Raw genomic sequence first — 72,089 nt, 5'->3', positions numbered from 1 at the left:
GTGTTGAGTCCAGTTCATTGTGCCGGGAGTAGGTGTTGTCTATTACATACATGGTTTATATAACGGTATCTGTGCTAATTTAAAACTGTAGTTTTATGCATCACCCCACCTCGGCTTTCCCATTAGGCAGGCAAAAGATGTTTTCTAAATGTGTGACTCTGTTGTGTTTGTAATTCAGTTCATGTGTAGTCATGTGTACATTCCCGCTATGAGTGATAACTTATGATAAGATTAGTTACTCTGTAATCTTTCCTAACTCAGTTCATGTGTAGCCATGTTTACAGGACCTTCATAAGTGATATCTTATGATAAGTTTCTTTTTCTGTGTGACTTATTTCACTTAGAATCATCGTACCCGAATCCACTCATTTTGCTGCTACTGGCCTTATGACATTGATTTCATGGCTGAGGGATATTCCATCGTACGTAAGTACCACAGTTTTTTGAACCAATTTTTTTTATTTCCAGGGATATGTAACGTGTACCCAAGTTGAGGTTCTTGTAAGCATTGCAGGCCTAAATTTTGGGGTGGCTCTGTCTTATTGATTTTCAGTTTTCCTAAGGTATATTCCCTAGACTCGAAGTGTCCTTGGCTCTGTAGCTCTGTTGTTTACTTGTTTTAGGGAACACAATGCACTCCTCCAGAGAGGCAGTTGGCAATTTACATCCCGCCCATCAGCATAAAAAGGCTCCCTGTTCTCCAGGTCCTGTCTTGCCTTTCTGGTTTTTACCCATTTTTTGGATGCCCCTAATGACCGGTGGGAAGTGATACTTCTTTGTAGTGCAGATTTGCATTGCCCGCTTGCTTGCTTGGCCAAAAAGGGCGTATGCGTTTTCTCCTGAATATATTCAGGGGAAAACGCATACGCCCTTTTTGGCCAAGTGCATCATTGTTGATATTGTGCCCCTATTCCTGTGCGTTAAAGGTGATTCCAACGTACCTCTTGAAATCTGTTTCCTGCTATTCTGCCTCGCTTATAAGTCCGCCTCGTTGCCTTCCCTCAACAGATTTTTGGACGATAGTTGCCCTTTATTACTCTGCCTCTTTGTGAATTGCTGTGCCCCTGAGCTCCATTTTGTAACTCGTTTTTTGTGAGCTGAACGCAAGTTCAATATTTTTTTTCAGAACCTATACTGGTTTCCGGTGGGTGGCTGAGACTTTGGTTAATTCTTCTTCCTCACGGGAATTAAGAGTGACATGTGCCCGTCCAAATGCCTGACAGCTACTCTCTCATTGGTTCTTCCTCTTCCCTTTCATCCTTTGCCAAATTGGCAACCTGTGAGAACCAGGAGGTTAAAGGTTCTGTCTCTGCAAGTTGGGAGATTGACAGTAAAGCAGTTGGAAAGTCAAACTGGAGCACAAGGAGAGGGACTATTCGTTGAGTTTTAGAAACCTTTCATATTCAGAGTGTGTCCATTCTCTAGGTTTCCCATACATGTTATAGCTATACTAATATTCCCTTCAACCTGGAGAGTTGGGACCCATGGAACGGGTGCCATGCATTATTGCTTTAAAGGGTCTGCATTTGCTCACCCAATCTCACCAATCCTCTCAGTCCCATGTGTCCAGCCTTATGCCACATCCAGCTGTCATTGTAGATAGGGTCATTCCAGGTTTCATCAGAGACCCTGAAGGAATTGTAAAGAATTTCCCTGTTTTTTTGTTTTGTTTTTGAAATTCCTTTTTAGATTGGGTTTGAGCTGATTCTCGCTGCCATGTTTATGCCAGTCTAGACACACTTGATTCCATTACAGAGACATATCAGTACATAGGTTTTAAGTTTCTTACCAGTCGGATATATTCCTCTGTGGGAAATATGGGATTTTGAGTCCCTTTCACTGAGGAAGGTGTAGGTCTTGTCTATTCCATAGTTGGTTTTTGGAACGGTACCTGTGCTTATATCAAACTCTGGTTTTATGCATCACCCCTCCTCTCCTTCCCCCTTAAGAAGGCATAAGAGTGTTTTCTAAATGTGAGACTCTGTTCTCTTTCCTAACTCAGTACATGTGTAGCCATGTTTACAGGATCTTCATAAATGATATCTTATGATAAGTTTATTTTTCTGTGTGACTTATTTCATTAGAATCATCGTACCTGAATCCACTCATTTTGCTGCTACTGGTCTTATGACATTGATTTCATGGCTGAGGGATATTCCATCGTATGTAAGTACCACAATTTTTTGAACCATTTTTATATTTCCTGGGATATTTAAGTTGTACCCAAGTTGAGGTTCTTGTAAGCAGTGCAGGCATAAATTTTGGGGTGGCTCTGTCTTATTGCTTTTCAGTTTTCCCAAGGTATATTCCCTAGACTGGAAGTGCCCTTGGCTCTGTAGCTCTGTTGTTTACTTGTTTTAGGGAACACAATGCACTCCTCCAGAGAGGCATTTGGCAACTTACATCCCGCCCATCAGCATAACAAGGCCCCCTGATCTCCAGGGCCTGTCTTGCCTTTCTGGTTTTTACACATTTTGTGGATGTCCCTTTTGACCGGTGGGAAGGGATACTTCTTTGTAGTGCAGATTTGCATTGCTGCTTGCTTGCTTGGCCAAAAATGGCGTATGCATTTTCTCCTGAATATACTCAGGAGAAAACGCATATGCCCTTTTTGGCCAAGTGCATCATTGTCGAAGTTGTGCCCCTCTTCCTGTGCTTGAAAGGTGATTCCAACGTACCTCTTGAAATCTGTTTCCTGCGATTCTGCCTCGTTTTAAAGTCCGCCTCGCTGCCTTCCCTCAAAAGATTTTTGGACGATAGTTGTCCTCTATTACTCTGCCAGTTTGTAAATTGCTGTGCCCCTGAGCTCCATTTTTCAACTCGTTTTTGTTAGCTGACAGCAAATCCAAAATTATGGTTCAAAACCTATACTGGTTCCCGGCTGGTGGCTGAGACATTGGTTAATTCTACTTTCTGCCGGGCAATTAAAGTGACATGTACCTGTCCAAATGCCTAACAGCTACTCTCTCATTGGTTCTCCCTCTTCCCTTTCATCCTCTCCCAAATTGGCAACCTGTGCGAACCAGGAGGTTTTACGGGCTATCGCTCCAAGTTGGGAGATTGATAGTAAAGCCGTTGGAAGTTCAAACTGGAGCACAAGGAGAGGGACTATAAGTAGAGTTTTAGAAACCATTCGTATTCACAGTGTGTCCATTCTCTAGGTTTCCCGTAAATGTTATGGCTGTAGTAATATTCCCTTACACAAGGAGAGTTGGGACACATGGAATGGGTGCCACATATTATTGCTTTAAAGGGTCTGCATTTGCTCACCCAGTCTCACCAAACCTCTCAGTCTCAAGTGTCCAGCTTTATGCCACATCCAGCTCTCGTTGTAGGTAGGGTCATTCCAGGTTTCATCAGAGACCCTGAAGGAATTGTAAAGATTTTCCCTGTTTTTTTTTGTTTTGTATTTGAAATTTCTTTTTTTACTGGGTTTGAGCTGATTCTCACTGCCATGTTTATGCCAGTTTAGACACACTTGATTCCCTTACGGTGACATATCAATACATAGGTTTTAAGATTCGTACTAGTCAGATATATACCTCTGCGCAGAATATTGGGTTTTGCGTCCCTTTAACTGATGAAGGTGTAGGTCTTGTCTATTCCGTATTTTGATTTTGGAATGGTACTTGTACTAATATCAAACTCTGGTTCTATGCATCACCCCACCTCTCCTTCCTCCTTAAGCAGGCATAAGTGTGTTTTCTAAATGTGAGACGCTGTTCCCTTTCCTTACTCAGTTCATGTGTAGCCATGTTACAGAAAATTCATAAGTGCTATCTTATGATAAGTTTCTATTTCTGTGTGACTTATTTCACTTAGAATCATCGTACCTGAATCCATTCATTTTGCTGCTACTGGTTTTATGACATTGATTTCATGGCTAAGGGATATTCCATCGTACGTAAGTACCACAATTTTTTGAACCATTTTTTTATTTCCAGGGATATGTAACGTGTACCCAAGTTGAGGTTCTTGTAAGCATTGCAGGCCTAAATTTTGGGGTGGCTCTGTCTTATTGATTTTCAGTTTTCCTAAGGTATATTCCCTAGACTCGAAGTGCCCTTGGCTCTGTAGCTCTGTTGTTTACTTGTTTTAGGGAACACAATGCACTCCTCCAGAGAGGCAGTTGGCAATTTACATCCCGCCCATCAGCATAAAAAGGCTCCCTGTTCTCCAGGTCCTGTCTTGCCTTTCTGGTTTTTACCCATTTTTTGGATGCCCCTAATGACCGGTGGGAAGTGATACTTCTTTGTAGTGCAGATTTGCATTGCCCGCTTGCTTGCTTGGCCAAAAAGGGCGTATGCGTTTTCTCCTGAATATATTCAGGGGAAAACGCATACGCCCTTTTTGGCCAAGTGCATCATTGTCGATATTGTGCCCCTATTCCTGTGCGTTAAAGGTGATTCCAACGTACCTCTTGAAATCTGTTTCCTGCTATTCTGCCTCGCTTATAAGTCCGCCTCGATGCCTTCCCTCAACAGATTTTTGGACGATAGTTGCCCTTTATTACTCTGCCTCTTTGTGAATTGCTGTGCCCCTGAGCTCCATTTTGTAACTCGTTTTTTGTGAGCTGAACGCAAGTTCAATATTTTTTTTCAGAACCTATACTGGTTTCCGGTGGTTGGCTGAGTCTTTGGTTAATTCTTCTTCCTCACGGGAATTAAGAGTGACATGTGCCCGTCCAAATGCCTGACAGCTACTCTCTCATTGGTTCTTCCTCTTCCCTTTCATCCTTTGCCAAATTGGCAACCTGTGAGAACCAGGAGGTTAAAGGTTCTGTCTCTGCAAGTTGGGAGATTGACAGTAAAGCAGTTGGAAAGTCAAACTGGAGCACAAGGAGAGGGACTATTCGTTGAGTTTTAGAAACCTTTCATATTCAGAGTGTGTCCATTCTCTAGGTTTCCCATACATGTTATAGCTATACTAATATTCCCTTCAACCTGGAGAGTTGGGACCCATGGAACGGGTGCCATGCATTATTGCTTTAAAGGGTCTGCATTTGCTCACCCAATCTCACCAATCCTCTCAGTCCCATGTGTCCAGCCTTATGCCACATCCAGCTGTCATTGTAGATAGGGTCATTCCAGGTTTCATCAGAGACCCTGAAGGAATTGTAAAGAATTTCCCTGTTTTTTTGTTTTGTTTTTGAAATTCCTTTTTAGATTGGGTTTGAGCTGATTCTCGCTGCCATGTTTATGCCAGTCTAGACACACTTGATTCCATTACAGAGACATATCAGTACATAGGTTTTAAGTTTCTTACTAGTCGGATATATTCCTCTGTGGGAAATATGGGATTTTGAGTCCCTTTCACTGAGGAAGGTGTAGGTCTTGTCTATTCCATAGTTGGTTTTTGGAACGGTACCTGTGCTTATATCAAACTCTGGTTTTATGCATCACCCCTCCTCTCCTTCCCCCTTAAGAAGGCATAAGAGTGTTTTCTAAATGTGAAACTCTGTTCTCTTTCCTAACTCAGTTCATGTGTAGCCATGTTTACAGGATCTTCATAAATGATATCTTATGATGTTTCTTTTTCTGTGTGACTTATTTCACTTAGAATCATCGTACCTGAATCCACTCATTTTGCTGCTACTGGTCTTATGACATTGATTTCATGGCTGAGGGATATTCCATCGTACATAAGTACCACAATTTTTGAACCATTTTTATATTTCCTGGGATATTTAAGGTGTACCCAAGTTGAGGTTCTTGTAAGCAGTGCAGGCATAAATTTTGGGGTGGCTCTGTCTTATTGATTTTCAGTTTTCCCAAGGTATATTCCCTAGACTCGAAGTGCCCTTGGCTTTGTAGATCTGTTGTTTATTTGTTTTAGGGAACACAATGCACTCCTCCAGAGAGGCAGTTGGCAGTTTACATCCCGCCCATCAGTATAACAAGGCTCCCTGTTCTCCAGGGCCTGTCTTGCCTTTCTGGTTTTTACCCATTTTGTGGATGCCCCTAATGACCGGTGGGAAGTGATACTTCTTTGTAGTGCAGATTTGCATTGCCTGCTTGCTTGCTTGGCCAAAAAGGGTGTATGCAATTTCTCCTGAATATATTCAGGAGAAAACGCATACGCCCTTTTTGGCCAAGTGCATCATGTCGAAGTTGTGCCCCTTTTCCTCTGTGCTAAAGGTGATTCCAACGTACCTCTTGAAATCTGTTTCCTGCTATTCTGCCTCGCTTATAAGTCTGCCTCGTTGCCTTCCCTCAACAGATTTTTGGACGATAGTTGCCGTTTATTACTCTGCCAGTTTGTGAATTGCTGTGCCCCTGAGCTTCATTTTGTAACTCGTTTTTTTGTGAGCTGAACGCAAGTTCAATATTTTTTTTTCACAACCTATACTGGTTTTCGGTGCGTGGCTGAGACTTTGGTTAATTCTTCTTCCTCACGGGAAATAAGAGTGACATGTGCCTGTCCAAATGCCTGACAGCTACTCTCTCATTGGTTCTCCCTCTTCCCTTTCATCCTTTGCCAAATTGGCAACCTGTGCGAACCAGGAGGTTAAAGGTTCTGTCTCTCCAAGTTGGGAGATTGATAGTAAAGCAGTTGGAAAGTCAAACTGGAGCACAAGGAGAGGGACTATTCGTTGAGTTTTAGAAACCTTTCATATTCAGAGTGTGTCCATTCTCTAGGTTTCCCATACATGTTATAGCTATACTAATATTCCCTTCAACCTGGAGAGTTGGGACCCATGGAACGGGTGCCATGCTTTACTGCTATAAAGGGTATGCTTTTGCTCACCCAATCTCACCAATCCTCTCAGTCCCATGTGTCCAGCCTTATGCCACATCCAGCTGTCATTGTAGATAGGGTCATTGCAGGTTTCATCAGAGAGCCTGAAGGAATTGTAAAGAATTTACCTTTTTTGTTTGTTTTTCTAATTCCTGTTTACAGTGGGTTTGAGCTGATTCTCGCTGCCATGATTATGCCAGTCTAGAAACCCTTGATTCCCTTACGGAGACGTATCAATACATAGGTTTTAAGATTCTTACTAGTCAGATATATTCCTCTGTGGGAAATATGGTGTTTTGAGACCCTTTCACTGAGGAAAATGTAGGTCTTGTCTATTCCATAGTTTGTTTTTGGAACGGTACCTGTGCTTATATCAAACTCTGGTTTTATGCATCACCCCACCTCTCCTTTCCCCTTAAGCAGGCATAAGAGTGTTTTCTAAATGTGAGGCTCTGTTCTCTTTCCTAACTCAGTTCATGTGTAGCCATGTTTACAGGATCTTCCTAAGTGATATCTTATGATAAGTTTCTTTTTCTGTGTGACTTATTTCACTTAGAATCATCGTACCTGAATCCAATGATTTTGCTGCTACTGGTCTTATGACATTGATTTCATGGCTGAGGGATATTCCATTGTATGTAAATTACAAAATTTTTTGAACCGTTTTTATCTTTCCTTGGATATTTAAGGTGTACCCAAGTTGAGGTTCTTGTAAGCAGTGCAGCCCTAAATTTTGGAATGGCTCTGTCTTATTGATTTTCATTTTTCCCAAGATATATTCCCTAGACTGGAAGTGCCCTTGGCTCTGTAGCTCTGCTCTTTACTTGGTTTAGGGAACACAATGCACACCTCCAGAGAGGCAGTTGGCAATTTACATCCCACGCATCAGCATAACAATGCTCCCTGTTCTCCAGGGCCTGTCTTGCCTTTCTGGATTTTACCCATTTTGTGGATGTCCCTTTTGACAGGTGGGAAGTGATACTTCTTTGTAGTGCAGATTTGCATTGCCCGCTTGCTTGCTTGGCCAAAAAGGGTGTATGTGTTTTCTCCTGAATATATTCAGGAGAAAACGCATACACCCTTTTTGGCCAAGTGCATCATGTCGAAGTTGTGCCCCTCTTCCTGTGCTTTAAAGGCGATTCCAACGTACCTCTTGAAATCTGTTTCCTGCTATTCTGCCTCACTTTCAAGTGTGCCTCGTTGCCTTCCCTGAACAGATTTTTGGATGAGAGTTGTCCTTTATTACTCTGCCTGTTTGTGAATTGCTGTGCCCCTGAGCTCAATTATTTAACTCGTTTTTTGTGAGCTGAATGCAAGTCCAATATTTTGGTTCAGGACCTATACTGGTTCTCGGTTGGTGGATGAGACTTTAGTTAATTCTTCTTCCTCCGAGAAATAAGAGTGACATGTGTGCGTCCAAGTGCCTAACCGCTACTCTTTCATTGGATCTCCCTCTTCCCTTTCATCCTCTTCCTAATTGGCAACCTGTGCGAAAGAGGAGGTTAAAGGTGCAGTCTCTGCAACCTGGGAGATTGATAGTAAAGCAGTTGGAAAGTCAAACCAGAGCACCAGCAGAGGGACTATTTGTTGAGTTTTAGAGACCTTTCATGTTCACTGTGTGTCCATTCTCTAGGTTTCCCATACATTTTATAGCTGTAGTAATATTCCCTTCATCCTGGAGAGTTGGGACCCACGGAAGGGGGGCCATGCATTATTGCTTTAAAGGGTCTGCATTTGCTCACCCAATCTCACCAATCCTCTCAGTCCCAAGTGTCCAGCCTTATTCCAAATCCAGCTGTCGTTGTAGATAGGGTCATTCCAGGTTTCGTCAGAGACCATGAAGAAATTGTAAAGAATTTCCTGTTTTTTTTGTGTGTCTGAAATTCCTTTTTATAATGGGTTTGAGCTGATTCTCACTGCCATGTTTATGCCAGTCTAGACACAGTTGTTTCCCTCATGGAGACATATCAATAAATAGGTTATAAGATTCTTACTAGTCAGATATATTCCTCTGAGGGAAATATGAGGATTTGAGTCCCTTTCACTGAGGAAGGTGTAGGTCTTATCTATTCCGTATTTGATTTTTTGAACGGTACCTGTGCTTATATAAAACTCTGGGTTTTATGCATCACCCCACCTCTCCTTCCCCCTTAAGCAGGCATAAGAGTGTTTTCTAAATGTGAGACTCTGTTCTCTTTCCTAAATCAGTTCATGTGTAGCCATGTTTACAGGATCTCTATAAGTGATATCTTATGATTACTTTCTTTTTCTTTGTGACTTATTTCACTTAGAATCATCGTACCTGAATCCCCTCATTTTGCTGCTACATGTCTTATGGCATTGATTTCATGGCTGAGGGATATTTCATCGGACGTAAGTACCACAAATTTTTGTACCATTTTTATCTTTCCTGGGATATTTAAGGTGAATCCAAGATGAGGGTCTTGTAAGCAGTGCACCCCTAAATATTGGGGTGGCTGTGTCTTATTGATTTTCAGTTTTCCCAAGGTATATTATGTAGACTGGTAGTGCCCTGGGCTCTGTAGCTCTGTTTTTTACTTGTATTAGGGAACACAATGCACTGCTCCAGAGAGGCCGTTGGCAATTTGCTTCCCACCCATCAGCATAACAAGGCTCCCAGTTCACCAGGGCCTGTCTTGCCTTTCTGGTTTTTACCCATTTTTTGGAAATCCCTTTTGACTTTTGGGAAGTTATACTTCTTTGTAGTGCAGATTTGCATTGCCCGCTTGCTTGCTTGGCCAAAAAGGATGTATGTGTTTTCTCCTGAATATATTCAGGAGAAAACTCATACACCCTTTTTGGCCAAGTGCATCATTGTCGAAGTTGAGCGCCTCTTCCTTTGCTTTAAAGGCAATTCCAGCATACCTCTTGAAATCTGTTTCCTGCTATTCTGCCTCGCTTTCACGTCTGCCACTTAACCTTCCCTCAACAAAGTTTTGGACGAGAGTTGTCCTTTACTACTCTGCCATTTGGTGAATTGCTGTGTCACTGAGCTCCATTATTCACCTCGTTTTTTGTGAGCTGAATACAAGTCCAAATTTTGGTTCAGGACTTATACTGGTGTCCGGTGGGTGGCTGAGACTTTGGTTAATTCTTCTTCCGGCCGGAAAATTAGAGTGACATTTGCCGGTCCAGATGCCTAACAGCTACTCTCTCATTGGTTCTCCCTCTTCCCTTTCATCCTCTGCCAAATTGGCAACCTGTGAGAACCAGGAGGTTAAAGGGGCTGTCTCTCTAAGTTGGGAGATTGATAGTAAAGCAGTTGGAAAGTCAAACCGGAGCACCAGGAGAGGGACTATTAGTTGAGTTTTAGAAACCTTTCGTATTCACAGTGTGTCCATTCTCTAGGTTTCCCGTACATGTTATAGCTGTTGGAATATTCCCTTCAACCTGGAGAGTTGGGACCCATGGAATGGGTGCCACTCATTATTGCTTTAAAGGGTCTGCATTTGCTCACCCAATCTCAACAATCCTCTCAGTCCAAAGTGGCCAGCCTTATGCCACATCCAGCTGTCATTGTAGATAGTGTCATTCCAGGTTTCATCAGAGACCCTGAAGGAATTTTAAGGAATTTCCCTGTTTTTTTTTTGGTTTTTGAAATTACTTTTTATAGTGGGTTGATCTGATTCTCACTGCCATTTTTATGCCAGTCTAGACACATTTGATTCCCTTATGGAGACATATCAATACATAGGTTTTAAGATTCTTACTAGTAAGATATATTACTCTGCGGTGAATATGGGGTGTTGAGTCCCTTTCACTGAGGAAGGTGTAGGTCTTGTCTATTTCGTATTTGGTTTTTGGAAATGTACCTGTACTAATATCAAACTCTGGTTTTATGCATCACCCCACCCCTCCTTCCCCCTTAAGAATGCATAAGGGTGTTTTCTAAATGTGAGTCTCCCTTCTCTTTCCTAACTCAATTCATGTGTAGCCATGTTTACAGGATCTTCATAATTGATATCTTATGATAATTATCTTTTTCTGTGTGACTTATTTCACTTAGAATTATCGTACCTGAATCCACTCATTTTGCTGCTACTGGCCTTATGACATTGATTTCATGGCTGAGGGATATTCCGTCATACGTAAGTACCACAATTTCTTGAACCATTTTTGTCTTTCCTGGGATATTTAAGGTGTACCCAAGTTGAGGTTTTTGTAATCATTGCAGCCCTGAATTTTGGTGTGGATCTGTCTTATTAATTTTCAGTTTTCCCAAGCTATATTCCCTAGACTGGAAGTGCCCTTGGCTCTGTAGCTCTGTTGTTTACTTGTTTTAGGGAACACAATGCACTCCTCCAGAGAGGCGGTTGGCAATTTACATCCCGCCCATCAGCATAACAAGGCTCCCTGTTCTAGAGTGCCTGTCTTGCCTGTCTGGTTTTTACACATTTTGCGGATATCCCTTTTGGCTGGTTGAAAGTGATAGTTCTTTGTAATGCAGATTTGCATTGCCCGCTTGCTTGCTTGGCCGAAAAGGGCATATGCGTTTTCTCCTGAATATATTCACGTGAAAACCCACATGCACTTTATGACCATTTCCATTATTTTCGAAGTTGTGATGCTTTTCCTGTGTTTAAAGGCGATTCCAATGTACCTCTGGAAATCTGTTTCATGCCACTCTGCCTCATTTTCACTTCCGCCTTGTGGCTTTCCCTCAACAGATTTTTGGAAGAGAGTAGTCCTTTACAACTCTGCAGGTTAGTGAATTGCTGTGGCCCTGAGTTCCATTTTTCAACTCGCGTTTTTGTGAGCTGACCGCAAATCCACAGTTTTGCTTCTGAACCTATACTGGTTCTGGGGGGGGCAGGTTGTGTCTTTGGTTAATTCCTCTTCGTGAAGGGAAATTAGAGTGAAATGTGGCCGTCCAAATGCCTACAGCTACTCTCTCATTGGTTCTCTCTCTTCCCTTAAATCCTCTGCACAATTTTCCAGCTGTTCGAACCAGGATGTTATAGGGCCTGACTCTCCAAGTTGGGAGATTGATAGGAAAGCAGTTGGAATGTCAAACTGGAGCACAAGGAGAGAAAAAAGTAGTAGAGTTTTAGAAACCTTTCACCATCAGATGGTTTCCATTCTCTAGGTTCCCATACATGTTATAAATGTAGTGATATTCCCTTCTACTTGGAGAGTTGGGAACCATGGAATGGGTGGCAGGCATTATTGCTTTAAACGGTCTGCATTTTTTCACCCAATCTCACCAATCCTCTCAGTCCCAAGTGACCAGCGTTATGCCACTTCCAGCTGTCATTGTAGATAGGGTCATTCCAGGTTTCATCAGAACCCCTGAAGGTATTGTGTAAGAATTTTACTGTTTTTATGTTTTGTTTTGAAATTCATTTTTATAGTGGGTTTGAGCTGATTCTCACTGCCATGTTTATGTCGTTCTAGACACACTTAGTTCCCTTACGGAGACATATCAATACATAGGTTTTAAAATTCTTACTAGTCAGATATATTTATCTGCGGGGAATAAGGATGTTGAGTTCCATTCACTGAGGAAGGAGTAGGGCTTGTCTCTTATGTTTTTGGATTATGGAACGGTACCTGTGCTAATATCAAACTTTTGTTTTGTGCATCTCCCCACCTGTCTTTCCCCTTAAGCATGCGTTAGAGTGTTTTCTAAATCTGAGACTTTGTTCTCTTCCCTAATTCAGTTCATATGTATCCATGTTTACATTCCCTTCATAAGTGATATCTTATGTCAGAATGCACCCTGGCCTTGTCATAATAATGCTCCATGGCCCCTGTCATCACAATGCTCCATGCCCTGGTTATCACAATGCTCCATGTCCCTTGTTATCACAATTCTCCACGTCCTTGTCATCACAATGCTACATGACACTTCTCATCAAAATATTACATGCTCTTGTCATCACAATTCTCCATGCACTTGAAATTGCAATGCTCCATGCACTTGTCATCACAATGCTCCATGCACTTGTCATCACAATGCTCCATGCCCTTGTCATCACATTGCTCCATGACACCTGTCATCACAATGCTCCCTGACACCTGTCATCACAATGCTTCATGCCCCTTGTCATTACAGTGCTCCATGATGCTCGACACCACAATTACCCAAGGTCTTCTCATCACCATGCTCCACAGTTTTGCCATCACCATGCTCCATGGCTTGTCATCTCAAAGCTCAATGTCCCTTATCCTCAGAATTCTCCACGACCTTGTCATTACAATGCTCCATGGCACTTCACATCAAAATGTTATATGCAGTTGTCATCACAATACTCCATGCACTTGTCATCGCAATGCTCCATGACCCCTGTCATAGGAAGCTCCATGCGCTGTTCATCACAATCTTTCACGACCTGGATATTAAAATGATCAATGGCTCTAGATATCACAATGCTCCATGCCCTTGTCATCACAATGCTCCTTTAATTTGTCACAGCAGTCCTCCATGACAATTGGCATCACAATGTTCCATGATATTGTCATCAAACTGGAACATGTCATATTTCATCACAATGCTCCATGACACCTTTCTTCACAATAATCCATGACCTTGTCATCACAGTGCTCCATGCCCTTGTCATCACAATGTGCCATGGCCACTCTTATCACAATAATGCATGAAACTTGTCAGACCAATGCTCCATGCCACTTTTCATCACAATGCTCCATGAACGCTGTCATCACAATGCACCATGCCCATCATCATAATGCTTCATGCTATTGTCATCACAATGAAATCAAAATGCTCCATGACCTCTGTCCTCACAATGCTGCAAACCCTTGTGATCACAATGTTCCATAACACTTGTAATCACAATGCCCCATGACGCTGGTCAGCACAATTATCCATGGTCTTCTCATCACAATGCACCATGATTTTGTCATCACAATGCTCAATACACTTGTCATCACAATGCTCTCTGACTATTGCCCTCAGTATGCACCTTGAACTCTTTCATGACAAGGCTCCATGCCTATTTCATCACAATGATCCATGCCCTTTTCATCACAATGCTCCAAGACAACTGTGATCACAATGCTCCAAGACACCTGTGATCACAATGCTCCATGCACTTTTCATCACAAAGCTCCATGACGCATGTCATCAGAATGCTCCATGATCTTCGTATCATAATTTTCCATGTCCTTGTCATCACAATGCTCCAAGACCCCTGTAATCACAATGTTCCCTACGCATTTTCATCAGAATGCTCAATGAGAATTTTCATCACAATGTTCCATGGTCTTCACATCACAGTGCTCCAGGACCTTGTCATCACAGTGCTCCATTCCCTTGTCATCACAATGGGCCATTACATATGTGATCACAATGCTCCCTGACATATATATGTCTTCAAAATACTGCTTGACCTGGTCATCAAAATGCTCCATGCCCTTGTCATCACAATACGCCATTCGAACTGTCATTGCAATAATCCATGAAACTTATTAGACCAATGCTCCATGCCCTTGACATCACAATGCTCCATTCCCATGTTATCAAAATGCTCCAAGACCCCTGTCATCACAATGTTAAATGACTCCAGTCATCACAATGTTTCATGACGTTTGTCATCACAATGATGAATGCACTAATCATCAACAGTCTCTGTGACCTTTTTAACCACAATGCTCCATGATCTTTTCATCACAATGCTCTTTGACCCTTGTCATCAATGTGCTCTATGCCTTTCTCAGCACAATGCTCCATAACACTTGTCATCACAAAGCTCCATGAGCTTGTCAGCACAATGCTCCATGACACATGTCATCACACTGCGCCATGCACCTGTCATCACAGTGCTCCACAATCTTGTCATCACAATGATCCATAAAACTTGTCATCACAATGCTCCATGCACTTCTCATCAAAACGATCTCTCACCACTGATATCACAATGATACATCACTATTCGTCACAATACTACCTCACCCCTGTCATCACAATATTCCATGACTCCTGTCATCACAATGCTACATGCACTTATCATCACAATGTTTGATGACCACTGACATCACAATGTTCCATAACCCATGTCATCAAAATGCTCCATGACCCTTTTCATCAAAATGCTCCATGACCACTGACATCACATGTTCCATAACCCCTGTCATCAAAATGCTCCATGGCATTTTTCATCAAAATGCTCTACGACCCCTGCCATCACAATGTTCCATGGCCTTGTCATCAAAAAGCTCCATGACCCTTCTCATCAAAATGCTCCAAGAACGCAGACATCACAGTGTTCCATAACATCTGTCATCAAAATGTTCCATGACACTTTTCATCAAATAGCTCCATGACCCTGTCATCAAAATCCTCCCTGCCCTTCTCATCACAATGCACAATGCTCTTGCCATCAAAATGTTCCATGACCTTTGTCATCACAAAAATCCATGACCCTTGGCATCACAATGCTCCATGTCATTGTCATCACAATGCTCCATGAACGCTCTCATCACATTGCTCCATGCCCTTGTCTTCACAAAGCTCCATGACACATGTCATTAGAATGCTCCATGGCCTTCTCATCACAATGCTCCATGCCCTAGCCATCACAATGCTCCATTACACCAGTCATAACAATGCTCCATGAACACTGCCATCACGATGTTCCATGGCCTTGTCATCACAAAGCTCCATGACCCTTCTCATCACAATGATCCAAGAACCGTGTAATCACAATGCTCTATTCCCCTTTTCATCTCAATGATCCATGAACCCTGTCATCACAGTGCACCTTGCCCATCATCATAAGGCTTAAGGCTATTGTCATCACAATGAAATCAATATACTCCATGACCACTGTCATCATAATGCCCCAAACCCTTGTGATCACAATGTTCCATAACACTTGTCATCACAACACCCTGTGATGCTCATCATAAAAATTATCCATGGTCTTCTCATCACAATGCTCCATGACCTTTGTCATCACAATTCTCAATACAGTTGTCATCACAATGCTCCCTGACACTTGTCGTCAGTATGCTCCTTGAAACCTGTCATGACAAGGCTCCATGCCTTTTCATCACAATGATCCATGCCCTTTTCATCACAATGCTTCAAGACCCCTGTAATCACAATGCTCCATGCCCTTGTCATCACAAAGCTCCATGACACATGTCATCAGAATGCTCCATGGCCTTCTCCTCACAATGCTCAATGTCCTTGTCATCACAATGCTCCAAGACCCCTGTAATCACAATGCTCCATGCCCCTTTTCATCAGAATGCTCCATGAGACTTGTCATCATAAGTAGCCATGGTCTACTCATCACAATGCTCCAGGACCTTGTCATCACCATGCTCCATTCCCTTGCCATCACAATGCTCCATGACCCCTGTCATCACAATAATCCATGAATATTTTCAGCACAATGCTCCATGATATTCCCATCACAATGCTCCATGACAAATATCATCAAAATGCTCCATGAACACGGTCATCACAACACTCCATGACACCTGACAACACAATGATCCGGGACTCTTGTCAGCACAATGCTCCATTCCCTACTCATCACAATGCTCCATGACCCTTGTCATCACAATGATGCATGCCCTTGTCATCGCAATGCTCCATGACCCCTGTATTCACAATGCTCCGTGACGCTTATCATCACAGTGCTCCATGACACATGTCATCACAATGCTCCATGCCTTTGTCAGCAAAATGCTACATGACCTTGTCATTACAATGCTCTATGCGTTTGTCATCACAATACTCCATTACAATTGTCATCAAAATCCTCCATGAAACTTGGGATCACATTGCTTCATGCCCTTGTCATCACAATGCTCCATGCTCCTTGAAATCAAAATGATCCATGACCTCTGTCATCTCAATGCACCAAACCCTTGTGATCACAATGTTCCATAACACTTTTCATCACAACGCTCCATGATGCCTGTCATCACGATACTCCATGCCTTTTTCATCACAATGCTCCATGAACTTTTCATCACAATTCTCTGTGACCCTTGCATCACAATGCTCCATGTCTTTGTCAGAAAAATGCTCCATGACCATTGTCATCACAATGTGCCACGTGCATTTCATCACAACGGTCCACAACCTTATCATTGAAATGCTACATAAACATTGTAATCACAATGGTCCATGCACTTCTCATCAAAATGCTCTCTCACCAGAAATATCACAATGTTCCATCACTAGTCATCACAATACACCCTCAATCCTGGAATCACAATGTTCCATGACCCTGTCATCACAATGCTACATCCACTTATCATCACAATATTCCATGACCTCTGACATCACAATGTTCAATAAGCCCTGTCATCAAAATGCTCCATGACACTTGTCATCACAATTCTCCATGCACTTGTCAGCACAATGCCCCCGGACCCTTGTCATCACAATGTTCCAAGCCATTGTCATCACAGTGCTCCATTACCTTTGTCATCTGAATCCTCCATGTCACTTGGCATCACAATGCTCCATGCCATTGTCATCACAATGGGCCATTACATATGTCCTCAAATTGCTCCCTGACACCTGTCTTCACAGTACTGCATGACCTGGTCATCACAATGCTCCATGCCCTTTTCATCACAATGCGCCATTCCAACTGTCATCACAATAATCCATGAAAATTATTAGACCAATGTTCCATGCCATTGTCATCACAATGCTCCATGCCCTTGTCATCAAAAAGCTCCATGACGCATATCATCAGAATGTTCCATGGCCAACTCATCACAATGCTCCATGCCCTTGCCATCACAATGCTCCATTACCCCTGTCATAACAATGCTCCATGACCCCTGCCCTCACGATGTTCCATGGCCTTGTCATCACAAAGCTCCATGACCCTTCTCATCACAATGCTCCAAGAACCCTGTAGTCACAATGCTCTATGCCCTTTTTCATCTCAATGATCCATGAACCCTGTCATCACAATGCACCATGCCCATCATCATAATGCTTCATGCTATTGTCATCACAATGAAATCAAAATGCTCCATGACCTCTGTCATAACAATGCTCCAAACTCTTGTGACCACAATATTCCATAACAATTGTCATCACAATGCCCCATGATGCGTGTCATCACAATTATCAATGGTCTTCTCATCACAATGCTCCATGACCTCTGTCATCACAATGCTCAATACACTTGTCATCAAAATGCTTCCTGACACTTGTTGTCTGTATGTTCCTTGAACCCTGTCATGACAAGGCTCCATGCCTTTTTCATCACAATGATCCATGGCCTTTTCATCACAATGCTCCAAGATCCCTGTCATCACAATGCTCCATGCCCTTGTCATCAAAAAACTCCATGACGCATGTCATCAGAATGCTCCATGTCCTTCTTATCACAATGCTCCGTACCTTAGTCATCACAATGCTCCAAGACCCCTGTAATCACAATGCTCCATGCCCCTTTTCATCAGAATGCTCCATGAGACTTGTCATCACAAGTCTCCATTGTCTTCTCATCACAATGCTCCAGGACCTTGTCATCACCATGCTCCATTCCCTTGTCATCTCATGCTCCATGACACCTGTCATCACAAAAATCCATGAATATTTTCAGCGCTATGCTCCACGACCTACTCATCACAATGCTCCATGGCCAATATCATCACAATGCTCCATGACCACTGTCATCACAACACTACATGACACCTGACAACACAATGATCTGGGACTCTTGTCATCAAAATGCTCCATTCCATAGTCATCACAAAGCTTTATGACCCCTGTCATCACAACACTCTATGAATATTTTCAGCCCAGTGCTCCATGACCCTTCTCATCACAATGATCCATGCCTTTGTCATCCCAATGCTCCATGACCCCGTATTCACAATGCTCCATGACGCTTGTCATCACAATGCTCCATGCCTTTGTCAGCAAAATGCTACATGACCTTGGCATTACAATGCTCTATGTGCTTGTCAGCACAATACTCCATTTCCATTGTCATCACTATCCTCCATGAACCTTGGGATCACATTGCTTCATGCCCTTGTCATCACAATGTTCCATGCTCCTTGAAATCCCAATGATCCATGACCTCTGTCATCACAATGCTCCAAACACTTGTGATCACAGTGTTCCATAAAACTTTTCATCACAACGCTCCATGATGCCTGTCATCACAATACTCCATGCCCTTTTCATCACAATGCTCCATGACTTTGTCATCACAATTCTCAATACACTTGTCATCAAAATGCTCCCTGACACTTGTCGTCAGAATGCTCCTTGAAACCTGTCACGAAAAGGCTCCATGCCTTTTTCATCACAATGCCCCATGGCATTTTCATCACAATGCTCCATGCCATTGTCATCAAAATACTCCACAAGCTTGTCATCAGAATGCTCCATGACCCTTGTCATCACAATTCTCCAAGCACTTGTCAGCACAATGCTCCCGGACACTTATCATCACAATGCTCCAAGCCATTGTCATCACAATGGGCCATTACATATGTCATCACAATGCTACCTGACACGTGTCTTCAAAATACTGCATGACCTGGTCATCACAATGCTCCATGCACTTGTCATCACAAAGCTCAATGACGCATGTCATCAGAAAGCTCCATGGCCTTCTCATCAAAATGCTCCATGCCCTTGACATTATAGTGCCCCAAGAACCCTGTAATCACAATGCTCCATGCCCCTTTTCATCTCAATGCTCCATGAACCCTGTCATCACAATGTATCATACCCTTCATCATAATGCTTCTGGCTATTGTCACCACAGTGAAATAAAACTTCTCCATGACCTCTGTCATCACAATGCCCCATGACACCTGCCATCACGATGTTCCGTGGCCTTCTCATCACAAGGCTCCATGACCCTTCTCCTCACAATGCTCCAAGACCGCTGTAATCACAATGCTCCATGCCCATTTTTCATCTCAATGATCTATGAACCCTGTCATCACAATGCACCATGCCCATCATCATAATGCTTCATGCTATTGTCATAAAAATGAAATCAAAATGCTCCATGACCTCAGTCATAACAATCCTCCAAACCCTTGTGATCACAATATTCCATAACACTTGTCATCACAGTGCCCCATGACACTCGTCATCACAATTAACCATGGTCTTCTCATCACATCCATGACCTTTGTCATCACAATAATCAATACACTTGTCATCAAAATGCTCCCTGACACTTGTTGTCTGTATGCTCCTTGAACCCTGTCATGACAAGGCTCCATGCCTTTTTCATCACAATGATCGATGCCCTTTTCATCACAATGCTCCAAGACCCCTTTAAATACAATGTGCCATGCCCTTGTCATCACAAAGCTCAATGACACATTTCTTCAGAATGCTCCTTGGCCTTCTCCTCACAATGCTCCATGCCCATGTCATCACAATGTTCCAAGAACCCTGTAATCACAATGGTCCATGCCCCTTTACATCAGTATGCTCCATGAGATTTGTCATCACAAGTCTCTGTGGATTTCTCATCACAATGCTACAGGAACTTGTCATCACAATGCTTCACGACCTTGTTCTGAACATTCTCAATGGCCCTTGTCATCATAATGCTCCAAGCCCTAGTCCTCACAATGCTCCATTATATATGTCATCAAAATCCTCCATTACATTTGGCATCACAATGTTCCCTGCCATTGTCATTGCAGTGGACCAAGACATATGTCATCACAATGCTCCCTGACACCTGTCTTTACAATACTCCATGACCTTCTCATCACAATGATCCATGGCCTTGTCATCCCAATGCTCCATGACCCCTGTATTCACAATGCCCCGTGACACTTGTCATCACAGTGCTCCATGACACCTGTTATCACAATGCTCCATGACTTTGTCAGCAAAATGCTACATGACCTTGTCATTACAATGCTCTATGCGCTTGTCATCACAATACTCCATTTCCATTGTCATCACAATCCTCCATGAACCTTGAGAGCACATTGCTTCATGCCCTTGTCATCACAATGCTCCATGCTCCTTGAAATCAAAATGATCCATGTCCTCTGTCATCACAATGCTCCAAACCCTTGTGATCCCAATGTTCCATAACACTTGACATCACAATGCTCCATGATGCCTGTCATCACAAAATTCCATGCCCTTTTCATCACAGTGCTCCATGACACCTGTCATCACAATGCTCCATGCCCTTGTCATCCCAATGCTCCATGACCCCTGTATTCACAATGCTCCGTGACGCTCGTCATCACAGTGCTCCATGACACATATCATCACAATGCTCCATGCTCCTTGAAATCAAAATGATCCATGTCCTCTGTCATCACAATGCTCCAAACCCTTGTGATCACAATGTTCCATAACACTTGTCATCCCAACGCTCCATGATGCCTGTCATCACAATACTCCATGCACTTTTCATCACAATGCTCCATGACTTTTGTCATCACAATTCTCAATACACTTGTCATCAAAATGCTCCCTGACACTTGTCGTCAGAATGCTCCTTGAACCCTGTCACGAAAAGGTTCCATGCCTTTTTCAACACAATGCCACATGCCGTTTTCATCACAATGCTCCACGCCACTGTCAGCAAAAAACTCCACAAGCTTATCATGAGAATGTTCCATGACACTTCTCATCACAATTCTCCATGCACTTGTCAGCACAATGCTCCCTGACCCTTGTCATCTCAATGCTCCAAGCCACTGTCATCACAATGCACCATTACCTTTGTCATCAGAATCCTCCATGACACTTGGCATCACAATGCTCCATGACATTGTCATCACAATGGGCCATTACATATGTCATTACAATGCTCCCTGACAACTCTCTTCACGATACTGCATGACCTGGTCATCACAATGCTCCATGCCCTTGTCACCACAATGCAGCATTCCAACAGTCATCGCAATAATCCATGAAACTTATTAGACCAATGCTCCATGCCCTTGTCATCACAATGCTCCATGACCCTTGTAATCACAATGCTCCATGAACTTTTCATCACAATGCTCTTTGATCCTTGTCATCACAATGCTCTATGCCTTTCTCAGCGCAATGCTCCGTGACCCTTGTCATCACAATGCTCCATGCGCTTGTCAGAACGATTCTCCATGACACATGTCATCATAATGCACCATGCGCTTGTCATCACAGTGCTCCACAAGCTTGTCATCACAATGCTCCATAAACCTTATCATCACAAAGCTCCATGCACTTCTCATCAAAATGCTCTCTCACCACAGATATCACAATGTTACATCACTATTCGTCACAATACTCACTCACCCCTGTTATCACAATGTTCCATGACCCCTGTCATCACAATGCTACATGCACATATCATCACAATGTTCGATGACCCCTGACATCACAATGCTCCATAACCGCTGTCATCAAAATGCTCCATGACCCTTTTCATCATAATGCTCCATGACCCCTGACATCACAATGTTCCATAACCCCTCTCATCAAAATGTTCCATGACCCTTTTCATCAGATTGCTCCATGACCCTGTCATCACAATGCACCCTGCCCTTCTCATTACAGTGCACAACGCCCTTGTCATCAAAATGCTCCAAGACCTTTGTCATCACAAACATCCATGACCCTTGGCATCACAATGCTCCATGTCATTGTCATCACAATGCTCCATGAACACTCTCATCACATTGCTCCATGCCCTTGTCATCACAAAGCTCCATGACACATGTCATCAGAATGCTCCATGGCCTTCTCATCACAATGCGCCATGCCCTTGCCGTCACAATGCTCCAGTACACCTGTCATAACAATGCTCCATGACCACTGCCATCACGATGTTCCGTGGCCTTCTCATCACAAGGCTCCATGACCCTTCTCATCACAATGCTCCAAGACCCCTGTAATCACAATGCTCCATGCCCATTTTTCATCTCAATTATCCTTGAACCCTGTCATCACAATGCACCATGCCCATCATCATAATGCTTCATGCTATTGCCATCACAATGAAATCAAAAGGCTCCATGACCTCAGTCATAACAATGCTCCAAACCCTTGTGACCAGAATATTCCATAACCCTTGTCATCACAGTGCCCCATGACGCTCGTCATCACAATTATCCATGGTCTTCTCATCACAATGCTCCATGACCTTTGTCATCACAATAATCAATACACTTGTCATCAAAATGCTCCCTGACACTTGTTGTCTGTATGCTCCTTGAACCCTGTCATGACAAGGCTCCATGCCTTTTTCATCACAATGATCCATGCCCTTTTCATCACAATGCTCCAAGACCCCTTTAAACACAATGCACCATGCCCTTGTCATCACAAAGCTCAATGACACATTTCTTCAGAAAGCTCCTTGGCCTTCTCCTCACAATGCTCCATGCCCATGTCATCACAATGTTCCAAGACCCCTGTAATCACAATGGTCCATGCCCCTTTTCATCAGTATGATCCATGAGATTTGTCATCACAAGTCTCTGTGGATTTCTCATCACAATGCTCCAGGAACTTGTCATCACAATGCTTCACGACCTTGTTCTGAACATTCTCAATGGCCCTTGTCATCATAATGCTCCAAGCCCTAGTCCTCACAATGCTCCATTATATATGTCATCAAAATCCTCCATTACATTTGGCATCACAATGCTCCCTGCCATTGTCATTGCAATGGACCATGACATATGTCATCACAATTCTCCCTGACACCTGTCTTTACAATACTCCATGACCTTCTCATCACAATGATCCATGGCCTTGTCATCCCAATGCTCCATGACCCCTGTATTCACAATGCTCCGTGACACTTGTCATCACAGTGCTCCATGACACCTGTCATCACAATGCTCCATGACTTTGTCAGCAAAATGCTACATGACCTTGTCATTACAATGCTCTATGGGCTTGTCATCACAATACTCCATTTCCATTGTCATCACAATCCTCCATGAACCTTGAGAGCACATTGCTTCATGCCCTTGTCATCACAATGCTCCATGCTCCTTGAAATCAAAATGATCCATGTCCTCTATCATCACAATGCTCCAAACCCTTGTGATCCCAATGTTCCATAACACTTGACATCACAATGCTCCATGATGCCTGTCATCACAAAATTCCATGCCCTTTTCATCACAGTGTTCCATGACATTTGTCATCACAATGCTCAGTACACTTGTCATCACAATGCTCCCTGACACTTGTCATCAGAATGCTCTTTGAACCCTGTCACGAAAAGGCTCCATGCCTTTTTCATCACAATGCCCCATTCCTTTTTCATCACAATGCTCCGTGACCATTGTCATCAAAATGCTCCATGACTTTCTCTGAAAAATGTTCCATGACCCTTGTCATCACAATGTGCCATTCGCTTTTCATCACAACGGTCCAGAAAATTGTCATTGCAATGCTCCATAAACCTTGTAATCACAATGCTCCATACACTTCTCATCAAAATGCTCTCTCACAAGAGATATCACAGTGTTCCATCACTAGTTGTCACAATACTCCCTCACCACTCTAATCACAATGTCCCATGACCCCTGTCATCACAATGCTACATCCCTTTATCATCACAATGTTCCATGACCGCTGACATCACAATATTCTATAACCACTGTCATCAAAATGTTCCAATACACTTTCCATCATATTGCTGCCTGACCCTGTCATCAAAATACTCCCTGCCCTTCTCATCACAATGGACCATGCACTTGTCATCAAAATGCTCCATGACATTTGTCATCACAAAGCGCCATGACCCTTGGCATCACAATGCTCCAGGTCATTGTCATCACAATGCTCCATGAACCCTCTCATCACATTGCTCCATGCACTTGTCATCACAAAGCTCCATGACACTTGTCATCACAATGCTCTATGCCCACTCTCATCACAGTAATCCATGAAACATTTCAGACCAATGCTCCATGCCTTTCTCATCACAATGCTCCTTTACCTCTTTCATAACAATGCTCCATAACACCTGCCATCACAATGCTCCACGGCCTTGTCATCACAAGGCTCCATGACACTTGTCATCACAATGCTCCACGACACCTCTAATCAAAATGCTCCATGCCCTTGTCATCAAAAAGCTACATGACGTATGTCATCAGAATGATCCATGACCCTGTCATCACAATGCTCCATTCACTTGTCATCACAATGCTCCAAGACCCTTTTAATCAAAATGCTCCATGCCTCTTTTCATCTCAATGCTCCATGAACCCTGTCATCACAATGGACCATGCCCATCATCATAATGCTTCAGGCTATTGTCATCACAATGAAATCAAAATGCTCCATGACCTCTGTCATCACAATGCTCCAATCCCTGGTGATCACAATGTTCCATAACACTTATCATCACAACACCCTATGACGCTCATCATCACAATTATCCATGGTCTTCTTATCACAATTCTCCATGATCTTTGTCATCACAATGCTCAATACACTTGTCATCACAATGCTCCCTGACACTTGTCTTCAGTATGCTCCTGGAACCCTGTCACGAAAAGGCTCCATGTCTTTTTCATCACAAAGCCCCATGCAATTTTCATCACAATGCTCCATGCCATTGTCATCAAAATACTCCACAAGCTTGTCATCAGAATGCTCCATGACCCTTGTCATCACAATTCTCCATGCACTTGTCAGCACAATGCTCCCTGACCCTTGTCATCACAATGCTCCAAGCCCTTGTCATCACAATGCTCCATTACCTTTGTCATCAGAATCCTCCATGACACTTGGCATCACAATGCTCCATGCCATTTTCATCACAATGGGCCATTACATATGTCATCACAATGCCCCCTGACACCTCTCTTCACAATACTGCATGACCTGGTCATCACAATGCTCCATGCCCTTGTCATCACAATGCTCCATTCCCACTGTCATCACAATAATCCCTGAAACTTATTAGAGCAATGCTCCATGCGCTTGTCATCACAATGCTCCATGACCCCTGACATCACAATGCTCCGTGACTCCAGTCATCACACTGCTTCACAACGTTTGTCATCAGAACGGTCCATGCCCGCCTCAACACAAGGCTCTGTGACATTTGTAACCACAATGCTCCATGAACATTTCATCACAATGCTCCGTGAACCTTGTCATCACAATGCTCCATGTCTTTGTCAGAACAATGCTCCATGACCCTTGTCATCACAATGTGCCATGTGCTTTTCATCACAATGATCCACAACCTTGTCATCGCTATGCTCCAAAAACCTTGTAATCACAATGCTCCATGCACTTCTCATCCAAATGCTCTCTCACATGAGATATCACAATGTTCCATCACTAGTCATCACAATGCTCCCTCACCCCGGTTATCACAATGTTCCATGACCCCTGTCATCACAATGCTACATCCCCTTATCAGCACAATGTTCCATGACCCCTGACATCACAATGTTCCATAACCCCTGTCATCAAAATGCTCCATCACCCTTTTCATCGCAAAGCTCCATGACCCCTGGCATCACAATGTTCTATAACCCCTGTCATCAAAATGTTCCATTACAATTTTCATCAAATTGCTGCATGACCATGTCATCAAAATGCTCCCTGCCCTTCTCAACACAATGCACCACACCCTTGTCATCAAAATGCTCCATGACCTTTGTCATCACAAAGCTCCATGACCCTTGGCATCACAATGCTCCATGACATTGTCACCACAATGCTCCATGAACCCTCTCATCACATTGCTCCATGCCCTTGTCATCACAAAGATCCATGACACTTGTCATCACAATGCTCCATGCCCTTCTCATCACAATGCTCCATGCCCTTGTCATTACAATCCCCCATGACCCATGTATCACAGTGTACCGTGCCCTTCTCATCACAATGCTCCATGTCCACTCTCATCAAAATAATCCATGAAACATTTCAGACCAATGCTCAATGCCCTTCTCATCACAATGATCCATTACCTCTGTCATAACAATGCTCCATGATACCTGCCATCACAATGTTCCACAGCCTTGTCATCACAAGGCTCCATGACCCTTGTCATCACAATGCTCCAAGACGCCTGTAATCCCAAAGCTACATGCCCTTGTCATCACAAAGCTCCATGACGCATGCCATCAGAATGTTCCATGGCCTTCTCCTCAAAATGCTCCATGCCCTTGTCATCACAATGCTCCAAGACCCCTGTAATCACAATGCTCCATGCCCCTTTTCATCAGAATGCTCCATGAGACTTGTCATCACAAGTCTCCATGGTCATCTCGTCACAATGCTCAAGGACCATGTCATCACCATGCTCCATTCCCTTATCATCACAATGCTCCATGACCCCTGTCATCACAATACTCCATGAATATTTTCAGCCCAATGCTCCATGACCTTCTCATCACAATGCTCCAAGACCAATATCATCACAATGCTCCATGATCACTGTCATCACAACATTCAATGACACCTGACAACACAATGATCCGGGACTCTTGTCATCACAATGCTCCATTCCGTAGTCATCACAATGCTCCATGACCCCTGTCATCACAATACTCCAGGAACATTTTCAGCCCAATTCTCCATGACCCTTGTCATCACAATGATCCATGCCCTTGTCATCCTAATGCTCCATGACCCCTGTATTCACAATGCTCCGTGACGCTTGTCATCACAGTGCTCCATGACACCTGTCATCACAATGCTCCATGCCTTTGTCAGCAAAATGCTACATGACCTTGTTATTACAGTGCTCTATGCGCTTGTCATCACAATACTCCATTTCCATTGTCATCACAATCCTCCATGAACTTTGGGATCACATTGTTTCATGCCCTTGTCATCACAATGTGCCATTCCAACTGTCATCACAATAATCTATGAAACTTATTAGAACAATGTTCCATGACCTTGTCATCACAATGCTCCATGCCCTTGTTATCACAATGCTCCATGACCCCTGTCATCACAATGCGCCGTGACTCCAGTCATCACAATGCTTCATGACCTTTGTCATCACAATGGTCCATGCCCTCGTCATGAACAGTCTCTGTGACCTTTTTAACCACAATGCTCCATGAACTTTTCATCACAATGCTCTTTGACCCTTGTCATCACAATGCTCCATGACACATGTCATCACAATGCACCTTGCGCTTGTCATCACAGTGCTCCACAATCTTGTCATCACAATGCTCCATAATATTTGTCATCAAAATGATCCATGCACTTCTCATCCAAATGCTCTCTCAGCACTGATATCACAATGCTACATCACTATTTGTCACAATACACCCTCACCCCTGTCATCACATTGTTCCATGACTCCTGTCATCACAATGCTACATGCACTTATCATCACAATGTTCGATGACCCATGACATCACAATGTTCCATAACACCTGTCATCAAAATGTTCCATGACACTTTTCATCAAATTGCTCCATGACCCTGACATCAGAATGCTCCCTGCCCTTCTCATCACAATGCACAACACCCTTGCCATCAAAATGCTCCATGACCTTTGTCATCACAAAGATCCATGACCCTTGGCATCACAATGCTCCATGTCATTGTCATCACAGTGCTCCATGAACGCTCTCATCACATTGCTCCATGCCCTTGTCTTCACAAAGCTCCATGCCACATGTCCTCAGAATGCTCCATGGCCTTCTCATCACAATGCTCCATGCCCTTGCCATCACAATTCTCCATTACCCCTGTCATAACAATGCTCCATGACCCCTGCCATCACGATGTTCCATGGCCTTTTCATCACAAGGCTCCATGACCCTTCTCATCACATTGCTCCAAGAACACTGTAATCACAATGCTCTATGCCACTTTTCATCTCAATGATCCATGAACCCTGTCATCACAGTGCACCATGCCAGTCATCATAATGCTTCATGCGATTGTCATAACAAAGAAATCAAAATGTTCCATCACCTCTGTCATAACAATGCTCCAAACCCTTGTGATCACAATATTCCATAACACTTGTCATCACAGTGCCCCATGACGCTCGTCATCAAAATTATCCATGGTCTTTTCATCACAATGCTCCATGACCTTCATCATCACAATGCTCAATACACTTTTCATCAAAATGCTCCCTGACACTTGTTGTCTGTATGCTCCTTGAACCCTGTCATGTCAAGTCTCCATGCTTTTTTCATCACAATGATCCATTCTCTTTTCATCACAATGCTCCAAGACCCATGTAATCACAATGCTCCATGCCCTTGTCATCACAAAGCTCCATGACGCATGCCATCAGAATGCTCCTTGGTCTTCTCCTCACAATGCTCCATGCCCTTGTCATCACCATGTTCCAAGACCCTGTAATCACAATGCTCCATGCCCGTTTTCATCAGTATGCTCCATGAGATTGGTCATCACAAGGCTCCATGGTTTTGTCATCACAATGCTCTAGGGCATTGTCATCAAAATGCTTCACAACCTTGTGGTGAAAATTTTCAGTGGCCCTTGTCATCATAATGCTCCAAGCCCTAATCATCACAATGCTCCATTATATTTGTCATCACAATCCTCCATTCCATTTGGCATCACAATGCTCTATGCCATTGTCATCGCAATGGACCATGACATATGTCATCACAATGTTCCCTGACACCTGTCTTCACAGTACTCCATGACCTTCTCATCACAATGCTCCATGCACTTGTTATCACAATGCACCATGCCCACTGTCATCACAACAATCTATGAAATTTCTGAGACCAATGCTCCATGCCCCTGTCATCACAATGCTCCATGCCCTTGTCATCACACTGCTCCATGACCCCTGTCATCACAATGCTCCGTGACTTCAGTCATCACAATGCTTCATAAAGTTTGTCATCACAATGGTCCATGCCTGCGTCATCACAAGGCTCTGTGACCTTTGTAAGCTCAGTGCTCCATGAACATTTCATCACAGTTCTCCGTGACCCTTGTCATCACAATGCTCCATGTCTTTGTCAGAACAGTGCTCCATGACCATTGTCATCACAATGTGCCACGTGCATTTCCTCACAACGGTTCACAACTTTGTCATTGCAATGCTCCATAAACCTTGTAATCACAATGGTCCATGCTCTTCTCATCAAAATGCTCTCTCACCAGGGACATCACAATGTTCCATCACTAGTCATCACAATACTCCCTCACCCCTGTAATCACAATGTTCCATGACCCAGTCATCACAATGCTACATCCCCTTATCATCACAATATTCCATGACCACTGCCATCACAATGTTCCATAACCCCTGTCATCAAAATTCTCCATGACCCATTTCATCCCATAGCTCCAAGACCCCTGACATCACAATGTTCTATAACCCCTGCCCTCAAAATGTTCCATTACACTTTTTATCAAATTGCTGCATGACCCGGTCATCAAAATGCTCCCTGCCCTTCTCGGCACAATGCACCATGACTCTTGGCATCACAATGCTCCATGTCATTGTCATCACAATGTTCCTTGAAACCTCTCATCACACTGCTCCATGCCCTTGTCATCACAAAGCTCCATGACATTTGTCATCACAATGCTCGATGCCCTTCTCATCACAATTCTCCATGCCCTTGTCATTACAATCCTGCATGACCCATGTATCACAGTGTTCCGTGCCCTTGTCATCACAATGTTCCATGCCCTCTCTCATCACAATAATCCATGAAACATTTCAGACCAATGATCCATATCTTTCTCATCACAATGCTCCATTACCCCTGTCATAACAATGCACCATGACACCTGCCATCACAATGTTCCACGGCCTTGTCATCACAAGGTTCCACGACACTTCTCATCACAATGCTGAAGACCCCTCAAATCATAATGCTCCATGCCCTTGTCATCACAAAGCTCCATGACGCATGTCATCAGAATGTTCCATGGCCTTCTCATCACAATGCTCCAAGACCCTTGTAATCACAATGATCCATGCCTCTTTTCATCTCAAAGCTCCATGAACCCTGTCATCACAATGCACCATGCCCATCATCATAATGCTTCAAGCTATTGTCATCACAGTGAAATCAGTATTCAGCATGACCCATGTCATCATAATGCTCCAAACACTTGTGATCACAATGTTCCATAACACTTATCATCACAACACCCCATGACGCTCATCATCACAATTATCCATGGTCTTCTTATCACAATTCTCCATGATCTTTGTCATCACAGTGCTCAATACACTTTTCATCACAATGCTCCCTGACACTTGTCTTCAGTATGCTCCTGGAACCCTGTCACGAAAAGGCTCCATGTCTTTTTCATCACAAAGCCCCATGCAATTTTCATCACAATGCTCCATGCCATTGCCATCAAAATACTCCACAAGCTTGTCATCAGAATGCTCCATGACCCTTGTCATCACAATTCTCCATGCACTTGTCAGCACAATGCTCCCTGACCCTTGTCATCACAATGCTCCAAGCCCTTGTCATCACAATGCTCCATTACCTTTGTCATCAGAATCCTCCATGACACTTGGCATCACAATGCTCCATGCCATTTTCATCACAATGGGCCATTACATATGTCATCACAATGCTCCCTGACACCTCTCTTCACAATACTGCATGACCTGGTCATCACAATGCTCCATGCCCTTGTCATCACAATGCTCCATTCCCACTGTCATCACAATAATCCCTGAAACTTATTAGAGCAATGCTCCATGCGCTTGTCATCACAATGCTCCATGACCCCTGACATCACAATGCTCCGTGACTCCAGTCATCACACTGCTTCATAACGTTTGTCATCAGAACGGTCCATGCCCGCCTCAACACAAGGCTCTGTGACATTTGTAACCACAATGCTCCATGAACATTTCATCACAATGCTCCGTGAACCTTGTCATCACAATGCTCCATGTCTTTGTCAGAACAATACTCCATGACCCTTGTCATCACAATGTGCCATGTGCTTTTCATCACAATGATCCACAACCTTGTCATCGCTATGCTCCAAAAACCTTGTAATCACAATGCTCCATGCACTTCTCATCCAAATGCTCTCTCACATGAGATATCACAATGTTCCATCACTAGTCATCACAATCCTCCCTCACCCCTGTTATCACAATGTTCCATGACCCCTGTCATCACAATGCTACATCCCCTTATCAGCACAATGTTCCATGACCCCTGACATCACAATGTTCCATAACCCTTGTCATCAAAATGCTCCATCACCCTTTTCATCGCAAAGCTCCATGAACCCTGGCATCACAATGTTCTATAACCCCTGTCATCAAAATGTTCCATTACAATTTTCATCAAATTGCTGCATGACCATGTCATCAAAATGCTCCCTGCCCTTCTCAACACAATGCACCACACCCTTGTCATCAAAATGCTCCATGACCTTTGTCATCACAAAGCTCCATGACCCTTGGCATCACAATGCTCCATGACATTGTCACCACAATGCTCCATGAACACTCTCATCACATTGCTCCATGCCCTTGTCATCACAAAGATCCATGACACTTGTCATCACAATGCTCCATGCCCTTCTCATCACAATGCTCCATGCCCTTGTCATTACAATCCCCCATGACCCATGTATCACAGTGTACCGTGCCCTTCTCATCACAATGCTCCATGTCCACTCTCATCACAATAATCCATGAAACATTTCAGACCAATGCTCAATGCCCTTCTCATCACAATGATCCATTACCTCTGTCATAACAATGCTCCATGATACCTGCCATCACAATGTTCCACAGCCTTGTCATCACAAGGCTCCATGACCCTTGTCATCACAATGCTCCAAGAACCCTGTAATCACAAAGCTACATGCCCTTGTCATCACAAAGCTCCATGACGCATGCCATCAGAATGTTCCATGGCCTTCTCCTCAAAATGCTCCATGCCCTTGTCATCACAATGCTCCAAGACCCCTGTAATCACAATGCTCCATGCCCCTTTTCATCAGAATGCTCCATGAGACTTGTCATCACAAGTCTCCATGGTCATCTCATCACAATGCTCAAGGACCATGTCATCACCATGCTCCATTCCGTTATCATCACAATGCTCCATGACCCCTGTCATCACAATACTCCATGAATATTTTCAGCCCAGTGCTCCATGACCTTCTCATCACAATGCTCCAAGACCAATATCATCACAATGCTCCATGATCACTGTCATCACAACATTCAGTGACACCTGACAACACAATGATCCGGGACTCTTGTCATCACAATGCTCCATTCCGTAGTCATCACAATGCTCCATGACCCCTGTCATCACAATACTCCAGGAACATTTTCAGCCCAATTCTCCATGACCCTTGTCATCACAATGATCCATGCCCTTGTCATCCTAATGCTCCATGACCCCTGTATTCACAATGCTCCGTGACGCTTGTCATCACAGTGCTCCATGACACCTGTCATCACAATGCTCCATGCCTTTGTCAGCAAAATGCTACATGACCTTGTTATTACAGTGCTCTATGCGCTTGTCATCACAATACTCCATTTCCATTGTCATCACAATCCTCCATGAACTTTGGGATCACATTGCTTCATGCCCATGTCATCACAATGTGCCATTCCAACTGTCATCACAATAATCTATGAAACTTATTAGAACAATGTTCCATGACCTTGTCATCACAATGCTCCATGCCCTTGTTATCACAATGCTCCATGACCCCTGTCATCACAATGCGCCGTGACTCCAGTCATCACAATGCTTCATGACCTTTGTCATCACAATGGTCCATGCCCTCGTCATGAACAGTCTCTGTGACCTTTTTAACCACAATGCTCCATGAACTTTTCATCACAATGCTCTTTGACCCTTGTCATCACAATGCTCCATGCGCTTGTCAGCACAATGCTCCATGACACATGTCATCACAATGCACCTTGCGCTTGTCATCACAGTGCTCCACAATCTTGTCATCACAATGCTCCATAATATTTGTCATCAAAATGATCCATGCACTTCTCATCCAAATGCTCTCTCAGCACTGATATCACAATGCTACATCACAATTTGTCACAATACACCCTCACCACTGTCATCACATTGTTCCATGACTCCTGTCATCACAATGCTACATGCACTTATCATCACAATGTTCGATGACCCATGACATCACAATGTTCCATAACACCTGTCATCAAAATGTTCCATGACACTTTTCATCAAATTGCTCCATGACCCTGACATCAGAATGCTCCCTGCCCTTCTCATCACAATGCACAACACCCTTGCCATCAAAATGCTCCATGACCTTTGTCATCACAAAGATCCATGACCCTTGGCATCACAATGCTCCATGTCATTGTCATCACAGTGCTCCATGAACGCTCTCATCACATTGCTCCATGCCCTTGTCTTCACAAAGCTCCATGCCACATGTCCTCAGAATGCTCCATGGCCTTCTCATCACAATGCTCCATGCCCTTGCCATCACAATTCTCCATTACCCCTGTCATAACAATGCTCCATGACCCCTGCCATCACGATGTTCCATGGCCTTTTCATCACAAGGCTCCATGACCCTTCTCATCACATTGCTCCAAGAACACTGTAATCACAATGCTCTATGCCACTTTTCATCTCAATGATCCATGAACCCTGTCATCACAGTGCACTATGCCAATCATCATAATGCTTCATGCGATTGTCATAACAAAGAAATCAAAATGTTCCATCACCTCTGTCATAACAATGCTCCAAACCCTTGTGATCACAATATTCCATAACACTTGTCATCACAGTGCCCCATGACGCTCGTCATCAAAATTATCCATGGTCTTTTCATCACAATGCTCCATGACCTTCGTCATCACAATGCTCAATACACTTTTCATCAAAATGCTCCCTGACACTTGTTGTCTGTATGCTCCTTGAACCCTGTCATGACAAGTCTCCATGCTTTTTTCATCACAATGATCCATTCTCTTTTCATCACAATGCTCCAAGACCCATGTAATCACAATGCTCCATGCCCTTGTCATCACAAAGCTCAATGACGCATGCCATCAGAATGCTCCTTGGTCTTCTCCTCACAATGCTCCATGCCCTTGTCATCACAATGTTCCAAGACCCTGTAATCACAATGCTCCATGCCCGTTTTCATCAGTATGCTCCATGAGATTGGTCATCACAAGGCTCCATGGTTTTGTCATCACAATGCTCTAGGGCATTGTCATCAAAATGCTTCACAACCTTGTGGTGAAAATTTTCAGTGGCCCTTGTCATCATAATGCTCCAAGCCCTAATCATCACAATGCTCCATTATATTTGTCATCACAATCCTCCATTCCATTTGGCATCACAATGCTCTATGCCATTGTCATCGCAATGGACCATGACATATGTCATCACAATGTTCCCTGACACCTGTCTTCACAGTACTCCATGACCTTCTCATCACAATGCTCCATGCACTTGTTATCACAATGCACCATGCCCACTGTCATCACAACAATCTATGAAATTTCTGAGACCAATGCTCCATGCCCCTGTCATCACAATGCTCCATGCCCTTGTCATCACACTGCTCCATGACCCCTGTCATCACAATGCTCCGTGACTTCAGTCATCACAATGCTTCATAAAGTTTGTCATCACAATGGTCCATGCCTGCGTCATCACAAGGCTCTGTGACCTTTGTAAGCTCAGTGCTCCATGAACATTTCATCACAGTTCTCCGTGACCCTTGTCATCACAATGCTCCATGTCTTTGTCAGAACAGTGCTCCATGACCATTGTCATCACAATGTGCCACGTGCATTTCCTCACAACGGTTCACAACTTTGTCATTGCAATGCTCCATAAACCTTGTAATCACAATGGTCCATGCTCTTCTCATCAAAATGCTCTCTCACCAGGGACATCACAATGTTCCATCACTAGTCATCACAATACTCCCTCACCCCTGTAATCACAATGTTCCATGACCCAGTCATCACAATGCTACATCCCCTTATCATCACAATATTCCATGACCACTGCCATCACAATGTTCCATAACCCCTGTCATCAAAATTCTCCATGACCCATTTCATCCCATAGCTCCAAGACCCCTGACATCACAATGTTCTATAACCCCTGCCCTCAAAATGTTCCATTACACTTTTTATCAAATTGCTGCATGACCCGGTCATCAAAATGCTCCCTGCCCTTCTCGGCACAATGCACCATGACTCTTGGCATCACAATGCTCCATGTCATTGTCATCACAATGTTCCTTGAAACCTCTCATCACACTGCTCCATGCCCTTGTCATCACAAAGCTCCATGACATTTGTCATCACAATGCTCGATGCCCTTCTCATCACAATTCTCCATGCCCTTGTCATTACAATCCTGCATGACCCATGTATCACAGTGTTCCGTGCCCTTGTCATCACAATGCTCCATGCCCTCTCTCATCACAATAATCCATGAAACATTTCAGAACAATGATCCATATCTTTCTCATCACAATGCTCCATTACCCCTGTCATAACAATGCACCATGACACCTGCCATCACAATGTTCCACGGCCTTGTCATCACAAGGTTCCACGACACTTCTCATCACAATGCTGAAGACCCCTCAAATCATAATGCTCCATGCCCTTGTCATCACAAAGCTCCATGACGCATGTCATCAGAATGTTCCATGGCCTTCTCATCACAATGTTCCATGCCCTTGTCATCACAATGCTCCAAGACCCTTGTAATCACAATGATCCATGCCTCTTTTCATCTCAAAGCTCCATGAACCCTGTCATCACAATGCACCATGCCCATCATCATAATGCTTCAAGCTATTGTCATCACAGTGAAATCAGTATTCAGCATGACCCATGTCATCATAATGCTCCAAACACTTGTGATCACAATGTTCCATAACACTTATCATCACAACACCCCATGACGCTCATCATCACAATTATCCATGGTCTTCTTATCACAATTCTCCATGATCTTTGTCATCACAGTGCTCAATACACTTGTCATCACAATGCTCCCTGACACTTGTCTTCAGTATGCTCCTGGAACCCTGTCACGAAAAGGCTCCATGTCTTTTTCATCACAAAGCCCCATGCAATTTTCATCACAATGCTCCATGCCATTGCCATCAAAATACTCCACAAGCTTGTCATCAGAATGCTCCATGACCCTTGTCATCACAATTCTCCATGCACTTGTCAGCACAATGCTCCCTGACCCTTGTCATCACAATGCTCCAAGCCATTGTCATCACAATGCTCCATTACCTTTGTCATCAGAATCCTCCATGACACTTGGCATCACAATGCTCCATGCCATTGTCTTCACAATGGGCCATTACATATGTCATCACAATGCTCCCTGACACCTCTCTTCACAATACTGCATGACCTGGTTATCACAATGCTCCATGCCCTTGTCATCACAATGCTCCATTCCCACTGTCATCACAATAATCCCTGAAACTTATTAGAGCAATGCTCCATGCGCTTGTCATCACAATGCTCCATGACCCCTGACATCACAATGCTCCGTGACTCCAGTCATCACACTGCTTCATAACGTTTGTCATCAGAACGGTCCATGCCCGCCTCAACACAAGGCTCTGTGACATTTGTAACCACAATGCTCCATGAACATTTCATCACAATGCTCCGTGAACCTTGTCATCACAATGCTCCATGTCTTTGTCAGAACAATGCTCCATGACCCTTGTCATCACAATGTGCCATGTGCTTTTCATCACAATGATCCACAACCTTGTCATCGCTATGCTCCAAAAACCTTGTAATCACAATGCTCCATGCACTTCTCATCCAAATGCTCTCTCACATGAGATATCACAATGTTCCATCACTAGTCATCACAATGCTCCCTCACCCCGGTTATCACAATGTTCCATGACCCCTGTCATCACAATGCTACATCCCCTTATCAGCACAATGTTCCATGACCCCTGACATCACAATGTTCCATAACCCCTGTCATCAAAATGCTCCATCACCCTTTTCATCGCAAAGCTCCATGACCCCTGGCATCACAATGTTCTATAACCCCTGTCATCAAAATGTTCCATTACAATTTTCATCAAATTGCTGCATGACCATGTCATCAAAATGCTCCCTGCCCTTCTCAACACAATGCACCACACCCTTGTCATCAAAATGCTCCATGACCTTTGTCATCACAAAGCTCCATGACCCTTGGCATCACAATGCTCCATGACATTGTCACCACAATGCTCCATGAACACTCTCATCACATTGCTCCATGCCCTTGTCATCACAAAGATCCATGACACTTGTCATCACAATGCTCCATGCCCTTCTCATCACAATGCTCCATGCCCTTGTCATTACAATCCCCCATGACCCATGTATCACAGTGTACCGTGCCCTTCTCATCACAATGCTCCATGTCCACTCTCATCACAATAATCCATGAAACATTTCAGACCAATGCTCAATGCCCTTCTCATCACAATGATCCATTACCTCTGTCATAACAATGCTCCATGATACCTGCCATCACAATGTTCCACAGCCTTGTCATCACAAGGCTCCATGACCCTTGTCATCACAATGCTCCAAGACGCCTGTAATCCCAAAGCTACATGCCCTTGTCATCACAAAGCTCCATGACGCATGCCATCAGAATGTTCCATGACCTTCTCCTCAAAATGCTCCATGCCCTTGTCATCACAATGCTCCAAGACCCCTGTAATCACAATGCTCCATGCCCCTTTTCATCAGAATGCTCCATGAGACTTGTCATCACAAGTCTCCATGGTCATCTCATCACAATGCTCAAGGACCATGTCATCACCATGCTCCATTCCCTTATCATCACAATGCTCCATGACCCCTGTCATCACAATACTCCATGAATATTTTCAGCCCAGTGCTCCATGACCTTCTCATCACAATGCTCCAAGACCAATATCATCACAATGCTCCATGATCACTGTCATCACAACATTCAGTGACACCTGACAACACAATGATCGGGGACTCTTGTCATCACAATGCTCCATTCCGTAGTCATCACAATGCTCCATGACCCCTGTCATCACAATACTCCAGGAACATTTTCAGCCCAATTCTCCATGACCCTTGTCATCACAATGATCCATGCCCTTGTCATCCTAATGCTCCATGACCCCTGTATTCACAATGCTCCGTGACGCTTGTCATCACAGTGCTCCATGACACCTGTCATCACAATGCTCCATGCCTTTGTCAGCAAAATGCTACATGACCTTGTTATTACAGTGCTCTATGCGCTTGTCATCACAATACTCCATTTCCATTGTCATCACAATCCTCCATGAACTTTGGGATCACATTGCTTCATGCCCTTGTCATCACAATGTGCCATTCCAACTGTCATCACAATAATCTATGAAACTTATTAGAACAATGTTCCATGACCTTGTCATCACAATGCTCCATGCCCTTGTTATCACAATGCTCCATGACCCCTGTCATCACAATGCGCCGTGACTCCAGTCATCACAATGCTTCATGACCTTTGTCATCACAATGGTCCATGCCCTCGTCATGAACAGTCTCTGTGACCTTTTTAACCACAATGCTCCATGAACTTTTCATCACAATGCTCTTTGACCCTTGTCATCACAATGCTCCATGCGCTTGTCAGCACAATGCTCCATGACACATGTCATCACAATGCACCTTGCGCTTGTCATCACAGTGCTCCATAATCTTGTCATCACAATGCTCCATAATATTTGTCATCAAAATGATCCATGCACTTCTCATCCAAATGCTCTCTCAGCACTGATATCACAATGCTACATCACTATTTGTCACAATACACCCTCACCACTGTCATCACATTGTTCCATGACTCCTGTCATCACAATGCTACATGCACTTATCATCACAATGTTCGATGACCCATGACATCACAATGTTCCATAACACCTGTCATCAAAATGTTCCATGACACTTTTCACCAAATTGCTCCATGACCCTGACATCAGAATGCTCCCTGCCCTTCTCATCACAATGCACAACACCCTTGCCATCAAAATGCTCCATGACCTTTGTCATCACAAAGATCCATGACCCTTGGCATCACAATGCTCCATGTCATTGTCATCACAGTGCTCCATGAACGCTCTCATCACATTGCTCCATGCCCTTGTCTTCACAAAGCTCCATGCCACATGTCCTCAGAATGCTCCATGGCCTTCTCATCACAATGCTCCATGCCCTTGCCATCACAATTCTCCATTACCCCTGTCATAACAATGCTCCATGACCCCTGCCATCACGATGTTCCATGGCCTTTTCATCACAAGGCTCCATGACCCTTCTCATCACATTGCTCCAAGAACACTGTAATCACAATGCTCTATGCCACTTTTCATCTCAATGATCCATGAACCCTGTCATCACAGTGCACCATGCCAATCATCATAATGCTTCATGCGATTGTCATAACAAAGAAATCAAAATGTTCCATCACCTCTGTCATAACAATGCTCCAAACCCTTGTGATCACAATATTCCATAACACTTGTCATCACAGTGCCCCATGACGCTCGTCATCAAAATTATCCATGGTCTTTTCATCACAATGCTCCATGACCTTCGTCATCACAATGCTCAATACACTTTTCATCAAAATGCTCCCTGACACTTGTTGTCTGTATGCTCCTTGAACCCTGTCATGACAAGTCTCCATGCTTTTTTCATCACAACGATCCATTCTCTTTTCATCACAATGCTCCAAGACCCATGTAATCACAATGCTCCATGCCCTTGTCATCACAAAGCTCAATGACGCATGCCATCAGAATGCTCCTTGGTCTTCTCCTCACAATGCTCCATGCCCTTGTCATCACAATGTTCCAAGACCCTGTAATCACAATGCTCCATGCCCATTTTCATCAGTATGCTCCATGAGATTGGTCATCACAAGGCTCCATGGTTTTGTCATCACAATGCTCTAGGGCATTGTCATCAAAATGCTTCACAACCTTGTGATGAAAATTTTCAGTGGCCCTTGTCATCATAATGCTCCAAGCCCTAATCATCACAATGCTCCATTATATTTGTCATCACAATCCTCCATTCCATTTGGCATCACAATGCTCTATGCCATTGTCATCGCAATGGACCATGACATATGTCATCACTATGTTCCCTGACACCTGTCTTCACAGTACTCCATGACCTTCTCATCACAATGCTCCATGCACTTGTTATCACAATGCACCATGCCCACTGTCATCACAACAATCTATGAAATTTCTGAGACCAATGCTCCATGCCCCTGTCATCACAATGCTCCATGCCCTTGTCATCACACTGCTCCATGACCCCTGTCATCACAATGCTCCGTGACTTCAGTCATCACAATGCTTCATAAAGTTTGTCATCACAATGGTCCATGCCTGCGTCATCACAAGGCTCTGTGACCTTTGTAAGCTCAGTGCTCCATGAACATTTCATCACAGTTCTCCGTGACCCTTGTCATCACAATGCTCCATGTCTTTGTCAGAACAGTGCTCCATGACCATTGTCATCACAATGTGCCACGTGCATTTCCTCACAACGGTTCACAACTTTGTCATTGCAATGCTCCATAAACCTTGTAATCACAATGGTCCATGCTCTTCTCATCAAAATGCTCTCTCACCAGGGACATCACAATGTTCCATCACTAGTCATCACAATACTCCCACACCCCTGTAATCACAATGTTCCATGACCCAGTCATCACAATGCTACATCCCCTTATCATCACAATATTCCATGACCACTGCCATCACAATGTCCCATAACCCCTGTCATCAAAATTCTCCATGACCCATTTCATCCCATAGCTCCAAGACCCCTGACATCACAATGTTCTATAACCCCTGCCCTCAAAATGTTCCATTACACTTTTTATCAAATTGCTGCATGACCCGGTCATCAAAATGCTCCCTGCCCTTCTCGTCACAATGCACCATGACTCTTGGCATCACAATGCTCCATGTCATTGTCATCACAATGTTCCTTGAAACCTCTCATCACACTGCTCCATGCCCTTGTCATCACAAAGCTCCATGACATTTGTCATCACAATGCTCGATGCCGTTCTCATCACAATTCTCCATGCCCTTGTCATTACAATCCTGCATGACCCATGTATCACAGTGTTCCGTGCCCTTGTCATCACAATGCTCCATGCCCTCTCTCATCACAATAATCCATGAAACATTTCAGACCAATGATCCATATCTTTCTCATCACAATGCTCCATTACCCCTGTCATAACAATGCACCATGACACCTGCCATCACAATGTTCCACGGCCTTGTCATCACAAGGTTCCACGACACTTCTCATCACAATGCTGAAGACCCCTCAAATCATAATGCTCCATGCCCTTGTCATCACAAAGCTCCATGACGCATGTCATCAGAATGTTCCATGGCCTTCTCATCACAATGCTCCATGCCCTTGTCATCACAATGCTCCAAGACCCTTGTAATCACAATGATCCATGCCTCTTTTCATCTCAAAGCTCCATGAACCCTGTCATCACAATGCACCATGCCCATCATCATAATGCTTCAAGCTATTGTCATCACAGTGAAATCAGTATTCAGCATGACCCATGTCATCATAATGCTCCAAACACTTGTGATCACAATGTTCCATAACACTTATCATCACAACACCCCATGACGCTCATCATCACAATTATCCATGGTCTTCTTATCACAATTCTCCATGATCTTTGTCATCACAGTGCTCAATACACTTGTCATCACAATGCTCCCTGACACTTGTCTTCAGTATGCTCCTGGAACCCTGTCACGAAAAGGCTCCATGTCTTTTTCATCACAAAGCCCCATGCAATTTTCATCACAATGCTCCATGCCATTGCCATCAAAATACTCCACAAGCTTGTCATCAGAATGCTCCATGACCCTTGTCATCACAATTCTCCATGCACTTGTCAGCACAATGCTCCCTGACCCTTGTCATCACAATGCTCCAAGCCATTGTCATCACAATGCTCCATTACCTTTGTCATCAGAATCCTCCATGACACTTGGCATCACAATGCTCCATGCCATTTTCATCACAATGGGCCATTACATATGTCATCACAATGCTCCCTGACACCTCTCTTCACAATACTGCATGACCTGGTCATCACAATGCTCCATGCCCTTGTCATCACAATGCTCCATTCCCACTGTCATCACAATAATCCCTGAAACTTTTTAGAGCAATGCTCCATGCGCTTGTCATCACAATGCTCCATGACCCCTGACATCACAATGCTCCGTGACTCCAGTCATCACACTGCTTCATAACGTTTGTCATCAGAACGGTCCATGCCCGCCTCAACACAAGGCTCTGTGACATTTGTAACCACAATGCTCCATGAACATTTCATCACAATGCTCCGTGAACCTTGTCATCACAATGCTCCATGTCTTTGTCAGAACAATGCTCCATGACCCTTGTCATCACAATGTGCCATGTGCTTTTCATCACAATGATCCACAACCTTGTCATCGCTATGCTCCAAAAACCTTGTAATCACAATGCTCCATGCACTTCTCATCCAAATGCTCTCTCACATGAGATATCACAATGTTCCATCACTAGTCATCACAATGCTCCCTCACCCCGGTTATCACAATGTTCCATGACCCCTGTCATCACAATGCTACATCCCCTTATCAGCACAATGTTCCATGACCCCTGACATCACAATGTTCCATAACCCCTGTCATCAAAATGCTCCATCACCCTTTTCATCGCAAAGCTCCATGACCCCTGGCATCACAATGTTCTATAACCCCTGTCATCAAAATGTTCCATTACAATTTTCATCAAATTGCTGCATGACCATGTCATCAAAATGCTCCCTGCCCTTCTCAACACAATGCACCACACCCTTGTCATCAAAATGCTCCATGACCTTTGTCATCACAAAGCTCCATGACCCTTGGCATCACAATGCTCCATGACATTGTCACCACAATGCTCCATGAACACTCTCATCACATTGCTCCATGCCCTTGTCATCACAAAGATCCATGACACTTGTCATCACAATGCTCCATGCCCTTCTCATCACAATGCTCCATGCCCTTGTCATTACAATCCCCCATGACCCATGTATCACAGTGTACCGTGCCCTTCTCATCACAATGCTCCATGTCCACTCTCATCACAATAATCCATGAAACATTTCAGACCAATGCTCAATGCCCTTCTCATCACAATGATCCATTACCTCTGTCATAACAATGCTCCATGATACCTGCCATCACAATGTTCCACAGCCTTGTCATCACAAGGCTCCATGACCCTTGTCATCACAATGCTCCAAGACGCCTGTAATCCCAAAGCTACATGCCCTTGTCATCACAAAGCTCCATGACGCATGCCATCAGAATGTTCCATGGCCTTCTCCTCAAAATGCTCCATGCCCTTGTCATCACAATGCTCCAAGACCCCTGTAATCACAATGCTCCATGCCCCTTTTCATCAGAATGCTCCATGAGACTTGTCATCACAAGTCTCCATGGTCATCTCATCACAATGCTCAAGGACCATGTCATCACCATGCTCCATTCCCTTATCATCACAATGCTCCATGACCCCTGTCATCACAATACTCCATGAATATTTTCAGCCCAATGCTCCATGACCTTCTCATCACAATGCTCCAAGACCAATATCATCACAATGCTCCATGATCACTGTCATCACAACATTCAGTGACACCTGACAACACAATGATCCGGGACTCTTGTCATCACAATGCTCCATTCCGTAGTCATCACAATGCTCCATGACCCCTGTCATCACAATACTCCAGGAACATTTTCAGCCCAATTCTCCATGACCCTTGTCATCACAATGATCCATGCCCTTGTCATCCTAATGCTCCATGACCCCTGTATTCACAATGCTCCGTGACGCTTGTCATCACAGTGCTCCATGACACCTGTCATCACAATGCTCCATGCCTTTGTCAGCAAAATGCTACATGACCTTGTTATTACAGTGCTCTATGCGCTTGTCATCACAATACTCCATTTCCATTGTCATCACAATCCTCCATGAACTTTGGGATCACATTGCTTCATGCCCTTGTCATCACAATGTGCCATTCCAACTGTCATCACAATAATCTATGAAACTTATTAGAACAATGTTCCATGACCTTGTCATCACAATGCTCCATGCCCTTGTTATCACAATGCTCCATGACCCCTGTCATCACAATGCGCCGTGACTCCAGTCATCACAATGCTTCATGACCTTTGTCATCACAATGGTCCATGCCCTCGTCATGAACAGTCTCTGTGACCTTTTTAACCACAATGCTCCATGAACTTTTCATCACAATGCTCTTTGACCCTTGTCATCACAATGCTCCATGCGCTTGTCAGCACAATGCTCCATGACACATGTCATCACAATGCACCTTGCGCTTGTCATCACAGTGCTCCACAATCTTGTCATCACAATGCTCCATAATATTTGTCATCAAAATGATCCATGCACTTCTCATCCAAATGCTCTCTCAGCACTGATATCACAGTGCTACATCACTATTTGTCACAATACACCCTCACCCCTGTCATCACATTGTTCCATGACTCCTGTCATCACAATGCTACATGCACTTATCATCACAATGTTCGATGACCCATGACATCACAATGTTCCATAACACCTGTCATCAAAATGTTCCATGACACTTTTCACCAAATTGCTCCATGACCCTGACATCAGAATGCTCCCTGCCCTTCTCATCACAATGCACAACACCCTTGCCATCAAAATGCTCCATGACCTTTGTCATCACAAAGATCCATGACCCTTGGCATCACAATGCTCCATGTCATTGTCATCACAGTGCTCCATGAACGCTCTCATCACATTGCTCCATGCCCTTGTCTTCACAAAGCTCCATGCCACATGTCCTCAGAATGCTCCATGGCCTTCTCATCACAATGCTCCATGCCCTTGCCATCACAATTCTCCATTACCCCTGTCATAACAATGCTCCATGACCCCTGCCATCACGATGTTCCATGGCCTTTTCATCACAAGGCTCCATGACCCTTCTCATCACATTGCTCCAAGAACACTGTTTTCACAATGCTCTATGCCACTTTTCATCTCAATGATCCATGAACCCTGTCATCACAGTGCACCATGCCAATCATCATAATGCTTCATGCGATTGTCATAACAAAGAAATCAAAATGTTCCATCACCTCTGTCATAACAATGCTCCAAACCCTTGTGATCACAATATTCCATAACACTTGTCATCACAGTGCCCCATGACGCTCGTCATCAAAATTATCCATGGTCTTTTCATCACAATGCTCCATGACCTTCGTCATCACAATGCTCAATACACTTTTCATCAAAATGCTCCCTGACACTTGTTGTCTGTATGCTCCTTGAACCCTGTCATGACAAGTCTCCATGCTTTTTTCATCACAACGATCCATTCTCTTTTCATCACAATGCTCCAAGACCCATGTAATCACAATGCTCCATGCCCTTGTCATCACAAAGCTCAATGACGCATGCCATCAGAATGCTCCTTGGTCTTCTCCTCACAATGCTCCATGCCCTTGTCATCACAATGTTCCAAGACCCTGTAATCACAATGCTCCATGCCCGTTTTCATCAGTATGCTCCATGAGATTGGTCATCACAAGGCTCCATGGTTTTGTCATCACAATGCTCTAGGGCATTGTCATCAAAATGCTTCACAACCTTGTGATGAAAATTTTCAGTGGCCCTTGTCATCATAATGCTCCAAGCCCTAATCATCACAATGCTCCATTATATTTGTCATCACAATCCTCCATTCCATTTGGCATCACAATGCTCTATGCCATTGTCATCGCAATGGACCATGACATATGTCATCACTATGTTCCCTGACACCTGTCTTCACAGTACTCCATGACCTTCTCATCACAATGCTCCATGCACTTGTTATCACAATGCACCATGCCCACTGTCATCACAACAATCTATGAAATTTCTGAGACCAATGCTCCATGCCCCTGTCATCACAATGCTCCATGCCCTTGTCATCACACTGCTCCATGACCCCTGTCATCACAATGCTCCGTGACTTCAGTCATCACAATGCTTCATAAAGTTTGTCATCACAATGGTCCATGCCTGCGTCATCACAAGGCTCTGTGACCTTTGTAAGCTCAGTGCTCCATGAACATTTCATCACAGTTCTCCGTGACCCTTGTCATCACAATGCTCCATGTCTTTGTCAGAACAGTGCTCCATGACCATTGTCATCACAATGTGCCACGTGCATTTCCTCACAACGGTTCACAACTTTGTCATTGCAATGCTCCATAAACCTTGTAATCACAATGGTCCATGCTCTTCTCATCAAAATGCTCTCTCACCAGGGACATCACAATGTTCCATCACTAGTCATCACAATACTCCCACACCCCTGTAATCACAATGTTCCATGACCCAGTCATCACAATGCTACATCCCCTTATCATCACAATATTCCATGACCACTGCCATCACAATGTCCCATAACCCCTGTCATCAAAATTCTCCATGACCCATTTCATCCCATAGCTCCAAGACCCCTGACATCACAATGTTCTATAACCCCTGCCCTCAAAATGTTCCATTACACTTTTTATCAAATTGCTGCATGACCCGGTCATCAAAATGCTCCCTGCCCTTCTCGTCACAATGCACCATGACTCTTGGCATCACAATGCTCCATGTCATTGTCATCACAATGTTCCTTGAAACCTCTCATCACACTGCTCCATGCCCTTGTCATCACAAAGCTCCATGACATTTGTCATCACAATGCTCGATGCCGTTCTCATCACAATTCTCCATGCCCTTGTCATTACAATCCTGCATGACCCATGTATCACAGTGTTCCGTGCCCTTGTCATCACAATGCTCCATGCCCTCTCTCATCACAATAATCCATGAAACATTTCAGACCAATGATCCATATCTTTCTCATCACAATGCTCCATTACCCCTGTCATAAAAATGCACCATGACACCTGCCATCACAATGTTCCACGGCCTTGTCATCACAAGGTTCCACGACACTTCTCATCACAATGCTGAAGACCCCTCAAATCATAATGCTCCATGCCCTTGTCATCACAAAGCTCCATGACGCATGTCATCAGAATGTTCCATGGCCTTCTCATCACAATGCTCCATGCCCTTGTCATCACAATGCTCCAAGACCCTTGTAATCACAATGATCCATGCCTCTTTTCATCTCAAAGCTCCATGAACCCTGTCATCACAATGCACCATGCCCATCATCATAATGCTTCAAGCTATTGTCATCACAGTGAAATCAGTATTCAGCATGACCCATGTCATCATAATGCTCCAAACACTTGTGATCACAATGTTCCATAACACTTATCATCACAACACCCCATGACGCTCATCATCACAATTATCCATGGTCTTCTTATCACAATTCTCCATGATCTTTGTCATCACAGTGCTCAATACACTTGTCATCACAATGCTCCCTGACACTTGTCTTCAGTATGCTCCTGGAACCCTGTCACGAAAAGGCTCCATGTCTTTTTCATCACAAAGCCCCATGCAATTTTCATCACAATGCTCCATGCCATTGCCATCAAAATACTCCACAAGCTTGTCATCAGAATGCTCCATGACCCTTGTCATCACAATTCTCCATGCACTTGTCAGCACAATGCTCCCTGACCCTTGTCATCACAATGCTCCAAGCCATTGTCATCACAATGCTCCATTACCTTTGTCATCAGAATCCTCCATGACACTTGGCATCACAATGCTCCATGCCATTTTCATCACAATGGGCCATTACATATGTCATCACAATGCTCCCTGACACCTCTCTTCACAATACTGCATGACCTGGTCATCACAATGCTCCATGCCCTTGTCATCACAATGCTCCATTCCCACTGTCATCACAATAATCCCTGAAACTTTTTAGAGCAATGCTCCATGCGCTTGTCATCACAATGCTCCATGACCCCTGACATCACAATGCTCCGTGACTCCAGTCATCACACTGCTTCATAACGTTTGTCATCAGAACGGTCCATGCCCGCCTCAACACAAGGCTCTGTGACATTTGTAACCACAATGCTCCATGAACATTTCATCACAATGCTCCGTGAACCTTGTCATCACAATGCTCCATGTCTTTGTCAGAACAATGCTCCATGACCCTTGTCATCACAATGTGCCATGTGCTTTTCATCACAATGATCCACAACCTTGTCATCGCTATGCTCCAAAAACCTTGTAATCACAATGCTCCATGCACTTCTCATCCAAATGCTCTCTCACATGAGATATCACAATGTTCCATCACTAGTCATCACAATGCTCCCTCACCCCGGTTATCACAATGTTCCATGACCCCTGTCATCACAATGCTACATCCCCTTATCAGCACAATGTTCCATGACCCCTGACATCACAATGTTCCATAACCCCTGTCATCAAAATGCTCCATCACCCTTTTCATCGCAAAGCTCCATGACCCCTGGCATCACAATGTTCTATAACCCCTGTCATCAAAATGTTCCATTACAATTTTCATCAAATTGCTGCATGACCATGTCATCAAAATGCTCCCTGCCCTTCTCAACACAATGCACCACACCCTTGTCATCAAAATGCTCCATGACCTTTGTCATCACAAAGCTCCATGACCCTTGGCATCACAATGCTCCATGACATTGTCACCACAATGCTCCATGAACCCTCTCATCACATTGCTCCATGCCCTTGTCATCACAAAGATCCATGACACTTGTCATCAAAATGCTCCATGCCCTTCTCATCACAATGCTCCATGCCCTTGTCATTACAATCCCCCATGACCCATGTATCACAGTGTACCGTGCCCTTCTCATCACAATGCTCCATGTCCACTCTCATCACAATAATCCATGAAACATTTCAGACCAATGCTCAATGCCCTTCTCATCACAATGATCCATTACCTCTGTCATAACAATGCTCCATGATACCTGCCATCACAATGTTCCACAGCCTTGTCATCACAAGGCTCCATGACCCTTGTCATCACAATGCTCCAAGACGCCTGTAATCCCAAAGCTACATGCCCTTGTCATCACAAAGCTCCATGACGCATGCCATCAGAATGTTCCATGGCCTTCTCCTCAAAATGCTCCATGCCCTTGTCATCACAATGCTCCAAGACCCCTGTAATCACAATGCTCCATGCCCCTTTTCATCAGAATGCTCCATGAGACTTGTCATCACAAGTCTCCATGGTCATCTCATCACAATGCTCAAGGACCATGTCATCACCATGCTCCATTCCCTTATCATCACAATGCTCCATGACCCCTGTCATCACAATACTCCATGAATATTTTCAGCCCAATGCTCCATGACCTTCTCATCACAATGCTCCAAGACCAATATCATCACAATGCTCCATGATCACTGTCATCACAACATTCAGTGACACCTGACAACACAATGATCCGGGACTCTTGTCATCACAATGCTCCATTCCGTAGTCATCACAATGCTCCATGACCCCTGTCATCACAATACTCCAGGAACATTTTCAGCCCAATTCTCCATGACCCTTGTCATCACAATGATCCATGCCCTTGTCATCCTAATGCTCCATGACCCCTGTATTCACAATGCTCCGTGACGCTTGTCATCACAGTGCTCCATGACACCTGTCATCACAATGCTCCATGCCTTTGTCAGCAAAATGCTACATGACCTTGTTATTACAGTGCTCTATGCGCTTGTCATCACAATACTCCATTTCCATTGTCATCACAATCCTCCATGAACTTTGGGATCACATTGCTTCATGCCCTTGTCATCACAATGTGCCATTCCAACTGTCATCACAATAATCTATGAAACTTATTAGAACAATGTTCCATGACCTTGTCATCACAATGCTCCATGCCCTTGTTATCACAATGCTCCATGACCCCTGTCATCACAATGCGCCGTGACTCCAGTCATCACAATGCTTCATGACCTTTGTCATCACAATGGTCCATGCCCTCGTCATGAACAGTCTCTGTGACCTTTTTAACCACAATGCTCCATGAACTTTTCATCACAATGCTCTTTGACCCTTGTCATCACAATGCTCCATGCGCTTGTCAGCACAATGCTCCATGACACATGTCATCACAATGCACCTTGCGCTTGTCATCACAGTGCTCCACAATCTTGTCATCACAATGCTCCATAATATTTGTCATCAAAATGATCCATGCACTTCTCATCCAAATGCTCTCTCAGCACTGATATCACAGTGCTACATCACTATTTGTCACAATACACCCTCACCCCTGTCATCACATTGTTCCATGACTCCTGTCATCACAATGCTACATGCACTTATCATCACAATGTTCGATGACCCATGACATCACAATGTTCCATAACACCTGTCATCAAAATGTTCCATGACACTTTTCACCAAATTGCTCCATGACCCTGACATCAGAATGCTCCCTGCCCTTCTCATCACAATGCACAACACACTTGCCATCAAAATGCTCCATGACCTTTGTCATCACAAAGATCCATGACCCTTGGCATCACAATGCTCCATGTCATTGTCATCACAATGCTCCATGAACGCTCTCATCACATTGCTCCATGCCCTTGTCTTCACAAAGCTCCATGCCACATGTCCTCAGAATGCTCCATGGCCTTCTCATCACAATGCTCCATGCCCTTGCCATCACAATTCTCCATTACCCCTGTCATAACAATGCTCCATGACCCCTGTCATCACGATGTTCCATGGCCTTTTCATCACAAGGCTCCATGACCCTTCTCATCACATTGCTCCAAGAACACTGTAATCACAATGCTCTATGCCACTTTTCATCTCAATGATCCATGAACCCTGTCATCACAGTGCACCATGCCAATCATCATAATGCTTCATGCGATTGTCATAACAAAGAAATCAAAATGTTCCATCACCTCTGTCATAACAATGCTCCAAACCCTTGTGATCACAATATTCCATAACACTTGTCATCACAGTGCCCCATGACGCTCGTCATCAAAATTATCCATGGTCTTTTCATCACAATGCTCCATGACCTTCGTCATCACAATGCTCAATACACTTTTCATCAAAATGCTCCCTGACACTTGTTGTCTGTATGCTCCTTGAACCCTGTCATGACAAGTCTCCATGCTTTTTTCATCACAACGATCCATTCTCTTTTCATCACAATGCTCCAAGACCCATGTAATCACAATGCTCCATGCCCTTGTCATCACAAAGCTCAATGACGCATGCCATCAGAATGCTCCTTGGTCTTCTCCTCACAATGCTCCATGCCCTTGTCATCACAATGTTCCAAGACCCTGTAATCACAATGCTCCATGCCCGTTTTCATCAGTATGCTCCATGAGATTGGTCATCACAAGGCTCCATGGTTTTGTCATCACAATGCTCTAGGGCATTGTCATCAAAATGCTTCACAACCTTGTGATGAAAATTTTCAGTGGCCCTTGTCATCATAATGCTCCAAGCCCTAATCATCACAATGCTCCATTATATTTGTCATCACAATCCTCCATTCCATTTGGCATCACAATGCTCTATGCCATTGTCATCGCAATGGACCATGACATATGTCATCACAATGTTCCCTGACACCTGTCTTCACAGTACTCCATGACCTTCTCATCACAATGCTCCATGCACTTGTTATCACAATGCACCATGCCCACTGTCATCACAACAATCTATGAAATTTCTGAGACCAATGCTCCATGCCCCTGTCATCACAATGCTCCATGCCCTTGTCATCACACTGCTCCATGACCCCTGTCATCACAATGCTCCGTGACTTCAGTCATCACAATGCTTCATAAAGTTTGTCATCACAATGGTCCATGCCTGCGTCATCACAAGGCTCTGTGACCTTTGTAAGCTCAGTGCTCCATGAACATTTCATCACAGTTCTCCGTGACCCTTGTCATCACAATGCTCCATGTCTTTGTCAGAACAGTGCTCCATGACCATTGTCATCACAATGTGCCACGTGCATTTCCTCACAACGGTTCACAACTTTGTCATTGCAATGCTCCATAAACCTTGTAATCACAATGGTCCATGCTCTTCTCATCAAAATGCTCTCTCACCAGGGACATCACAATGTTCCATCACTAGTCATCACAATACTCCCTCACCCCTGTAATCACAATGTTCCATGACCCAGTCATCACAATGCTACATCCCCTTATCATCACAATATTCCATGACCACTGCCATCACAATGTTCCATAACCCCTGTCATCAAAATTCTCCATGACCCATTTCATCCCATAGCTCCAAGACCCCTGACATCACAATGTTCTATAACCCCTGCCCTCAAAATGTTCCATTACACTTTTTATCAAATTGCTGCATGACCCGGTCATCAAAATGCTCCCTGCCCTTCTCGGCACAATGCACCATGACTCTTGGCATCACAATGCTCCATGTCATTGTCATCACAATGTTCCTTGAAACCTCTCATCACACTGCTCCATGCCCTTGTCATCACAAAGCTCCATGACATTTGTCATCACAATGCTCGATGCCCTTCTCATCACAATTCTCCATGCCCTTGTCATTACAATCCTGCATGACCCATGTATCACAGTGTTCCGTGCCCTTGTCATCACAATGCTCCATGCCCTCTCTCATCACAATAATCCATGAAACATTTCAGACCAATGATCCATATCTTTCTCATCACAATGCTCCATTACCCCTGTCATAACAATGCACCATGACACCTGCCATCACAATGTTCCACGGCCTTGTCATCACAAGGTTCCACGACACTTCTCATCACAATGCTGAAGACCCCTCAAATCATAATGCTCCATGCCCTTGTCATCACAAAGCTCCATGACGCATGTCATCAGAATGTTCTATGGCCTTCTCATCACAATGCTCCATGCCCTTGTCATCACAATGCTCCAAGACCCTTGTAATCACAATGATCCATGCCTCTTTTCATCTCAAAGCTCCATGAACCCTGTCATCACAATGCACCATGCCCATCATCATAATGCTTCAAGCTATTGTCATCACAGTGAAATCAGTATTCAGCATGACCCATGTCATCATAATGCTCCAAACACTTGTGATCACAATGTTCCATAACACTTATCATCACAACACCCCATGACGCTCATCATCACAATTATCCATGGTCTTCTTATCACAATTCTCCATGATCTTTGTCATCACAGTGCTCAATACACTTGTCATCACAATGCTCCCTGACACTTGTCTTCAGTATGCTCCTGGAACCCTGTCACGAAAAGGCTCCATGTCTTTTTCATCACAAAGCCCCATGCAATTTTCATCACAATGCTCCATGCCATTGCCATCAAAATACTCCACAAGCTTGTCATCAGAATGCTCCATGACCCTTGTCATCACAATTCTCCATGCACTTGTCAGCACAATGCTCCCTGACCCTTGTCATCACAATGCTCCAAGCCATTGTCATCACAATGCTCCATTACCTTTGTCATCAGAATCCTCCATGACACTTGGCATCACAATGCTCCATGCCATTTTCATCACAATGGGCCATTACATATGTCATCACAATGCTCCCTGACACCTCTCTTCACAATACTGCATGACCTGGTCATCACAATGCTCCATGCCCTTGTCATCACAATGCTCCATTCCCACTGTCATCACAATAATCCCTGAAACTTTTTAGAGCAATGCTCCATGCGCTTGTCATCACAATGCTCCATGACCCCTGACATCACAATGCTCCGTGACTCCAGTCATCACACTGCTTCATAACATTTGTCATCAGAACGGTCCATGCCCGCCTCAACACAAGGCTCTGTGACATTTGTAACCACAATGCTCCATGAACATTTCATCACAATGCTCCGTGAACCTTGTCATCACAATGCTCCATGTCTTTGTCAGAACAATGTTCCATGACCCTTGTCATCACAATGTGCCATGTGCTTTTCATCACAATGATCCACAACCTTGTCATCGCTATGCTCCAAAAACCTTGTAATCACAATGCTCCATGCACTTCTCATCCAAATGCTCTCTCACATGAGATATCACAATGTTCCATCACTAGTCATCACAATGCTCCCTCACCCCGGTTATCACAATGTTCCATGACCCCTGTCATCACAATGCTACATCCCCTTATCAGCACAATGTTCCATGACCCCTGACATCACAATGTTCCATAACCCCTGTCATCAAAATGCTCCATCACCCTTTTCATCGCAAAGCTCCATGACCCCTGGCATCACAATGTTCTATAACCCCTGTCATCAAAATGTTCCATTACAATTTTCATCAAATTGCTGCATGACCATGTCATCAAAATGCTCCCTGCCCTTCTCAACACAATGCACCACAACCTTGTCATCAAAATGCTCCATGACCTTTGTCATCACAAAGCTCCATGACCCTTGGCATCACAATGCTCCATGACATTGTCACCACAATGCTCCATGAACCCTCTCATCACATTGCTCCATGCCCTTGTCATCACAAAGATCCATGACACTTGTCATCACAATGCTCGATGCCCTTCTCATCACAATGCTCCATGCCCTTGTCATTACAATCCCCCATGACCCATGTATCACAGTGTACCGTGCCCTTCTCATCACAATGCTCCATGTCCACTCTCATCACAATAATCCATGAAACATTTCAGACCAATGCTCAATGCCCTTCTCATCACAATGATCCATTACCTCTGTCATAACAATGCTCCATGATACCTGCCATCACAATGTTCCACAGCCTTGTCATCACAAGGCTCCATGACCCTTGTCATCACAATGCTCCAAGACGCCTGTAATCCCAAAGCTACATGCCCTTGTCATCACAAAGCTCCATGACGCATGCCATCAGAATGTTCCATGGCCTTCTCCTCAAAATGCTCCATGCCCTTGTCATCACAATGCTCCAAGACCCCTGTAATCACAATGCTCCATGCCCCTTTTCATCAGAATGCTCCATGAGACTTGTCATCACAAGTCTCCATGGTCATCTCATCACAATGCTCAAGGACCATGTCATCACCATGCTCCATTCCCTTATCATCACAATGCTCCATGACCCCTGTCATCACAATACTCCATGAATATTTTCAGCCCAATGCTCCATGACCTTCTCATCACAATGCTCCAAGACCAATATCATCACAATGCTCCATGATCACTGTCATCACAACATTCAGTGACACCTGACAACACAATGATCCGGGACTCTTGTCATCACAATGCTCCATTCCGTAGTCATCACAATGCTCCATGACCCCTGTCATCACAATACTCCAGGAACATTTTCAGCCCAATTCTCCATGACCCTTGTCATCACAATGATCCATGCCCTTGTCATCCTAATGCTCCATGACCCCTGTATTCACAATGCTCCGTGACGCTTGTCATCACAGTGCTCCATGACACCTGTCATCACAATGCTCCATGCCTTTGTCAGCAAAATGCTACATGACCTTGTTATTACAGTGCTCTATGCGCTTGTCATCACAATACTCCATTTCCATTGTCATCACAATCCTCCATGAACTTTGGGATCACATTGCTTCATGCCCTTGTCATCACAATGTGCCATTCCAACTGTCATCACAATAATCTATGAAACTTATTAGAACAATGTTCCATGACCTTGTCATCACAATGCTCCATGCCCTTGTTATCACAATGCTCCATGACCCCTGTCATCACAATGCGCCGTGACTCCAGTCATCACAATGCTTCATGACCTTTGTCATCACAATGGTCCATGCCCTCGTCATGAACAGTCTCTGTGACCTTTTTAACCACAATGCTCCATGAACTTTTCATCACAATGCTCTTTGACCCTTGTCATCACAATGCTCCATGCGCTTGTCAGCACAATGCTCCATGACACATGTCATCACAATGCACCTTGCGCTTCTCATCACAGTGCTCCACAATCTTGTCATCACAATGCTCCATAATATTTGTCATCAAAATGATCCATGCACTTCTCATCCAAATGCTCTCTCAGCACTGATATCACAGTGCTACATCACTATTTGTCACAATACACCCTCACCCCTGTCATCACATTGTTCCATGACTCCTGTCATCACAATGCTACATGCACTTATCATCACAATGTTCGATGACCCATGACATCACAATGTTCCATAACACCTGTCATCAAAATGTTCCATGACACTTTTCATCAAATTGCTCCATGACCCTGACATCAGAATGCTCCCTGCCCTTCTCATCACAATGCACAACACACTTGCCATCAAAATGCTCCATGACCTTTGTCATCACAAAGATCCATGACCCTTGGCATCACAATGCTCCATGTCATTGTCATCACAATGCTCCATGAACGCTCTCATCACATTGCTCCATGCCCTTGTCTTCACAAAGCTCCATGCCACATGTCCTCAGAATGCTCCATGGCCTTCTCATCACAATGCTCCATGCCCTTGCCATCACAATTCTCCATTACCCCTGTCATAACAATGCTCCATGACCCCTGTCATCACGATGTTCCATGGCCTTTTCATCACAAGGCTCCATGACCCTTCTCATCACATTGCTCCAAGAACACTGTAATCACAATGCTCTATGCCACTTTTCATCTCAATGATCCATGAACCCTGTCATCACAGTGCACCATGCCAATCATCATAATGCTTCATGCGATTGTCATAACAAAGAAATCAAAATGTTCCATCACCTCTGTCATAACAATGCTCCAAACCCTTGTGATCACAATATTCCATAACACTTGTCATCACAGTGCCCCATGACGCTCGTCATCAAAATTATCCATGGTCTTTTCATCACAATGCTCCATGACCTTCGTCATCACAATGCTCAATACACTTTTCATCAAAATGCTCCCTGACACTTGTTGTCTGTATGCTCCTTGAACCCTGTCATGACAAGTCTCCATGCTTTTTTCATCACAACGATCCATTCTCTTTTCATCACAATGCTCCAAGACCCATGTAATCACAATGCTCCATGCCCTTGTCATCACAAAGCTCAATGACGCATGCCATCAGAATGCTCCTTGGTCTTCTCCTCACAATGCTCCATGCCCTTGTCATCACAATGTTCCAAGACCCTGTAATCACAATGCTCCATGCCCGTTTTCATCAGTATGCTCCATGAGATTGGTCATCACAAGGCTCCATGGTTTTGTCATCACAATGCTCTAGGGCATTGTCATCAAAATGCTTCACAACCTTGTGATGAAAATTTTCAGTGGCCCTTGTCATCATAATGCTCCAAGCCCTAATCATCACAATGCTCCATTATATTTGTCATCACAATCCTCCATTCCATTTGGCATCACAATGCTCTATGCCATTGTCATCGCAATGGACCATGACATATGTCATCACAATGTTCCCTGACACCTGTCTTCACAGTACTCCATGACCTTCTCATCACAATGCTCCATGCACTTGTTATCACAATGCACCATGCCCACTGTCATCACAACAATCTATGAAATTTCTGAGACCAATGCTCCATGCCCCTGTCATCACAATGCTCCATGCCCTTGTCATCACACTGCTCCATGACCCCTGTCATCACAATGCTCCGTGACTTCAGTCATCACAATGCTTCATAAAGTTTGTCATCACAATGGTCCATGCCTGCGTCATCACAAGGCTCTGTGACCTTTGTAAGCTCAGTGCTCCATGAACATTTCATCACAGTTCTCCGTGACCCTTGTCATCACAATGCTCCATGTCTTTGTCAGAACAGTGCTCCATGACCATTGTCATCACAATGTGCCACGTGCATTTCCTCACAACGGTTCACAACTTTGTCATTGCAATGCTCCATAAACCTTGTAATCACAATGGTCCATGCTCTTCTCATCAAAATGCTCTCTCACCAGGGACATCACAATGTTCCATCACTAGTCATCACAATACTCCCTCACCCCTGTAATCACAATGTTCCATGACCCAGTCATCACAATGCTACATCCCCTTATCATCACAATATTCCATGACCACTGCCATCACAATGTTCCATAACCCCTGTCATCAAAATTCTCCATGACCCATTTCATCCCATAGCTCCAAGACCCCTGACATCACAATGTTCTATAACCCCTGCCCTCAAAATGTTCCATTACACTTTTTATCAAATTGCTGCATGACCCGGTCATCAAAATGCTCCCTGCCCTTCTCGTCACAATGCACCATGACTCTTGGCATCACAATGCTCCATGTCATTGTCATCACAATGTTCCTTGAAACCTCTCATCACACTGCTCCATGCCCTTGTCATCACAAAGCTCCATGACATTTGTCATCACAATGCTCGATGCCCTTCTCATCACAATTCTCCATGCCCTTGTCATTACAATCCTGCATGACCCATGTATCACAGTGTTCCGTGCCCTTGTCATCACAATGCTCCATGCCCTCTCTCATCACAATAATCCATGAAACATTTCAGACCAATGATCCATATCTTTCTCATCACAATGCTCCATTACCCCTGTCATAACAATGCACCATGACACCTGCCATCACAATGTTCCACGGCCTTGTCATCACAAGGTTCCACGACACTTCTCATCACAATGCTGAAGACCCCTCAAATCATAATGCTCCATGCCCTTGTCATCACAAAGCTCCATGACGCATGTCATCAGAATGTTCTATGGCCTTCTCATCACAATGCTCCATGCCCTTGTCATCACAATGCTCCAAGACCCTTGTAATCACAATGATCCATGCCTCTTTTCATCTCAAAGCTCCATGAACCCTGTCATCACAATGCACCATGCCCATCATCATAATGCTTCAAGCTATTGTCATCACAGTGAAATCAGTATTCAGCATGACCCATGTCATCATAATGCTCCAAACACTTGTGATCACAATGTTCCATAACACTTATCATCACAACACCCCATGACGCTCATCATCACAATTATCCATGGTCTTCTTATCACAATTCTCCATGATCTTTGTCATCACAGTGCTCAATACACTTGTCATCACAATGCTCCCTGACACTTGTCTTCAGTATGCTCCTGGAACCCTGTCACGAAAAGGCTCCATGTCTTTTTCATCACAAAGCCCCATGCAATTTTCATCACAATGCTCCATGCCATTGCCATCAAAATACTCCACAAGCTTGTCATCAGAATGCTCCATGACCCTTGTCATCACAATTCTCCATGCACTTGTCAGCACAATGCTCCCTGACCCTTGTCATCACAATGCTCCAAGCCATTGTCATCACAATGCTCCATTACCTTTGTCATCAGAATCCTCCATGACACTTGGCATCACAATGCTCCATGCCATTTTCATCACAATGGGCCATTACATATGTCATCACAATGCTCCCTGACACCTCTCTTCACAATACTGCATGACCTGGTCATCACAATGCTCCATGCCCTTGTCATCACAATGCTCCATTCCCACTGTCATCACAATAATCCCTGAAACTTTTTAGAGCAATGCTCCATGCGCTTGTCATCACAATGCTCCATGACCCCTGACATCACAATGCTCCGTGACTCCAGTCATCACACTGCTTCATAACGTTTGTCATCAGAACGGTCCATGCCCGCCTCAACACAAGGCTCTGTGACATTTGTAACCACAATGCTCCATGAACATTTCATCACAATGCTCCGTGAACCTTGTCATCACAATGCTCCATGTCTTTGTCAGAACAATGCTCCATGACCCTCGTCATCACAATGTGCCATGTGCTTTTCATCACAATGATCCACAACCTTGTCATCGCTATGCTCCAAAAACCTTGTAATCACAATGCTCCATGCACTTCTCATCCAAATGCTCTCTCACATGAGATATCACAATGTTCCATCACTAGTCATCACAATGCTCCCTCACCCCGGTTATCACAATGTTCCATGACCCCTGTCATCACAATGCTACATCCCCTTATCAGCACAATGTTCCATGACCCCTGACATCACAATGTTCCATAACCCCTGTCATCAAAATGCTCCATCACCCTTTTCATCGCAAAGCTCCATGACCCCTGGCATCACAATGTTCTATAACCACTGTCATCAAAATGTTCCATTACAATTTTCATCAAATTGCTGCATGACCATGTCATCAAAATGCTCCCTGCCCTTCTCAACACAATGCACCACACCCTTGTCATCAAAATGCTCCATGACCTTTGTCATCACAAAGCTCCATGACCCTTGGCATCACAATGCTCCATGACATTGTCACCACAATGCTCCATGAACCCTCTCATCACATTGCTCCATGCCCTTGTCATCACAAAGATCCATGCCCTTCTCATCACAATGCTCCATGCCCTTGTCATTACAATCCCCCATGACCCATGTATCACAGTGTACCGTGCCCTTCTCATCACAATGCTCCATGTCCACTCTCATCACAATAATCCATGAAACATTTCAGACCAATGCTCAATGCCCTTCTCATCACAATGATCCATTACCTCTGTCATAACAATGCTCCATGATACCTGCCATCACAATGTTCCACAGCCTTGTCATCACAAGGCTCCATGACCCTTGTCATCACAATGCTCCAAGACCCCTGTAATCACAAAGCTACATGCCCTTGTCATCACAAAGCTCCATGACGCATGCCATCAGAATGTTCCATGGCCTTCTCCTCAAAATGCTCCATGCCCTTGTCATCACAATGCTCCAAGACCCCTGTAATCACAATGCTCCATGCCCCTTTTCATCAGAATGCTCCATGAGACTTGTCATCACAAGTCTCCATGGTCATCTCATCACAATGCTCAAGGACCATGTCATCACCATGCTCCATTCCCTTATCATCACAATGCTCCATGACCCCTGTCATCACAATACTCCATGAATATTTTCAGCCCAATGCTCCATGACCTTCTCATCACAATGCTCCAAGACCAATATCATCACAATGCTCCATGATCACTGTCATCACAACATTCAGTGACACCTGACAACACAATGATCCGGGACTCTTGTCATCACAATGCTCCATTCCGTAGTCATCACAATGCTCCATGACCCCTGTCATCACAATACTCCAGGAACATTTTCAGCCCAATTCTCCATGACCCTTGTCATCACAATGATCCATGCCCTTGTCATCCTAATGCTCCATGACCCCTGTATTCACAATGCTCCGTGACGCTTGTCATCACAGTGCTCCATGACACCTGTCATCACAATGCTCCATGCCTTTGTCAGCAAAATGCTACATGACCTTGTTATTACAGTGCTCTATGCGCTTGTCATCACAATACTCCATTTCCATTGTCATCACAATCCTCCATGAACTTTGGGATCACATTGCTTCATGCCCTTGTCATCACAATGTGCCATTCCAACTGTCATCACAATAATCTATGAAACTTATTAGAACAATGTTCCATGACCTTGTCATCACAATGCTCCATGCCCTTGTTATCACAATGCTCCATGACCCCTGTCATCACAATGCGCCGTGACTCCAGTCATCACAATGCTTCATGACCTTTGTCATCACAATGGTCCATGCCCTCGTCATGAACAGTCTCTGTGACCTTTTTAACCACAATGCTCCATGAACTTTTCATCACAATGCTCTTTGACCCTTGTCATCACAATGCTCCATGCGCTTGTCAGCACAATGCTCCATGACACATGTCATCACAATGCACCTTGCGCTTCTCATCACAGTGCTCCACAATCTTGTCATCACAATGCTCCATAATATTTGTCATCAAAATGATCCATGCACTTCTCATCCAAATGCTCTCTCAGCACTGATATCACAGTGCTACATCACTATTTGTCACAATACACCCTCACCCCTGTCATCACATTGTTCCATGACTCCTGTCATCACAATGCTACATGCACTTATCATCACAATGTTCGATGACCCATGACATCACAATGTTCCATAACACCTGTCATCAAAATGTTCCATGACACTTTTCATCAAATTGCTCCATGACCCTGACATCAGAATGCTCCCTGCCCTTCTCATCACAATGCACAACACACTTGCCATCAAAATGCTCCATGACCTTTGTCATCACAAAGATCCATGACCCTTGGCATCACAATGCTCCATGTCATTGTCATCACAATGCTCCATGAACGCTCTCATCACATTGCTCCATGCCCTTGTCTTCACAAAGCTCCATGCCACATGTCCTCAGAATGCTCCATGGCCTTCTCATCACAATGCTCCATGCCCTTGCCATCACAATTCTCCATTACCCCTGTCATAACAATGCTCCATGACCCCTGTCATCACGATGTTCCATGGCCTTTTCATCACAAGGCTCCATGACCCTTCTCATCACATTGCTCCAAGAACACTGTAATCACAATGCTCTATGCCACTTTTCATCTCAATGATCCATGAACCCTGTCATCACAGTGCACCATGCCAATCATCATAATGCTTCATGCGATTGTCATAACAAAGAAATCAAAATGTTCCATCACCTCTGTCATAACAATGCTCCAAACCCTTGTGATCACAATATTCCATAACACTTGTCATCACAGTGCCCCATGACGCTCGTCATCAAAATTATCCATGGTCTTTTCATCACAATGCTCCATGACCTTCGTCATCACAATGCTCAATACACTTTTCATCAAAATGCTCCCTGACACTTGTTGTCTGTATGCTCCTTGAACCCTGTCATGACAAGTCTCCATGCTTTTTTCATCACAACGATCCATTCTCTTTTCATCACAATGCTCCAAGACCCATGTAATCACAATGCTCCATGCCCTTGTCATCACAAAGCTCAATGACGCATGCCATCAGAATGCTCCTTGGTCTTCTCCTCACAATGCTCCATGCCCTTGTCATCACAATGTTCCAAGACCCTGTAATCACAATGCTCCATGCCCGTTTTCATCAGTATGCTCCATGAGATTGGTCATCACAAGGCTCCATGGTTTTGTCATCACAATGCTCTAGGGCATTGTCATCAAAATGCTTCACAACCTTGTGATGAAAATTTTCAGTGGCCCTTGTCATCATAATGCTCCAAGCCCTAATCATCACAATGCTCCATTATATTTGTCATCACAATCCTCCATTCCATTTGGCATCACAATGCTCTATGCCATTGTCATCGCAATGGACCATGACATATGTCATCACAATGTTCCCTGACACCTGTCTTCACAGTACTCCATGACCTTCTCATCACAATGCTCCATGCACTTGTTATCACAATGCACCATGCCCACTGTCATCACAACAATCTATGAAATTTCTGAGACCAATGCTCCATGCCCCTGTCATCACAATGCTCCATGCCCTTGTCATCACACTGCTCCATGACCCCTGTCATCACAATGCTCCGTGACTTCAGTCATCACAATGCTTCATAAAGTTTGTCATCACAATGGTCCATGCCTGCGTCATCACAAGGCTCTGTGACCTTTGTAAGCTCAGTGCTCCATGAACATTTCATCACAGTTCTCCGTGACCCTTGTCATCACAATGCTCCATGTCTTTGTCAGAACAGTGCTCCATGACCATTGTCATCACAATGTGCCACGTGCATTTCCTCACAACGGTTCACAACTTTGTCATTGCAATGCTCCATAAACCTTGTAATCACAATGGTCCATGCTCTTCTCATCAAAATGCTCTCTCACCAGGGACATCACAATGTTCCATCACTAGTCATCACAATACTCCCTCACCCCTGTAATCACAATGTTCCATGACCCAGTCATCACAATGCTACATCCCCTTATCATCACAATATTCCATGACCACTGCCATCACAATGTTCCATAACCCCTGTCATCAAAATTCTCCATGACCCATTTCATCCCATAGCTCCAAGACCCCTGACATCACAATGTTCTATAACCCCTGCCCTCAAAATGTTCCATTACACTTTTTATCAAATTGCTGCATGACCCGGTCATCAAAATGCTCCCTGCCCTTCTCGTCACAATGCACCATGACTCTTGGCATCACAATGCTCCATGTCATTGTCATCACAATGTTCCTTGAAACCTCTCATCACACTGCTCCATGCCCTTGTCATCACAAAGCTCCATGACATTTGTCATCACAATGCTCGATGTCCTTCTCATCACAATTCTCCATGCCCTTGTCATTACAATCCTGCATGACCCATGTATCACAGTGTTCCGTGCCCTTGTCATCACAATGCTCCATGCCCTCTCTCATCACAATAATCCATGAAACATTTCAGACCAATGATCCATATCTTTCTCATCACAATGCTCCATTACCCCTGTCATAACAATGCACCATGACACCTGCCATCACAATGTTCCACGGCCTTGTCATCACAAGGTTCCACGACACTTCTCATCACAATGCTGAAGACCCCTCAAATCATAATGCTCCATGCCCTTGTCATCACAAAGCTCCATGACGCATGTCATCAGAATGTTCTATGGCCTTCTCATCACAATGCTCCATGCCCTTGTCATCACAATGCTCCAAGACCCTTGTAATCACAATGATCCATGCCTCTTTTCATCTCAAAGCTCCATGAACCCTGTCATCACAATGCACCATGCCCATCATCATAATGCTTCAAGCTATTGTCATCACAGTGAAATCAGTATTCAGCATGACCCATGTCATCATAATGCTCCAAACACTTGTGATCACAATGTTCCATAACACTTATCATCACAACACCCCATGACGCTCATCATCACAATTATCCATGGTCTTCTTATCACAATTCTCCATGATCTTTGTCATCACAGTGCTCAATACACTTGTCATCACAATGCTCCCTGACACTTGTCTTCAGTATGCTCCTGGAACCCTGTCACGAAAAGGCTCCATGTCTTTTTCATCACAAAGCCCCATGCAATTTTCATCACAATGCTCCATGCCATTGCCATCAAAATACTCCACAAGCTTGTCATCAGAATGCTCCATGACCCTTGTCATCACAATTCTCCATGCACTTGTCAGCACAATGCTCCCTGACCCTTGTCATCACAATGCTCCAAGCCATTGTCATCACAATGCTCCATTACCTTTGTCATCAGAATCCTCCATGACACTTGGCATCACAATGCTCCATGCCATTTTCATCACAATGGGCCATTACATATGTCATCACAATGCTCCCTGACACCTCTCTTCACAATACTGCATGACCTGGTCATCACAATGCTCCATGCCCTTGTCATCACAATGCTCCATTCCCACTGTCATCACAATAATCCCTGAAACTTTTTAGAGCAATGCTCCATGCGCTTGTCATCACAATGCTCCATGACCCCTGACATCACAATGCTCCGTGACTCCAGTCATCACACTGCTTCATAACGTTTGTCATCAGAACGGTCCATGCCCGCCTCAACACAAGGCTCTGTGACATTTGTAACCACAATGCTCCATGAACATTTCATCACAATGCTCCGTGAACCTTGTCATCACAATGCTCCATGTCTTTGTCAGAACAATGCTCCATGACCCTTGTCATCACAATGTGCCATGTGCTTTTCATCACAATGATCCACAACCTTGTCATCGCTATGCTCCAAAAACCTTGTAATCACAATGCTCCATGCACTTCTCATCCAAATGCTCTCTCACATGAGATATCACAATGTTCCATCACTAGTCATCACAATGCTCCCTCACCCCGGTTATCACAATGTTCCATGACCCCTGGCATCACAATGCTACATCCCCTTATCAGCACAATGTTCCATGACCCCTGACATCACAATGTTCCATAACCCCTGTCATCAAAATGCTCCATCACCCTTTTCATCGCAAAGCTCCATGACCCCTGGCATCACAATGTTCTATAACCCCTGTCATCAAAATGTTCCATTACAATTTTCATCAAATTGCTGCATGACCATGTCATCAAAATGCTCCCTGCCCTTCTCAACACAATGCACCACACCCTTGTCATCAAAATGCTCCATGACCTTTGTCATCACAAAGCTCCATGACCCTTGGCATCACAATGCTCCATGACATTGTCACCACAATGCTCCATGAACCCTCTCATCACATTGCTCCATGCCCTTGTCATCACAAAGATCCATGACACTTGTCATCAAAATGCTCCATGCCCTTCTCATCACAATGCTCCATGCCCTTGTCATTACAATCCCCCATGACCCATGTATCACAGTGTACCGTGCCCTTCTCATCACAATGCTCCATGTCCACTCTCATCACAATAATCCATGAAACATTTCAGACCAATGCTCAATGCCCTTCTCATCACAATGATCCATTACCTCTGTCATAACAATGCTCCATGATACCTGCCATCACAATGTTCCACAGCCTTGTCATCACAAGGCTCCATGACCCTTGTCATCACAATGCTCCAAGACCCCTGTAATCACAAAGCTACATGCCCTTGTCATCACAAAGCTCCATGACGCATGCCATCAGAATGTTCCATGGCCTTCTCCTCAAAATGCTCCATGCCCTTGTCATCACAATGCTCCAAGACCCCTGTAATCACAATGCTCCATGCCCCTTTTCATCAGAATGCTCCATGAGACTTGTCATCACAAATCTCCATGGTCATCTCATCACAATGCTCAAGGACCATGTCATCACCATGCTCCATTCCCTTATCATCACAATGCTCCATGACCCCTGTCATCACAATACTCCATGAATATTTTCAGCCCAATGCTCCATGACCTTCTCATCACAATGCTCCAAGACCAATATCATCACAATGCTCCATGATCACTGTCATCACAACATTCAGTGACACCTGACAACACAATGATCCGGGACTCTTGTCATCACAATGCTCCATTCCATAGTCATCACAATGCTCCATGACCCCTGTCATCACAATACTCCAGGAACATTTTCAGCCCAATTCTCCATGACCCTTGTCATCACAATGATCCATGCCCTTGTCATCCTAATGCTCCATGACCCCTGTATTCACAATGCTCCGTGACGCTTGTCATCACAGTGCTCCATGACACCTGTCATCACAATGCTCCATGCCTTTGTCAGCAAAATGCTACATGACCTTGTTATTACAGTGCTCTATGCGCTTGTCATCACAATACTCCATTTCCATTGTCATCACAATCCTCCATGAACTTTGGGATCACATTGCTTCATGCCCTTGTCATCACAATGTGCCATTCCAACTGTCATCACAATAATCTATGAAACTTATTAGAACAATGTTCCATGACCTTGTCATCACAATGCTCCATGCCCTTGTTATCACAATGCTCCATGACCCCTGTCATCACAATGCGCCGTGACTCCAGTCATCACAATGCTTCATGACCTTTGTCATCACAATGGTCCATGCCCTCGTCATGAACAGTCTCTGTGACCTTTTTAACCACAATGCTCCATGAACTTTTCATCACAATGCTCTTTGACCCTTGTCATCACAATGCTCCATGCGCTTGTCAGCACAATGCTCCATGACACATGTCATCACAATGCACCTTGCGCTTGTCATCACAGTGCTCCACAATCTTGTCATCACAATGCTCCATAATATTTGTCATCAAAATGATCCATGCACTTCTCATCCAAATGCTCTCTCAGCACTGATATCACAGTGCTACATCACTATTTGTCACAATACACCCTCACCCCTGTCATCACATTGTTCCATGACTCCTGTCATCACAATGCTACATGCACTTATCATCACAATGTTCGATGACCCATGACATCACAATGTTCCATAACACCTGTCATCAAAATGTTCCATGACACTTTTCATCAAATTGCTCCATGACCCTGACATCAGAATGCTCCCTGCCCTTCTCATCACAATGCACAACACCCTTGCCATCAAAATGCTCCATGACCTTTGTCATCACAAAGATCCATGACCCTTGGCATCACAATGCTCCATGTCATTGTCATCACAATGCTCCATGAACGCTCTCATCACATTGCTCCATGCCCTTGTCTTCACAAAGCTCCATGCCACATGTCCTCAGAATGCTCCATGGCCTTCTCATCACAATGCTCCATGCCCTTGCCATCACAATTCTCCATTACCCCTGTCATAACAATGCTCCATGACCCCTGCCATCACGAGGTTCCATGGCCTTTTCATCACAAGGCTCCATGACCCTTCTCATCACATTGCTCCAAGAACACTGTAATCACAATGCTCTATGCCACTTTTCATCTCAATGATCCATGAACCCTGTCATCACAGTGCACCATGCCAATCATCATAATGCTTCATGCGATTGTCATAACAAAGAAATCAAAATGTTCCATCACCTCTGTCATAACAATGCTCCAAACCCTTGTGATCACAATATTCCATAACACTTGTCATCACAGTGCCCCATGACGCTCGTCATCAAAATTATCCATGGTCTTTTCATCACAATGCTCCATGACCTTCGTCATCACAATGCTCAATACACTTTTCATCAAAATGCTCCCTGACACTTGTTGTCTGTATGCTCCTTGAACCCTGTCATGACAAGTCTCCATGCTTTTTTCATCACAACGATCCATTCTCTTTTCATCACAATGCTCCAAGACCCATGTAATCACAATGCTCCATGCCCTTGTCATCACAAAGCTCAATGACGCATGCCATCAGAATGCTCCTTGGTCTTCTCCTCACAATGCTCCATGCCCTTGTCATCACAATGTTCCAAGACCTTGTAATCACAATGCTCCATGCCCGTTTTCATCAGTATGCTCCATGAGATTGGTCATCACAAGGCTCCATGGTTTTGTCATCACAATGCTCTAGGGCATTGTCATCAAAATGCTTCACAACCTTGTGATGAAAATTTTCAGTGGCCCTTGTCATCATAATGCTCCAAGCCCTAATCATCACAATGCTCCATTATATTTGTCATCACAATCCTCCATTCCATTTGGCATCACAATGCTCTATGCCATTGTCATCGCAATGGACCATGACATATGTCATCACAATGTTCCCTGACACCTGTCTTCACAGTACTCCATGACCTTCTCATCACAATGCTCCATGCACTTGTTATCACAATGCACCATGCCCACTGTCATCACAACAATCTATGAAATTTCTGAGACCAATGCTCTATGCCCCTGTCATCACAATGCTCCATGCCCTTGTCATCACACTGCTCCATGACCCCTGTCATCACAATGCTCCGTGACTTCAGTCATCACAATGCTTCATAAAGTTTGTCATCACAATGGTCCATGCCTGCGTCATCACAAGGCTCTGTGACCTTTGTAAGCTCAGTGCTCCATGAACATTTCATCACAGTTCTCCGTGACCCTTGTCATCACAATGCTCCATGTCTTTGTCAGAACAGTGCTCCATGACCATTGTCATCACAATGTGCCACGTGCATTTCCTCACAACGGTTCACAACTTTGTCATTGCAATGCTCCATAAACCTTGTAATCACAATGGTCCATGCTCTTCTCATCAAAATGCTCTCTCACCAGGGACATCACAATGTTCCATCACTAGTCATCACAATACTCCCTCACCCCTGTAATCACAATGTTCCATGACCCAGTCATCACAATGCTACATCCCCTTATCATCACAATATTCCATGACCACTGCCATCACAATGTTCCATAACCCCTGTCATCAAAATTCTCCATGACCCATTTCATCCCATAGCTCCAAGACCCCTGACATCACAATGTTCTATAACACCTGCCCTCAAAATGTTCCATTACACTTTTTATCAAATTGCTGCATGACCCGGTCATCAAAATGCTCCCTGCCCTTCTCGTCACAATGCACCATGACTCTTGGCATCACAATGCTCCATGTCATTGTCATCACAATGTTCCTTGAAACCTCTCATCACACTGCTCCATGCCCTTGTCATCACAAAGCTCCATGACATTTGTCATCACAATGCTCGATGCCGTTCTCATCACAATTCTCCATGCCCTTGTCATTACAATCCTGCATGACCCATGTATCACAGTGTTCCGTGCCCTTGTCATCACAATGCTCCATGCCCTCTCTCATCACAATAATCCATGAAACATTTCAGACCAATGATCCATATCTTTCTCATCACAATGCTCCATTACCCCTGTCATAACAATGCACCATGACACCTGCCATCACAATGTTCCACGGCCTTGTCATCACAAGGTTCCACGACACTTCTCATCACAATGCTGAAGACCCCTCAAATCATAATGCTCCATGCCCTTGTCATCACAAAGTTCCATGACGCATGTCATCAGAATGTTCTATGGCCTTCTCATCACGATGCTCCATGCCCTTGTCATCACAATGCTCCTAGACCCTTGTAATCACAATGATCCATGCCTCTTTTCATCTCAAAGCTCCATGAACTCTGTCATCACAATGCACCATGCCCATCATCATAATGCTTCAAGCTATTGTCATCACAGTGAAATCAGTATTCAGCATGACCCATGTCATCATAATGCTCCAAACACTTGTGATCACAATGTTCCATAACACTTATCATCACAACACCCCATGACGCTCATCATCACAATTATCCATGGCCTTCTTATCACAATTCTCCATGATCTTTGTCATCACAGTGCTCAATACACTTGTCATCACAATGCTCCCTGACACTTGTCTTCAGTATGCTCCTGGAACCCTGTCACGAAAAGGCTCCATGTCTTTTTCATCACAAAGCCCCATGCAATTTTCATCACAATGCTCCATGCCATTGCCATCAAAATACTCCACAAGCTTGTCATCAGAATGCTCCATGACCCTTGTCATCACAATTCTCCATGCACTTGTCAGCACAATGCTCCCTGACCCTTGTCATCACAATGCTCCAAGCCATTGTCATCACAATGCTCCATTACCTTTGTCATCAGAATCCTCCATGACACTTGGCATCACAATGCTCCATGCCATTTTCATCACAATGGGCCATTACATATGTCATCACAATGCTCCCTGACACCTCTCTTCACAATACTGCATGACCTGGTCATCACAATGCTCCATGCCCTTGTCATCACAATGCTCCATTCCCACTGTCATCACAATAATCCCTGAAACTTTTTAGAGCAATGCTCCATGCGCTTGTCATCACAATGCTCCATGACCCCTGACATCACAATGCTCCGTGACTCCAGTCATCACACTGCTTCATAACGTTTGTCATCAGAACGGTCCATGCCCGCCTCAACACAAGGCTCTGTGACATTTGTAACCACAATGCTCCATGAACATTTCATCACAATGCTCCGTGAACCTTGTCATCACAATGCTCCATGTCTTTGTCAGAACAATGCTCCATGACCCTTGTCATCACAATGTGCCATGTGCTTTTCATCACAATGA

The sequence above is a fragment of the Mesoplodon mirus genome (assembly GCF_964341445.2).
Source record: "Mesoplodon mirus genome assembly, contig: HAP1_SCAFFOLD_34, whole genome shotgun sequence".
Taxonomy (NCBI): domain Eukaryota; kingdom Metazoa; phylum Chordata; class Mammalia; order Artiodactyla; family Ziphiidae; genus Mesoplodon; species Mesoplodon mirus.
This window is presented reverse-complemented; position numbering follows the sequence as displayed.